Source organism: Gymnoscopelus braueri (genome assembly GCF_963280865.1).
Source record: "Gymnoscopelus braueri genome assembly, chromosome: 2".
In the NCBI taxonomy this organism is placed as follows: Eukaryota; Metazoa; Chordata; class Actinopteri; order Myctophiformes; family Myctophidae; genus Gymnoscopelus; species Gymnoscopelus braueri.
The window spans coordinates 3,668,976-3,741,064 of NC_137604.1; the positions used below are offsets into that span (position 1 = coordinate 3,668,976).

Genomic DNA, 72,089 nt, shown 5'->3' on the forward strand with positions numbered 1-72,089 from the left:
ATGTGGACCAAAGAGTTCCAGTGTGAAGGCAACGAATCTGTTCTCCTGGACTGTAGAACCTCAGACTCAACTAACATCAGCTCACCTAATAAGACTGTTGGACTCACCTGCTCAGGTAAAAGACAAACTATACTTTGGTTTGGATTACTTACCAAAATATGAACTATTATATGTGGTATGAATATAAAAATGATGCATATGGTTTATTAACATGATGACAGTTAAGATATCTATAGCTTTCAATTCAATGAATGTTATTTGTTATCAGCATATTGTTAATTGTCATTCCTGTAAACATGTTGTATGTATGTATGTAATGTTTTGATATAATTCATAATTCACTCATTCCCATCCTGAGAATAGCAAATACATAATCATCAAACAGGAGAAACAAAGACATCTTGTCCTGTATTTCAACACATCAACAAGCTGCTGTATTGGTAGAGAGGATCCATGTACTATGTTAAAGTGAAACTGATTTATTTGATGATTCTTCTCCTCAGTTCCCCAGGTTAAACCAACACACAACTCAACAGGTAAACAACGATGAAAGAAGAAAACAATTGATAATAGATTACAGTCTTGACAGCCTTTGATTAAATGAATACTACTTATTCTCTGTACAGAGTCTGATGATGTCAGGCTGGTGGGAGGAACCAGTAACTGTAGTGGAATACTGGAGATGAAACACCAGGGAGAGTGGAGACCATTGTTGGCTTGGTTTGACTGGAACAGGATGTCATCATCTGTAGTGTGTAGACAGCTGGACTGTGGCTTTGCTGTCTCAACAGAATTTACTTCTATGTCTACACGTCAAGCTGGATGGGTGATTCCATCTTCCTGTGTTGGCTCTGAGTCTTCACTGATGGAGTGTGGACCAGTAAAGTCTTATGATTCCACTGTCACACTGAAGGTGAACTGTTCAGGTAAAACAATGACTTCAACAATGACACTAATCTTTACACTCTCTTATATCATTGCTCTCTCTCTCACACACTCTATAGCTTGTCTCTACTGTGCATACATCTGTCCCTCTATGTATGCATGTCTGTGTGGCTTTTAAAAGTTATGTCATTATCAAAATGCATTTAGAATGTGCCATTTCTGTTCATCTTGAGTTCACAATTTATTCAGTCCATTTAAAATAGTGATTTGACACGTGTAAAGAACTCCATTTGTTATTTAAGTTGTCTTGTGAAGGTTTTTTACTAGATAAATGCATATTGAGTCACATAACTTGATGGTAGAGAAGATCTATGTTTAGACTTAATGAAGTGTTTAGAGTTCCAGATGCATTCTTTACAGATTCATGTATCCATTGTTTTGGTTTAATACATGAATCTTTTAAATTATAATGCTTACTCTCTCTCCATACTATGGACACACACGGAACTACAAATTTCACGCCCACTTTTGAGACAGCGCCTCCACTCGAGGTCCATTAGAACGATGTACTGCAGCTGCCAATGCATTCCCTATGAGAGGATATGAGAGTTAGCCTACTTTTGAAATTATTACATTAACTGGAGACGATATTGATTTAAATAAAAATATGTTTCCAAATTAATGTCTTTTTCAACATATCTTCTTGTTTTCTTAATAGTTGATGTGTTTCACATTTAATTTGCCACTTTAACGAGTTACCCATAATGTTAACACAGCAGAGGCGAGACGGCAGACAGACAAGTTGACGCATTTCAGTGACATCACTGTCTTTACGAGCGCCGCGCGCCGACCAGTGACGTACCCACTGTAGAGGCAGGACAGGCGGTCGTCTACCCAACTAAGATCTCGCCTCCCCTAGAAACCCCAAACAACCCGAAAATGTCACGCATCCAACAAGCTTTGAACTGAGCAGATTGGACCTTCTGTTCCAGAGATAATGACCAAAACATATTGAAAACGGCACTTTCGACGGTTTTCTGGGTATTGAAAACCTCAAGGGATGCGTCCGTGACGTATATACCATGCGACCACTTAAACTTTAGATTTCAGATGCTAGAACTTTTTACACACTGATGGAGTATATTATAGTATATTGTGGGTGGTATATCGAGATGACAGATATGGGACATTAAAAAGGATAAATTAAACAAATGGGACAGTTTATTAGAACACGAAAAAATCACTACAGCCTCAGTAATTAACCAGTGAAATTACGGTATTTTACAATGCCTCTCATAGAGATTGCATTGAGAGCTGCAGTTCATCGTTCTAACGTACCTCGAGTAGCGGCGCTGTCTCAAAAGTGGGCGTGAATTTGTAGGCGCCCGTGTCAGCCTGTGTGTCTCTCTCTCTCTCTCTCTCTCTCTCTCTCTCTCTCTCTCTCTCTCTCTACAGAGTCAGTGAGGTTGGTGAATGGGACTAGTGTGTGTTCAGGCAGAGTGGAGGTGAAGTCTAATCAGTCGTGGGTCTCAGTGTATGAAGGTGACTTTGACCAGCAGGATGCAGAGGTGGTCTGTAGAGAGCTTGGCTGTGGGGCTCCTTCAGTCCTCCAGGGGGCGCTCTATGGCGAAGTCGAGGGTCCAATGTGGACCAAAGAGTTCCTGTGTGAAGGCAACGAGTCTGTTCTCCTGGACTGTAGAACCTCAAACTCAACTAGAAACACCAGCTCACCTGACAAGACTGTTGGACTTGCCTGCTCAGGTAAAAGATGAACTATACCTTTTGCTTGGATCATTACTTTTTAAAATCTGAACTATTATGTGATATGAATCTAAAAGTGCTGCATACATTTGTAATAACATTAGGATGGTGAATAAATCTCTATAGCCAAATTCAATTCAGTCTAATGGATTATCTCTTGTCATGATGCAGTAATTAGAATCACAGAGGGTGACAGAATGCTATCAACAAACAAATAGTTAATTTATATTCCTGAATACAACTTATTTCCATCAATACATATAATCGAACGGGAGAAACAAATTACATCTGATTCATGTCCTGTATGTCAACACATCAACAAGCTGCTGTATTGGTAGAGAGGATCCATGTTCTCTGTTACAGTGAAACTCATTTATTTGATGATTTTTCTCCTCAGCTCTCCAGGTTAAACCAACACACAACTCAACAGGTAAACAAAGATGAAAGAATAAAAACTTGATCATAGATTACAGTCTTGAAGGTATTGTAATGAAAGTAATACGTTATACTGCTTACTCTACTGTCTGTCTGTCTGTCTGTCTGTCTGTCTGTCTGTCTGTCTGTCGGTCATCCACAATTCTTTAAGTCGATTTAAAATGGTGAACAGACACCTATAAACAGCTCCATTTGTTAATTAAGAAGTCTTGTGATCATTTTTACTGGATACTGTAAATGCATGTTGAGTCACAAGACTGGAGAGTAGAGCAGTTATGGGCCTTATTTTACACAAAACACACAGTCAGCAAAGACTAATCTTAGCGGGTTGCACCGTCAAAATGATATCCTAACCACTTACAAATGTTTCACGCGTCAGATTCACAGCGCCTAGCACCAACTTTGCGACTGGCGGTGTGGTTGTCTTAAAATAAGGTGTGGTATTGTGCAACCAGAACGGAAAGCTATTTTCCCCACAGACACATTGCGGATAAGACGGCGCTTGGACCTCGTCTTATCCGCAAATAGCAAAGGTTTGGTTGTACATAAGATCGGTTAGAATAGACCATATTCACACGGTGGCCATGTTGCTATAAAGTCAATGAAGTGCCACCCCGGTTGCCACGGCAACGGGGTGGCACTTTCAATGTTAAATTCCAAAATGGCCGCCGTGTGAATATGGTCTATGCGCCTCGGTAGGTGGCTTCACAACGCGGATAAACTTGGACACCGGTACCTGTGAATTAAGTGATTGTAATTGTGGTTGTGATTCAACTGTCCTGCAATCCACTGTCCTATATTAGACCCCAAGATGCGTATATTTTGTGAACATTACAAACCATATATTAGAAATGTTGCTTCATTAAGTCTAGGAACCATTTGGTGTTGATTTAGACCTACGGTTGGTACAGTTTGTCGTTTCTCACGTGTCTCACTTGCTCCATGAAGCTAACCCACCTCACGCAGTAAATTTAGTTCCAAATACTACCACGAGGTGGCGCTTTGGAGTCACTAAACCCATGCCTTTTTTTTGGTTTCAAACAGACAGACAGACAGACAGACAGATGTCTTATATATTATAATTTTTCCCGCATCAACTGCTGTGTAGTAGGTATTTTACTTCTTTCCTCTATAAATGAAACAGCCCAGTTAGTGTAGTTGTTACGAACATTCGGGGCATACTCGCCTATCCCCATAAATGGAGACAAAGTCTGACAGTATAGAATAGCTAGGAAAGGAGATTCCTAAAACCTACCTAGCTCTGACATCAGAACACTCCTTCTAGAAACCCCATATACGGAGATAACCGGAACCATCCAGGACTGACATCATAGTCCCCGGTTTGGGCATGACAGACATAGCCAGCTCCATATGTGGGAATGCCTGACACCACCTGACATCACCGCCGTGATGTCAGGAGCCACCCTCAGTGTTATAAAACGAGCCGTATGTCAGGGTTGATCTAATCTCATCATCGGCATTAGACCCAGTCTTAACCCTTCCAGAGTGAACAACATCGACCCAATCAGGAATAGCTCATCAGGCAATCCAGTGTAATCAGCGACGCTCGAGGAACATATTGCCCTACACAGAGTACCAGGACAACTGGCTGGCCGTACAAACCAGCTAGGCCTCTCAGTGGCTCTTGAGCCCGGTTCTAAACAATCAGCCGATTATAAGTGTTACAATGGTCCTTCCACCGGAGAGCCGGATTCAAGACTTACTGTAGGGGACTGTAGGGGCAACATGCCAAAAGTCACAAGGAAAAGGAGACACCAGGGGCGGCGAGAGGACTCCGATCCTGCCGTTCGGACCTCAATGAGAGATCAGGCAGCATGCGACCCGATGGAGGGGGTACTGGCACCCACCACGGCAGTAGATGCCTACGTGGAGGAGCTGGTGGTGGGCCTCCGACGTGAAGGAACACAGAGAGCGCTCCAGCAGCGGATTCAACAGCAGTCCCGAGCGAGCCAAGAACTGTCAGGAGGAATGAGGAATGGGACAGACACAAGCAGTCCAGTGCCAACTAATGGTTCCTCACAGGGACTCCGGACTGGTCCCGACACACAGGGACCCATCAACCCCCCACCGGAGCCGCAGGCCGGTCCCAGCACGCAGGGACCCCCAGCTCAGATCACGAAGCACATCACCTGGCTTGAGCGGCCGTCCCCTCGGGTGACCCGTTCAAGGCAGAGTTCCAGTTCCTCCGCAACCGATCAGGGTTCGGCACGCCGGAGACGCCGCTCGAGGCCTGAACGACAGTCTCATAGGGCGACCCGTTCAAGGCAGAGCTCATCAGCGACCGATCAGGGTTCGGCACGCAGGGTAAGACCATCGAGGCCTGAACGGCGGTCCCATCGGGTGACCCGTTCAAGGCAGAGTTCCAGTTCCTCCGCAACCGATCAGGGTTCGGCACGCCGGAGACGCCGCTCGAGGCCTGAACGACAGTCCCATAGGGCGACCCGTTCAAGGCAGAGCTCATCAGCGACCGATCAGGGTTCGGCACGCAGGGTAAGACCATCGAGGCCTGAACGGCGGTCCCATCGGGTGACCCGTTCAAGGCAGAGTTCCAGTTCCTCCGCAACCGATCAGGGTTTGGCACGCCGGAGACGCCGCTCGAGGCCTGAACGACAGTCCCATAGGGCGACCCGTTCAAGGCAGAGCTCATCAGCGACCGATCAGGGTTCGGCACGCAGGGTAAGACCATCGAGGCCTGAACGGCGGTCCCATCGGGTGACCCGTTCAAGGCAGAGTTCCAGTTCCTCCGCGACCGATCAGGGTTCGGCACGCCGGAGACGCCGCTCGAGGCCTGAACGACGGTCCCATAGGGCGACCCGTTCAAGGCCGAGCTCATCAGCGACCGATCAGAGTTCGGCACGCAAGAGACGACACTCGAGGCCTGAACGGCAGCTCCGTAGGGCGACCCGTTCCAGGCAAAGTTCTTCTTCGACCAATCGGGGTTCGGCAAGGAGGCACCGGTCGAGAACCCCAGTTGAGCGGCGACATGGCCCTCCAGGGGAGACGCTCTATCGGGGACCGGTACCCATCATACCGGTGTTTGCCTCACCGAACCCTAGAGAGTTCGCAAGGTTAAAAGGGGCCTTGAAGGATGCCTTCCCTCCCAACACAGCAGAACGATTCAAGTTCCGCATTCTATGCGACCATCTGAAGCTTGAAGACGCCTACTTAGTGGCGGAGTCTCACGCAGACTCATTACACCCCTACTCAAAGACTATGGCAGCCCTCGCGGAACAGTTCGGGCAGCCTCAGCAAGTGGCAATGCAGGGCATCGCTGAGCTCATACAGGGACACACCATTCGGAATGGAGACATAGAGGCATTCCGAACATTTACTATGAAAGTCCGAGGCCTGGTGGCTCTGTTATCAAGATCCGGGAGAGAAGGAAGAGAGGAGCTGAGATGTGCAACCTATGTCATGCAACTGTTAGATCGGCTGCCGTATGATCTAAGGGTAATATTCCAGAAGTCCGCACACAAGAACCGGATTCGGACCCCCTTCCTGCCGGACCTGGCAGAATGGCTCTTGTTTGAAATGAGGATGAGATGTAAAGGAGCACAGATAGGTGGTCACCAGGAGCAGAGCCCACAGCGCAACCGGCACAGGACGCCACGCGTCCCTAGCCCCCGACGGGCCGTTCGGCAACCGGAGGTACGCAGTCCACGCAACACTGCTCGGACACATAGGATCCGAAGTCCACAGAGAGCTACCCAGCCGTATAAGAGACCTGTAAACATAATGATGAATACTACAAACCCAAAACCTGCACAGGCTCAGAGGTGGAACGAAAGCAGGAATAACAGAGCATATTGTCCATACTGTACACAGGAGAAGCACACGCTGAACTACTGTGCTGGGTTCAAGCAGTTAACAAAGGATCAGAAACAGCGCTGGATCATCGAAGCAGGGAGGTGCTGGAAATGTGGAAGACCTCACCAGGCCAGGGATTGCGACCTACTCAAGAAATGCTCACAATGCAACCAAACCCATTTGGACATTCTCCATGACGTACAATCTCGAGAATGGACGAAGGAAGGACAGGGGCCTGGAGAGGATGAGCACCCGCAGGTCTAGAGACAACCGCAGGTCGAGAGACAACCGCAGGTCGAGAGCCGTGACAATCAACCAACGACCAACGACGGATCACAACCTGTCACCAAAATCATGCATACCACCGATGGGTTCCTGTACGGGGCGGCAAAATATCCTCCTCATGGGGCGGCGGGACGCATCTCTACCGCAAGTACTGTATGATGAGTCAGAAATGATGAGCAGAAGAAGATGGAGACACAGCCAAACCCTCGCCGACCAGTTCTGGAAACATTTCTTGAGGTGTTACCTATAAAACCTCCAAGTCCGGCAGAAATGGCAGATCGAGATGGCAGATCGAGATGGCAGACCGAAAGGAGGAAAGGAGGTGTGGGAAAAGGGAGAAAGGAAAAAAAAGGGGGGGGGGAATAAGAGAAGGAAGCGGATGCTAGGGAACATCCTGGAATGTTTACGTATTTCCACTGGAAATCCGTGGGGCGGCGTATGCCAGGAATGTTCTTGAAAATATTTTACATGTTTCCACGGGAAACCCGTGGGGCGGCTCTTACGAACATTCGGGGCATACTCACCTATCCCCATAAATGGAGACAAAGTCTGACAGTATAGAATAGCTAGGAAAGGAGATTCCTAAAACCTACCTAGCTCTGACATCAGAACACTCCTTCTAGAAACCCCATATACGGAGATAACCGGAACCATCCAGGACTGACATCATAGTCCCCGGTTTGGGCATGACAGACATAGCCAGCTCCATATGTGGGAATGCCTGACACCACCTGACATCACCGCCGTGATGTCAGGAGCCACCCTCAGTGTTATAAAACAAGCCGTATGTCAGGGTTGATCTAATCTCATCATCGGCATTAGACCCAGTCTTAACCCTTCCAGAGTGAACAACATCGACCCAATCAGGAATAGCTCATCAGGCAATCCAGTGTAATCAGCGACGCTCGAGGAACATATTGCCCTACACAGAGTACCAGGACAACTGGCTGGCCGTACAAACCAGCTAGGCCTCTCAGTGGCTCTTGAGCCCGGTTCTAAACAATCAGCCGATTATAAGTGTTACAGTAGTGGTTAAAGCTGATGTCCAGTGATTTTACGGCCCGCGTTCGAATCCCACGCTATGAGCACGCAGATATGCTATTTTTGACAGCTCGAAACTCGAACCGTGATCAGTGATTTTAAACGTATACTACGTAGCCTACTGTTGTTTGAACTGAATTAAAAATGTCTTGTCCTTAATCAATAAAATGTTCATATTTTTTTAACTTTCATATTTTTTCGTTATCTACAATAAACAAAGACAAGCTCACTTTACCCAGGTGCGCTCTCTCTCTCTCTGTACAAAACTTGTAGATCGGCTATTTTTGGTGCGCGATACCGCCCGCCAAACGAAGTATATACACATTCGAAACCTAGCTGAGCGCACGGCGACCATTCCATTCCATTTGGAGAGGTCATTAGGACGTTCCATTTGGAGAGGTGCGCTGCGCGATGGGATGGACTGGAGAGAAGAAGGACCCGCCGATTTTTCCTTTTTGCTTGATATTGTTTGATGGCAAAACAATCATGACTGATACACATGAAAGAAGACCCTTCACAGCTAATAGAGAATTTTAAATTTGAATCTGAACTCTTTCTGCTATAAATATGCATCCATGTGTTCTGTGTGCCCATCGGCTGCTGCGTTTCCTTTTTTCCACACATCTACACTTTATGGAGTAAATGTTTTTGTACTGAATTAACCGAATTAAAGTAATAAAAAACGGAAATAAAAAGGGGTAAAACCGCGAAAGTTCGCGGAGACCACCACAACAGAGCTCAGCATTCGAGTTGACATAGTGACGCAAAGGACGCAAATTATCCCATTACCCCCAAACTGTAACAATATGACACATCTCCACGGGGTCTAAGCCAGGCATTATTAATGTAAAAAATTTACCATGTTCAGCTTCAACAATTATTTCGTGGCAACGCATTGTGAGCTTGTAGATCGGCTATTTTCAAATGGCTGAGAAAATAAATAAATACATTTATAGAGCTTGTAGCTCTGCTATGTTTGGTACGACCATGCACTGAAGTCCGGGCATTTACTTGTAATCCAGTATTTCTACTTTGCAGTATTGATACTTTTACTTAAGTCATTTGAGTAGCCTACTTTTTCCACCACTGCTTTGATGAAGCTCATCCTCGGCTTTTTTGGGGGGAAGGGCTGCCCAGCTCTTGGCAGGGGGGGAGGTAATAGGCTACTGTAGTATAGGCTACAGTGGCTATATAATTAACATAACCGGTTTAGCATGAAGAGACTGGACAGGCAGCACAGCAGTTGAAGAGTTTCTTGGTTTGCAGTTTACTTAAGTAAAAGTATCAATATGCAAAGTAGAAGTAGCCTACTCTGTTACGAGTAAAGTATATATAGTATATTATATTAATTGTAATCTCTCTCTCAGACCTTGTCACAAGTAAAAAAAAAAAAAAAAAAAAACAAGAAAACACAACATTTCAATTCAGTCATGGCTGTAATATCACACGAGGGCTTGAATTATTATTATTTTATTTTTGGGGGAGCCTAGGTTCATTATCTAGTCTTCCTCTCATTATACAGGGTCGGCCATAGCTGAGTGGTTAGTGAGCCTGCCTAGGGGGCCAGAGGCTGTGAGCTCTGGTGTGACGTCAACTCGCATTCCTTGAAAAAAAAAAAAAAAAAAAAAAACTTTTTTTATTTTTTATAATCAAACCGAATAATTGACTATTCGAATACTTTTAGGTCGAATAATTCGAATACCATAAATCACTATTCGTTAATGCCCTACTGTCTCTGTTTTTGTCGAGTTATTATAACCAACTGTAGAGAGCTAACTACTTAAGCTGCACCTCTCTCCGCCATCTTACCGGAAGTATTTTTTTGCCTATTTAATAGCCACGCTGAAATTGCATCTGAACAAATAGCCTGCCTTGATTGAGAGACAATGTCACATGTCAAATAGAGAGTGTTGATGAGGTTTTGTAAAGGACTGTATAAGGGGGACTGGTTCTATGGGGTTATGCTTCATTCGCCCCCAGGGCGTCGGTCAGGACACAATTGGACAGGAGAGTGAAGAGGGTTTGGTAACTTTACTTAGGTTCAAGGCACAGGGTGGTACAGGCTTATACAGGCATGGGTTGTAGATTGGAATGGATGGGTACAGGCACTGAGAGCAGTATGACATTGGGTCAATAGTAGTATGTGTGGTTCTGCAGTAAATACAGAAAGGAACAATAACTTGTGTAAGTACAAATACCATTGAACATCACAATATATCACATTACTGCAATAATATAATATAGTATGCAATATACTAGGCATGCACATACACTGACTGAGGTACATACTAGTCAAATAATATTATGCTTGGAGCCTTTCTAACAGAGAGAGTATGGAGGTTAGACTTCCATGAGCTCTTGAAGAAGACTGATGATGACGACAACGACGATGATGATGATGATGTTGTTTTGTTATGTTTTCTTTTCTATAATATATAAAAGTAATTATTAGCTTAGTTTGTTTATGGACTTTAGTCATTTAGTTCTATGTGTATTTAATTATTTTAGAGATCGTTTAACATTTGTTTGTCTTTCTCTGTGTGTGTGTGTATAGAGGTAGAGTTAAACAACTTGTATCTGATGTGTTTACAATGCATTCATGTAGTAATCATGTATTCTCTGTTGTGGTTAAATCATTTCATCTTTTATATATATATAAAAGATCTTGCGATTTTTTGAGCGAGATGGGATGCTATAGTTTCTCATTGATTCAAAATAACTCTCTCTCTCTCTTTCTTTTCAGAGTCTGTAAGGTTGGTGAATGGGACTAGTGTGTGTTCAGGCAGAGTGGAGGTGAAGTCTAATCAGTCGTGGGTCTCAGTGTGTGAAGGTGACTTTGACCAGCAGGATGCAGAGGTGGTCTGTAGGGAGCTTGGCTGTGGGGCTCCTTCAGTCCTCCAGGGGGCGCTCTATGAAGAAGTTGACACTCCAATGTGGACCGAAGAGTTCCAGTGTGAAGGCAACGAGTCTGTTCTCCTGGACTGTAGAACCTCAGACTCAACTAGTAACACCAGCTCACCTAACAAGACTGTTGAACTCACCTGTTCGGGTAAAAGACAAGCTATTTTCTTGCTTTGGATTAATATTCTAAAATACAAGTAATTGTATTGCATTAATGTTTACTCTATTGACTCTTTACAATGATTGCTAATGTCAGGTTGGTGGGAGGACTCAGTAACTGTAGATTAGATTAGATTAGATTAGATTAGAGTAGATTAGATGTCTTTATTATCCACAAGGGAACATTGTTTTGCTCAGGTCAATGCATACATTCAACAAGACAATACATAAATAAACACCACAATTCTATAAAAAGATAAAAAGTTCTAAAAATGTAAAAGAGACTTTAAAAGAAAGCAATGTCCTCTCCAGGATAATAAGGATAATTCCTTTCAACAGGACGTTCATGAAAGTCCTTGCGGGCTTGTTTCCAATGAGGGCCTGTGAGCAATTAGGGGTTAAGAGTCTTGCTCAGGGACAAATTTCATTTCATCAACACATATGCTGGCGTGGCCTGGAATCGTACCTGGGGCAACCAGGGCCTCTGGCTCCCTAGGCAGGCTCACTAACCACTCAACTTGTGGAGCGCCCAGCCTGTGTTTGTTTCATGTGTGTGTGTGTGTGTGTGTGTGTGTGTGTGTGTGTGTGTGTGTGTGTGTGTGTGTGTGTGTGTGTGTGTGTGTGTGTGTGTGTGTGTGTGTGTGTGTGTGTGTGTGCGCGTGCGTGTGCATGTATGTAAGTCCATGGAGTGATTAGCACAGAGTCCAGCTCATCCAGGTGCCTGGATCAGGTATTAGGGGGTTTGTGTTTGTTTAGAAGCCTAATGGCTGAGGGGATAAAACAGGCACTACCCTTTGCCTTCCTAAATAGAGAGGCACCATATCTCCTACCCGAGGGCAGGACCTGAAAGCAGGTGCTGAGATTATGAGTTGGGTCTCTCGCGATCTTTCCTGCTTTCTTCACTGTTCTCTGGTCGTAGAGATGCTGAAGGGTAGAGCACTGTACCCCACAGAGCTTAGACCCCAATGTGGTCACCCTCCACAGCTTAGCTTGTTGGTCTGTGAGAGCCCCCCATACCAAGCCAGGAATGAGAAGGTAAGGAGGCTTTCTATATGGCAGATGTAGAAGCTGCGGAGGATGGGAGGGGCCACATCCATGCGTGTCAGCCTCTGTAGGAGGTAGGTCCGCTGTTGACACTTTGCAAAGATGGCCTGTGTGTTGTCATTAAAGGTCAACCCATTGTCAATAATGGTCCCGAGGTATTTGTAACTACTAACCCGCTCCACTACCTCACCACCAAGTGTCAGCTGTGGAATCGGGTCGAGGTCATCCTTCCTCCGGGGGCTTATGAGGAGCTCCTTTGTCTTCCTCACGTTCAACTCGAGGTAGTGCTCCTCACACCACTGGTGCAGCTTCTGTGCTAACTCCTCAAAGTGAGCAGGGCTGTTTGAGGTGTTGACCAGAGCAGTGTCGTCTGCAAACTTCACGGCCATGCTCGCACTGTCCGAGCCCCTCAGGTTGTTGGTATACAGTGAGAAAAGGAGTGGGGAAATCACTGTCCCCTGGGGAGCACCGGTAGATGTGGTCAAGATGAGGAGTTGTTGACCTTAACAAACTGCTCCCTCTTGAGGAGGAAGTCCATTATCCAGAGGATCACATGAGGGTCCACCTGGAGATCTTTCAGCTTGGTGCAGAGAATGTGGGGCTGCATGCAGTTGAAAGCCGAGGAAAAGTCCACAAAAAGGATCCTGGCATATGCATGTGGTGTCTCCAGTTGACTGTAGGTGGTATTTAGTACAGTTATCACTGCATCCTCCACTGATCGATTTGGCCTATAGGCAAACTGCAATGGATCGAGAGTGGAGCTTACTTGTGTGAGAATGCGTGGTAGCACTAGCCTCTCCAAGCACTTTACCAGGACTGATGTCAGGGCCACAGGTCGGTAGTCGTTCAGCTCCACAGGATGGTTAGTCTTGGGAATAGGTCGTATCTCTGAACGTTTCCACAGTGTAGGGATGGTGTTCTCCTGGAGAGAGCGGTTATATAGTTGACAGAGAACACTGGACAGCTCCTCTGTGCACTCCTTCACCACCCTTCCTTTAATGAGGTCAGGCCCTGGGGCCTTGGATGGATTAATACTCCTCAGGACCTTCCTCACCTCCTCCTCTGTGATGACGACTGGCTGACTCCGCCCCTCCTTGATCTCATGCAGGAGTTAGTTCCTCAGCCTTTCTGATACTGCACCGAAGTCGTGGGTGTCAAACCGACAGTAAAAGGAGTTCAGTTTGTTCAGTGACAAATACTGCCTCCTCTCCTTCCCTCCTTTCCGTGGTGGTCTTAGCTGTGGTTTTCCCTGTGAGGACATTGAGTCCTTGCCAGGCCTGCCTCAGGTTGCCAGTGTGGAACATGGCCTCCACTCGATCCTTATGGCGTCCTTTGGCCTGGACTAACTCCTTTTTTATTGCTGCTTGTGCAGCTCTCCCCTTAACTCTGTTCCCAGCAGCAAAGGCTCTGTTCTTAGCCTCCACTGCCTTTTTCAGTTCAGCTGTGATCCACGGCTTGTTGTTTGGGTAATGCTTAAAGTTGTACAATGCAGAATCACAAATAACGATTTTTAGCAACCTCTGCTGGTCACTACCGTCACTGCATACAATTTCCGTAGTCCTCGATTACCCAGAATTCCATTCGTTTTCACCGGAAGCCGGAAGCGTTTCAAAAAGCGATCTTTTAATTGTTTTATACTATCTACGGATCGTTTCTCTTAGCCAGTGGAGCATTAGTTACCATGAGCTGTGCTTTCTTTTTCTGTTCTTTTTCGATCTTCCAATCCTACATTCTCTTAAAATCAGCGTGAGGTTCCTTTTTGTTATTAGCGCGGTAGTTCCTGGCCAAACAGGAAACCGTTGCGGTAGTTCCTGGCGACGTCGGCCACGACGTCATGACGTTGGCCAGGAACGTCATTTCCCCGGGAAAGTCCCCCCCGTCCACGTTCAATAGAAAAAATATAAATAAAAGGCTTCCGGGGGTGAAATTCATGGAGTGGGTGTTGTGAAACTTTTGCCACTCACAAAAGATATACAATTTAACTTTAGTTTTGTTGAAAACATTACCTAGTATTACTTTAACAGTCTTTGTGGAATAAGCATACTCTCACATAATGTTATATATGAGGTTACTGCTGTGACAGACTGTTGGAGGGAGTGGTCCTGAGTGAGAACCTGCCAGTCTGTGCAGGTGAAGCAACCCTGCAGGCTCTGTACGGCCTCACTGGACCACACCTGCACTGTTTTCTGTTTCACCTTGTCCTGCTTTAGCTTTTGTTTGTATGTGGGCAGCAGCTGAATAGCAAAGTGATCTGAGGTGCCCACAGATGATTTCTGTATGGATCTATAGGCCCCTGTGACATTACTGTAACACAAGTCCAGCTTCCTTTCTTTCCTTGTGTTACATGAGACATGCTGCTCATATGTAGGCAGCACATTGTCCAGTCTACAAGAGTTAAAATCCCCCAAGATAATCTTTGTTGTACCAGGGGAGGCCGTTTCTAGCTTCTCAATACATTGGTAGACTGTTTGAGCAGCCCTTGTGGCATTAGCATATGGTGGAATATAAACGCCTGTTACAATCACTTGTCCATATTCTCTGGGTAGATAAAATGGGCGTAGGGAAATTGACAACAGTTCAAGCTCATTTGTGCATATTTTGTCTTTAACATGCAACGAAGAGCACCAGCGTTCATTTATATAGAAACATACTCCCCCTCCTGATTCTTTCACTGAGCTGTTCAGGTCTCTGTCCGCCCGTATTGGGCCCATAAAGCCGTGTAGCTGGAGAGTGTTTGACTCCTCAGTTAACCAGCTCTCTGTAAAACAAAGAATGCATGCATCCCTGTATTCTTTAAAGTATCGGATGTTGATGTTTAGAGCATCCATCTTGCTGCATAATGATCTAACATTGGCGAGGATAATCGTCGGGAGCGGTAGCTTTGTTTTGCGTCTCTGGAGTTTCCTCCGTAATCCGCCCCGCTCTTTCTTCTCCGTCCGCGAGGCGTGTCCTTGCGTCCGCGGAACGGCTCTATGTGGCCTCGGAGCGGCTCTGTCCACCCGCGGAGCGGTTCTTTCCACCCGCGGCGTGACTCTCTCCGCCGGGTCCGCCCGCGAAGCAGCTCTTTCCACCCGCGGGACATTTCTTCTCGCCGTTGAGGTTGGTGTCCAAGCCGTCCTTGCTTTCTGATAACCGATGGTAATGTATCCTGTGTTGTTTAATCTCGAGGAGTTGCTCTCTGGTGTAGGAGATGCTTTGCTGTTCACTCATTTCCTCATTCGGGCATTCAGCCCCCGTGAGAAAACTTAGTCCATTCATTTTCTAATCCAATACACCTCTTTGAGGATCGAAGCACTTAAACTAACCTACAGCTAGCAACAATAAACTGGACATAAAAAACAATAAACAGTACACTAACTAACAAACACACGCTCTGACCGTCGCGAGTCGCCAGCAGCGCAGCGCCCCCACCTATATCATATCTAATATATATATAATATAATATAATATAATATAGTATGCAATATACTAGGCATGCACATACACTGACTGAGGTACATACTAGTCAAATAATAGTCAGCTTAATATTATGCTTGGATTCTTTCTAACAGAGAGAGTATGGAGCTTAGACTTCCATGAGCTCTTGAAGAAGACTGATGATGACGACGACGACGATGATGATGATGATGATGATGATGACAATGATGATGACGATGACTAGCATTGTTTTGTTATGTTTTATTTTCTATAATTAAGTAAATATGAGCTTAGTTTGTTTATGGACTTTAGTCATTTATTTCTATATGTATTTAATTATTTTAGAGATCGTTTAACATTTGTTTGTCTTTCTCTCTGTGTGTATAGAGGTAGAGTTAAACAACTTGTATCTGATGTGTTTACAATGCATTCATGTAGTAATCATGTATTCTCTGTTGTGGTTAAATCATTTAATCTTTTATATATAATAGATTATTTATCTCTTGCGATTTTTTGAGCGAGATGGGATGCTATAGTTTCTCATTGATTCAAAATAACTCTCTCTCTCTCTCTTTCTTTTCAGAGTCAGTGAGGTTGGTGAATGGGACTAGTGTGTGTTCAGGCAGAGTGGAGGTGAAGTCTAATCAGTCGTGGGTCTCAGTGTATGAAGGTGACTTTGACCAGCAGGATGCAGAGGTGGTCTGTAGGGAGCTTGGCTGTGGGGCTCCTTCAGTCCTCCAGGGGGCGCTCTATGAAGAAGTTGACACTCCAATGTGGACCAAAGAGTTCCAGTGTGAAGGCAACGAGTCTGTTCTCCTGGACTGTGGAACCTCTAACTCAACTAGTAACACCAGCTCACCTAACAAGACTGTTGAACTCTACTGTTCGGGTAAAAGACAAGCTATTTTCTTGCTTTGGATGAATATTCTAAAAATACAAGTAAATGTATTGCATTAATGTTTACGCTATTGACTCTTTACAGTGATTGCTAATGTCAGGTTGGTGGGAGGAATCAGTAACTGTAATGGTAAACTGGAGATGAAACACCAGGGAGAATGGAGACCAGTGGATGGTGGGTTTCACTGGAACCTGAAGTCATCATCTGTAGTGTGTAGACAGCTGGACTGTGGCTCTGCTGTTTCAACAGAAATGAGTTCTGGTTTTACACATCAACCTGTATGGAGGATTACACCTTACTGTGCTGGTCCTGAGTCTTCACTGAGCGACTGTGTCATAATGGAGACTTTTGGTATCAAACGGAAAGGTTTAATTACAGGCAGACCCACAGTGATCTGTTCAGGTAACGAAACACAATGACTTGAACAATAGCATTAATCTTTGCATTATCTTACTTCATCTGTCTGTCTGTAGGTCTGTAAGCATGTTTTTCAGATTCACATATTGCCCTCTCCATCTTTCTGTTTGTGTATAGTGTGTAATCCTATCCATCCGTCACTCTATCAGTGTGTGCATTTGTGTGTAGGGACTCGTGGGGCTTTTAGTCTCCTATAAGATATTGGGGAAGATCTGATGATGATGATGATGATAATTTTTTGTTCCTCTTTACTTGCTAAATTATTAATGTGAATATTGTCGTCACTCTCTCGCCGTGTTTATGGGTTCAGTAAAAAAATACTTGCATGCGTAATGGATCCATATATTTTCTGTAGTGAATTAATGAAATAATGTTTTAAAATCTCTTTCTTTTTCTCTTGTTTCTCTCTTTCTATCTCTATCTCTATCTCTCCCCACAGAGTCAGTGAGGTTGGTGAATGGGACTAGTGTGTGTTCAGGCAGAGTGGAGGTGAAGTCTAATCAGTCGTGGGTCTCAGTGTATGAAGGTGACTTTGACCAGCAGGATGCAGAGGTGGTCTGTAGGGAGCTTAGCTGTGGGGCTCCTTCAGTCCTCCAGGGGGCGCTCTATGGGGAAGTGAACACTCCATTGTGGTCCAAAGAGTTCCAGTGTGAAGGCAACGAGTTTGTTCTCCTGGACTGTGGGACCTCAGACTCAATTAGAAACACCAGCTCACCTAACAAGACTGTTGAACTCACCTGCTCAGGTAAAAGACAAACTAAACTTCGGGTTTGGATATTATTTTATAATGAACGTAATAGATTGTTGTTGTTCTGTGTATTTGTTTATTTGTTGTACATATGCTTATATACATATACTGTCTCTACAGAGTCTGATGATGTCAGGTTGGTGGAAGGAACCAGTGACTGTACTGGTCTACTAGAGATGAAACACCTGGGAGAGTGGAGACCAGTGGATGGTTGGTCTGACTGGAACCTGAAGTCATCATCTGTAGTGTGTAGACAGCTGGACTGTGGCTCTGCTGTTTCAACAGAAAGGAGTTCTGGTTTTACACATAAACCTACGTGGAGGATTACGTCTTCCTGTGTTGGGTCAGAGTCTTCACTGAGGGAGTGTGGAACACAGACGTCTGCTACTTCCTTGTACATACTGGAGGTGATCTGTTCAGGTAACAAACTACTACTTCAACAACTACAGTAATATGTACAGTGTCTTAGTTAGCTGTGGGAAGTAGGGGTGCCACCACACCCTCCTCGACCCCACCCCCAGGAGGTGAAGAACACATTCATATGAATGTGTTTAATATTAATGTTCATGTTTTATTATATAGTGATAACGTGATATGTTGTGATGGAGAGCTGTGTCCTACTATTATGTTTAATGTGTAATTCATTGTAACATGTGAGGTATCTGGTCTTGAGATCACACCTAATACTAAGGATACAATGATACTAAAAACTCGCTCATACTATCACAATAACTATTTATATATATATATTTAAAAAGAGTAGAAATACCGTTTTTTGGCCTGTCCCAGTCTGTGATTAGTGGAATTTTCCTCATTAGTGCTTATTCCTAAAGAACTAGCACCATGTAGAATTATGTTTATGTTTTTTTTTGTATAGAATAATTAGCAGCTTTATATGTTTAGTCACAACAATATTGTCAGCGGATTAGAGACTGCTGCTGCACAGACCACAGTAAACAAAGGAAATGGGAACACGTTTACCATACATCAGTACGTTCATGTGCTCATAGTGATCATCATTGCACATAGTCTCACTCCCCCATGCACAAGCTCAACACACACATGATCCACGTGAAGACGCTCATAGCCCCCCCCCCCCCCCTCCACAGCTGGTCAAACTAATATGAAACAGATGCACGCCCACGATAATATTGTGACACTTTTGTTATTGCGATACCAAAGATATTGCTATATGCCTACCTAATACTGAATGGATTTATGTCATTCAAATGTCTCTCTGTCTGTCTTTCTCTCTCTCTCTCTACAGAGTCTGTGAGGTTGGTGAATGGTACTAGTTTGTGTTCAGGCAGAGTGGAGGTGAACTCAGAATCAACTTGGTCACATCAAAGGTCTACAAGTGTAAAGGGGTGGTTTAATTTTTTTTGGGGCGAAGCTCCATCAAAGACAAGTCTAAAAAAGTCATGGGTCTCAGTGTGTGAAGGTGACTTTGACCTGCAGGATGCAGAGGTGGTCTGTAGTGAGCTTGGCTGTGGGGCTCCTTTAGTCCTCCAGGGGGCGCTCTATGGAGAACTGAAGGCTCCACTCTGGACCAAAGACTTTCAGTGTAAAGGCAGTGAGTCTGTTCTCCTGGACTGTGGAACCTCAGACTCAACTAGAAACACCAGCTCACCTAACAAGACCGTTGAACTCACCTGCTCAGGTAAAATGCAAACAATGCTTTTGGTTTATATTATTCGTTATTATTATTATTATTATTATTATTATTATTATTATTATTATTATTAATAGTATTATTAATAGTATTATTATTAATATTATTATTAGTATTATTATCATTAGTTTAAATACAAGTAATATTACCTCTTTACTGTTTGCTCTCTTGTCCATGTACAGAGTCTGCTGATGTCAGGTTGGTGGAAGGAATCGGTAACTGCATTGGTATACTGGAGATGAAACACCAGGGAGAGTGGAGACCAGTGGATGGTTGGTCTGACTGGAACCTGAAGTCATCATCTGTAGTGTGTAGACAGCTGGACTGTGGCTCTGCTTTTTCAAGAAAGTGGAATTCTGGTTTTACACGTGAACCTGTTTGGTGGATTTCATCTTCCTGTGTTGGGTCTGAGTCTTCACTCAGAGAGTGTGGAACAAAGGTTTCTGGTAATTCCAGTGCCAGACTGGAGGTGATCTGTTCAGGTAAAACAGTGACTTCCTCAATGGCATATTTACATTCTTCTATCCGTCTCACTATCTATCTATCTATCTGTCTGTCTGTCTGTCTGTCTGTCTGTCTGTCTGTCTGTCTGTCTGTCTGTCTGTCTGTCTGTCTGTCTGTCTGTCTGTCTGTCTGTCTGTCTGTCTGCCTGCCTGCCTAATGTATGTTGTTTGTACATTCACTTCAGTTTTAGGATAAATGAAAACCTAAATACATGTTCTACTTTCATTACATTTGACCAATAACTTTTGATTTGAAATGTGATTTAGGTTTGTGTACTGATGATTCTTGATAAATGAGCTGCAAAATCGAGTCTTTACGCTTAAGATTTTACTCAGTTTAGAATCACAATGAGTCATCTGTCTGTTTAGAGACAATAATGTTTATAATTAAATTATTATATTATTATTATATTATTATTTGTCTCATTTGACCTTATTGACGTTTTTTCTCTCTGTTTATAAATCTGTTTCAGTCAATCACCTCATCTGTCTTGTTACAGATCTGCCGTTTAATCCAAACATCACCTTCTTCTCCTCCTCCATGAACGGGGTTTCTGAGGGCCAGCATCAGGGGCCACAGGTGATGGAGGGTTACAGTTTCTCCATCAGCTGCTCTATCCAGCCACAGTACCCAGGAGGCTCCTTCCACCTCACCTTCACTGGATCCAACACAACACACAACTACACCCAGCCAGCTGTCAATCACTCTGCCAACTTCCTGTTTCCTGCAGCAAACCACACCCACCAAGGGAACTACAGCAGTTACAACACAACACACAACTACACCCAGGCATCCGTCAATCACTCTGCCAACTTCCTGTTTCCTGCAGCAAACCACACCCACCATGGGAACTACAGCAGTTATAACACAACACACAACCCCACCCAGTCAGCTGTCAATCACTCTGCCAACTTCCTGTTTCCTGTAGCAGACCACACCCACCAAGGGAACTACAGCTGTATTTATCACATCAATGTTTACTCAACTGACTTCTACTCTAAGAGCCAGTTCCTCTCTGTCACTGTCACAGGTAACCAGAATTACATTGACTTTTCAAGACACAATATGTAACTCAATCAATTAAATTACATAAAGCAGGCTTGAATATGACATGAATTAACAATTTTAAATCAATTTATCAAATAAACTTTTTTAATGAGAGTTGATCTTTACTTGATGTTTGATGTTGTAAAATATTTTATCTCACAGCTTCTCCGCTGGTATCTAACATCCTCAAAGTTACAGTCATGATGCTGCTGGTGTTGGTGGTGATAAGCTATGTCCTCTATCGTGTCTGGAAGGTAATGTATACGTTTTTAGTCAATCTTTATTCATATTGAATACCAGACCAGAATGTAAATGAAGTAGTTACACTGTTTGTATTGAAGATAACCTGATCTGATCCAGTAAGATCAAGTTGCGTGCTGCTGTGTTTCTCCAGGCCACCAGAGGGCGGAGAGCAGGAGTGGAGACTGCAGTTTATTATAATGTCGGACGGGAGAACGTTGAGATAGTTTATTATAACGTTGTTGGTTCTGATGCTGAAGCTGGACCCAGTGAAGAGACAGAATACCACCAGTATGAAGAGATAAACCTCCAAGGAAGGTCTGAAGCTGGACCCAGTGAAGAGACAGAATACGACCAGTATGACGACATAGATCTACCAGAAGGGTCTGAAGCTGGACCCAGTGAAGAGACAGTATACGACCAGTATGACGACATAGATCTACCAGGAGGGTCTGAAGCTGGACCCAGTGGAGAACCAGAATACCACCAGTATGACGACATAGATCTACCAGGAGGGTCTGAAGCTGGACCCAGTGAAGAGACAGAATACCACGAGTATGACGACATAGATCTACCAGGAGGGTCTGAAGCTGGACCCAGTGAAGAGACAGAATATGACCAGTATGACGACATAGATCTACCAGGAGGGTCTGAAGCTGGACACAGTGGAGAACCAGGACACCACGTGTATGAGGTGGATCTCTAAGGAGTTCATGTCACATCCATCACATAACTGTCCATCACCTCAGTCAAGGTTTGAACATTTACACTGAACTGTAAATGTACCAGAAAGACCAAGTGAGGTTTAGAAGAGGAAGATAAAGTCTTCAGTTAAAACATTCATGAGGAGTCAGAAGACAATGACACCTACAGGGAACAAGAGCTCTGTGTTTGAAGATCAGATCACATTGGACCGTGTCTGTCTTCACCCTCATGGTGTTTCATCAAGTCATTATAACTATCAGTAATTAGTTATCAATAAATGCATCAATTGATCTTACTGTACACAATACATGTCAATGCAGCCCAGGTGTTTGTGTCATTACTCATTAGTCATTCACCTCATAGATTATCACTCAGTGAACCATCAGAGTCTGAGCTACACAACTGTTGATCTCATTACATTTGCTTCTATTGGCACAATAGAATGTGGAGATGTGTTAATAAATTATGTATATAGATTTCTTTATATAATTAACTTCTTACTTTTAGATGTTTATGTATTACACGTTTTGAACACTGCTTTTGAGGATCTGTTAATAATAAGGTATAATTGTAATTTTATTGTTTTTTTGTTTCTTTAAATTTGTATCCCACGATTTCTATAACCCATTTTTTCACCCAGTGCCAATTGCCTAAGCTTGTAATCCTGGGCGCTACTCTCCCTCTGCCAGCCTGAGTAGAGCCCCGAACTGAGCTCATGCTTCCTTCAATGCATGAGGAGTGAGCAGGCCGCTTCTTATCACCTGACAGGTGACATTTTATTGTTAATTACAATCATGCATTGTGCCTTTTTTATATTGGGAAACATTGCTGTTTGATTGGTGTTTTTAAACAAGGCTTGTTATGAACAGTACATCTTAATGTTTTTATTGGATAACTTAAGGGGTGTTCCTGTGGCCAAGTTGCTATTTTGTGCCACCATCCTTATCCCTAAAACCATAGACATAAAGGTAGACGCCTCCTTCGGCTCTGAGGCATTGGTATCTCGGGCGCCATTTTAGAGGAGGAAAGCTTCCACTTGTGTCAGAAGGGGGCGTTCGGTAGGCCAATTAGAGGCAGGTGGGGGTATCTAGGTTTCTATATCTATGCCTAAAACACCTGTGCTACCCCTTACATTATGCATAGGTGTGGTTTGGACGTTACATTAATAAAACCAATCAGCGTGCCAGGTGTCATTGGCTTTAATCGTTTAGAGGCAGCACCAGCTGTCTTGTGCGTAATTAACGGGTAGCATAGTGCCAAGGCATAGTGCAGGGCACAAAATAGGGCCCTCAATGTATATTAATATTTTCTTATTTCTAGTTTGTTACTTATCCTTGTATGTTCTATGTAATATCATCTGGGTTGATTTTTCATTTTGAACTTGGTCCATTATGGATGAGCCTATAGGATCCATCCAACCATTCAAATCATTATGGATGAGCCTATAGGATCCATCCAACCATTCAAACCATTATGGATGAGCCTATAGGATCCATTGTGTGTTTTCAGAAGCAGAAGGACCTGAATGCTTCTTAATGATGTAAAGTTCACTGTTGATTTGTCATCTGACAGCAGTGTTCTATACTTACATTCATACAATATGTTATGTTTGATGTTTAATCTTTGTTACCTTAAGAAAATAAAAGTCAATAAAGCTGAATCTGCTGAAGTGTTCCTCTCCTAAATGTGTTGTGTGTAGTATGGGACGTTGTCATGGTTACCATGAACACTAACACATCCAACAGGTTTTCAATATTTCAGCAGAAGGAGACAACATTTAAGACAAGCATGTGATGAAAGATGATCAATGAATGACTCATCTACTGATCACTGATCAATGGATGACTCATCTACTGATCACTGATCAATGGATGACTCATCTACTGATCACTGATCAATGAATGACTCATCTACTGATCACTGATCAATGAATGATTCATCTACTGATCACTGATCAATGAATGACTCATCTACTGATCACTGATCAATGAATGATTCATCTACTGATCACTGATCAATGGATGACTCATCTATATCAATGAAATGTGGTTTTAAATGGGACTAAATGTCCTTTCAATACATCTTCTCTCTGTTTTGGTCTCCGCACACTTTTGTCAGTGTTAAAGATGGTGTAAATGATATGTTATTGTTAAAATAAGTGTTAAATAGCTCTATATTGTGACCAAATTGGAACATTCTGCAAATATATAAGGAGGTTTTACACTCAGGCAGGTTTCTGAACTGTCCACAGCCGTCCTCTGAGACACAGAGTAGACATACATGCTGCCATCTGATGAGCATTAGTGACGACCAATTATATGAAGATTGAAAATGGGTGAAGTACTCCTTGAAGTAAAATGTAAACATTGCTGGTCACCATCCTCATCCTCATCATCTTCATCCTCATCATCTTCATCCTCATCATCATCATCCTCATCGTCATCATCATCATCATCATCATCATCATCATCATCATCACTCCATATCACCTCAGGCTGCTCTCAGTCTGTCCTGCAGGTGCATATGATGGCCTGTAGGAGTCACTCTGGAGCTGCTGGTAAGTCTGTTTGGACATTGCTCTCCTTCCATCACCATTCTTGTGACAGGATAAATATGTACATATCCATTTATAGTATAGGATTATTGTCTCCGAGAGTATGTTTTACCCCCTGTCCGTCCGTACGTCCGTCCGTCCGTGTGTCCGTCCTCTCCGTCCGTTAGCAGCTAATCTCTGGCACCGTTGGCCCGGCCGCTGCGAAACTGTGCACGCACACTCCCTGGATGCCAACTCAGAAGCTCTGGCCCAAAATTTTCAGATTGGCCTGTTATAGCGCCACCAGGAGGCCGATATGTGCAAAACACATTTATTGATACTACTCCTACATATTTTGTCCAAACATCACACAAATCGGTACACACTACAGTATCTCTATAGTCATGTGATCAACACGGATTTATCCGATTTCCCATATTCCATCCTGATTGCCTAAGATTTGCTTCCAAAGTTTGCAGGATTGTTCTGTTTTGAACAAAATGCCTCAAATCATGAACGCAGCTTGCGATTTCCGTGAAATTTCACACGCACATTTCTATTAGGCCGACGAAGAAATGCCACCCTTTTCACATTGGCCTGTTATAGCGCCACCAGCAGGTCTAATTTTGCAAACATATTTTTGGAACAAAATGCCTCAAATCATGAATGCAGTGTCCGATTGCAGTGAAAAGCCCTTGAACAAATGGCACCCTTTTCACATTGGCCTATTATAGCGCCACCAGGAGGCCACAATAACGTACCTGACCTGGCGGAGACCTGTGCTCCGAGGAGCACTTTTTCTAGTTATATTATAGTATTATATTTATATATCCATTTATAGTATAGGATTATTATATTATATTTATATATCCATTTATAGTATAGGATTATTATATTATATTTATATATCCATTTATAGTATAGGATTATTATATTATATTATTATATTTATATATCCATTTATAGTAAAGGATTATTGTCTCCACCAGGCCGAAAGGCATGGCCCAGACTATGTTTTGCACCCTGTCCGTCCATCCGTGTGTCCGTGTGTCCGTGTGTCCGCCGCCCCCTCCGTCTGTGGACAGCTAATCTCCGGCACTGTTGGCTTGATTGCAGCGAAACTGTGCACACACACTCCCTGGATGCCAGTCAGAACCTCTGCCCCAAAATGTTTCATAATTTTATATTCAACATTTACTTGATTAAAAGTGCAAAAGTATTGGTATCAAACTGTACTTAAAGTACCAAAAGTAGAAAGTACTCATTATGCAGAAATTTCACAAGTCTTCAAAATGTGTAAAAAATCTTTTGAAAATAGCCAATCTTGAGCTTGTAGATCTGCTATTTTCAAATGGCCGAAATGTATATAAAGGGCGTTAATGTATGTTTTGTAATAATAGTGCAAATATATAGTGCAAATATAAAGTGCAATATTTGCCTCTGAGATGTAGCGGAGTAGAAGTAAAAGTACTGAACATTGGAAATACTCCAGTAAAGTAAAAAATACCTCAACATTCTATTAAAAGTATTTAGTTACTTTACACCACTGCATAAAATATGTATAAACATACCATATTATTGTGCATTCAACACTAAGCTATTAAAATAATAGACAGATTAATATATTCATGCTTTTATTTTAAACATACATGTACAAGGTACAGTGAGTAGGGTGGCCGCACTGCCATTTATAAACACCTTATTAACTGAGAACCAATGTCAATACATGATAATCATGTATCCACCTGTTTCCGTGGGAATTTACTGGGGCAAGAATCTGGTGTGGGAAACATCCTGCGGACGGACCGGAAGTAGGAAGTAGCGGCTCAGTGCGTTTACATTTGCCAGCAGAACGTAGCTGTAGCTTCACAGGTCGCATAGCGATTCTGACTCCAAAGCTACAGCTACGTTCTGCTGGCAAATGTAAACACACTGAGCTGCTACTTCCTACTTCCGGTCCCTCCGCAGGATGTTTTTTTCATAATTACTGGTCTACCTTAAGTCAGTCCACCTTAGGGCCAGGAGCTGATTTCATTAGCTTGTTTGCTCCGTGACATAATAGGCATGTCTCAATTCAGAGGGTGCAACCTTCAAAGTGCAGCCATTGGTAGGGTGGGTAGGGCACTGCCCCCTGGAGGGCGCATAGGGCACACATTCTGCCTGTGAAATGGGACAGCCCTCCGAGCCGGGTCGAGTGAACCCGAGTGAAACCGAAAAAAACTGAGCGTCCGCCATTGTTTTTCTCCGCGATAATTTAATAACATCTAAACGCTCTCAAACTTCTTTTTTGTGGCACGGAATTTACTTTTAAGATATTTTAGGATAGCATTAAGTTGTTTAAACTTCATATATGTGGTAAAATAATAATTCAGTGAACCGTCACGTCGGGTCCTGGGGCGGCCAGTGAAACTCATGTAGCCCTTTAAAGCAGCCTGTTTTTGGCCTCCAAATGTCCCGTTGCCCCTACGGTTGTCTGTGGAACGAACGTGATGAGATTGACAGACCACTTACATCTTTAGCCCATTGGTTCTCAAAGTGGGGTCCTTGGGGGGGTTCCAGGGGGTCCCCAGCAAAATGTGTTAATTAATATAGCATCACAATACTTTTAACCACTTTAACCATATTTTATACTTTGGCTATTCAAAAATAGCAGATATACAAGCTCATAGCTTGAGCTTGTAGATCTGCTATTTTTTGAATTTGTGCAAATCTTTGAATATATATTTTGTTAAGCAAACATTTGTCACCAAAATCTTTGCTTCTGGGGGTCACTGGAACAAAATATTTATAGATGGGGGTCTGCGGCCAAATACATATCATCTTGAGTAGAGACAGACCAACCTAATTCTTCTCATTCTTTGCCTAACTCAGCCAAGACCCCCGTACTCCCGGGTCAACCTGCATGTCCCTGTCCTGGTCAGGTTTTTTAATGGTGCGGACACACGGCCTGATTTTGGGCTGAGCAGGGAGGCTTTGGCAGTACTGTTGGACCTTCTCGACCTGGAATGGCAACATGGATGGGGTGCCACATTTGAGATCCTGGTGTTTCTCTTCTGGCTGGCAAGTGGAGCATCATACAGGGTGGTGTCCTGTCGTGTGTTTGATATGCCTCGTTCCACTGTCCACCGCGTTGTCCACAAGGTCACAAGGGACGTGGTGGCCATCCGCCACAGGGTCATCCACTTCCCAAATACCCCCGAAGACCTGGAGGCAGTGACCCGTGGGTTTGCAAGGCTGGCTGGACATGCTGCCTTTGGAAGAGCAGCTGGAGCAATCGACGGCTGCCATGTCCGCATAACACCACCGATCGGCCCTGATCATCAGTGCTACCAGAACAGGAAACTGTTCTCGTCCATCATCCTGCAGGCAGTCTGCAATCATCAGGGCCGATTGATCGACACCTACGTGGGCTGGCCTGGGTCGGTGCATGACTCCAGAGTGCTCCGCTACAGCCCACTGTACTTGAGGTCACTCTACCCTCCTCCAGGCCATTTCATCCTGGCAGATGGAGGGTACCCATGCCTCCAACACCCCCTCTCCCTCATCCCTCCCTACAGGAGGCCAATACCTGGTGTGGGAGCCCAGCGGTTCAATCTCCATCATTCCAGGGCACGTGGCATTATAGAGCGTGCCTTTGGAATGATGAAGACCAGGTTCCGGGCGATCTTCCTGGGTGCACTGGAGGTGCACCACACCTTTGTACCACTTGTACTTGTTTGTGCACTTACACCTTTGTGTAAGTAATCACTGAACAGCCTAGTGACCCTATTCTGAGTATTACATTCAATATAATGAATAATAATAATAATTCACCCCCCCCCATTCATATAATTTCAGGTCATAACAGCATGCGCAGTCCTCCACAACATCTGCCTGGATGCTGGTGATGTGTACCCTCATCATTAAAAAACCTGTCCACATTTTGTAAATAACTGTAAATAGTTCAATTCATTCTTTGTAAATACAGAATACCTCACTCCAGGTGAATTAAGTATTGTTTCCATCTTCTGATAGGTGGCAATGAGACCTCAGTCTCAGACATTCTTAGTATCAGTTAACAAAAGTCAAACAAAAGATGATTTGCAAAGCCAGGTGTAGCTGGCACTTTCAAGTGTTTTTTAAATGACATATAAACCAGAGCTGCCAACTCTCACCCTCTGAGAGTGAGAGTCACGCAATTTAAGCTCTTCTCACGCCTCACGCCACACTTGCCATTTCTCACGCTTTTCCCCCCCTCTCACAGCAAAAAAAAAAAAAAAACAGCAACCGGGTGGAAAACGGAAGCCTCGTCCTAAAACACACTGCCACCCTTTTTTCGCGGACCGTGGCCGCCGCATTAGACCGGGGGCGAGGGTGTTTTAGGACGACTTTTCCAGATTTTGGGAGGTGCGCTGCGCGATGGGATAGACTGCAGCCACGGTTCACATGACGCTCGTCTGTCACTAATACAAACCAATCAGAGGCAGCTTAAGGCGGGTCATTGCGTCTCTCTAGCCAAGGAGAAGGATTTAAGGAAGCACAACACTTTGGTGGATAAATTAAAAATGTATACAACGTGAAACGCCGACCGACGCGTCTGTGTCAGCGCCTCAATATGCCGTGACTGATTCTGAAGCGGGTCAAACGGTAGATAACTTAACCACCTCCTTTTTACAAACACATTATCTTTACAAATCATTTTATTTTGATGAAATGGTGGGTCTGACTACATGAGACTTAAACGTTACACAGGCTGCTGGTGAGCAGCATACATGTTGCTGGTGGGTTTAACAACAAACTGTGACTAGCAGTGTTAGTCAAATCACTGGTTCTCAACCTGTGTGTCGGGACCCACAAGGCCCAGGGGGGTCCCCATGTAATTTTTTTGTTTGGGGGGGGTCCCCAGATGACAGTAAAGTGACCATTTTTTTAAAGACCTTTTTAATACAAAAAAAGAAGGAAGAAATGAAATATAAAATAGCATTACTGCATGAAAAGTAATCAACAAACAATACTATAGGAAATTGTAATTTGTGAAAATAGCTGATCTACAAGCTCACAACACATCATATCTCGGCATGTTGGGAGTTTGTAGATCGGCTATTTTTACTCTTATAGTGTGACACTCTTGTATGATGAAGTAGGGCAGTGGTTCTCATACTTTTTAATTTCATGGACCCCCAGTTTAATAAGCATTAGGCCACGGACCCCCATTTGATACCTCTTTGCTATCTCTGGGACCCCAATCTATACTAAGAAATCCTAACTCTGAGAGTGTACAAATGGAACACTCTCATAGTTAAAGTCATGTAACTCCTCAAGGACCCCTGGGGGTCCCCGGACCCCAGTTTGAGAACCGCTGAAGTAAGGCATTCATTTATGAAAAAACATAAAGTTGAAATATGGAAATACAAGGTTTCGGCCTGACAGCGAAGATATATATATGATTTAATCATTTGCATTTTCCATCAAAACATTATGTTTATTTGTATTTATTCATTTCCTTCACTTGCTGACGTGCTGCTGCGCAACAGGGAAGATATCCGCCAGGCCAGGTGGCCCTACCCAGGCCCATGAAATTGATAGGCAGTCTACAGTAGCCAATTAGAATGAAATCTGCTAAAACTGACTCATACACTAATACAGAACCATATATAGGCAAAATATTGTCTCTGACTCTCTGTCGGTTGGGAAAACTGTTTACCTTTTATTTTAAAACAATTTCAAATGGTGAAAAAAGCCAATCTACGAGCTATAATTATTAAAAATTAAGAAATACTATATTTTAAATTGTGAAAAATACAGAAAATAGGGGAAAATACATAAAATCTCTAATCTGTGATTCTAATGTGATTAATGTGACCCCTACAGTCAGTGAAGTCCAGGGCTGAATTTGACAAATATTGAGACAAATAGGCTATAACCCAATACATAATTTTATGAAATAAATGGGTTATATTTTACAGATACAGTAGTTACACTATTCTTGTACTATATTAAAATTAAATCATCCTTAACCTTCAAGTTAAATTCATTATTTCCGTGGACTTAAAAATCATCGTTTTATTTGATGGCCTTCTTTTTGATTGGCCTTTATTACAGGCCCTACCAGCCTGTAGGGGGAGGTAGAGAGTCACATTATAATACCAGCCTGTAGGGGGAGGTAGAGAGTAACATATTATAATACCAGCCTGTAAGGCAGGGGTGTCGAACTCATTTTGGGGTGAGGGCCAGATTGGTCAAATGGTGACTTGATGGGGGCCGGAACCAGTTGCGGACGCACATGCGCGCTCACACGCACTCAGACACTGCTACTAACTATGCATATCACCTTTTTTTTTTAATGTATTAAGAAGAATAGCTACTTTAATTATTGGCATTAAAAACAAACAATGCAATTTGTAATAATAATAATAATAATAATAATAATAATAATAATAATAATAATAAACCATTTTAAGTAGAATAATTCAATTTGAAGTTAAACAATACCTGGTAATGTGTGTGGGTGGTTAAATAATTAGATTTATAGAACAATAGAACAACAGTGGTGTAAAGTAACTAATTACATTTACTCAAGTACTGTACCTAAGTAAATATTTGAGGTATTTTTACTTTACTAGAGTATTTCCAGTACTTTTACTTCTACTCCACTATACACCTGAGTCACTGCTATAACTACAGTATATCAAATTCTTGGCCGAAACCGAATACCGAATATAGGAAACACTTGGCCGAATGGCTGAAAATGATTATTTAAAAAAAATATATATACATTTTCTTAAATATTATTTTGTACCATTTCTGTCATGGCTATGCCTCTGTTGTAGAGCTACATGATTATGGCAACACTTATCATAACTATAATCCATAGATCAGTTATTTAAAGCATATTTTTAGAATTATTTATTTACTATTGTGTAGTAATATAATACAATATGTCTCAAAACCTTAGCATGCCATACAGTTGAAGTATTGCAAATTAAATAAATATGATTTCAAGAAATTAAAACTAACATTGAATAGCCTAACAAAAGGCAATATAATGTCTGCAGTTCAGGCCTGGAATTTCGTCATTTTAGGGGCAAGGCCACTTGGCCTTTGGTGTTGTAATTTTGGCTATTTTCACGATTTTAAATTGTTTTAAATAATAATAAAAAAAGGAACATACAAGATTTCCAACGATAATATATAGCCAATATATGGTTCTGTATCAGTATATGAGTCAGTTTTTGCAGATTTCATTCTAATTGGCTACTATGCCTGCATATGAATTTCATGGGCCTGGGTAGGTCACTCTGGCTTGGCGGAGATATGCCCTGTTGCGCACACAACGCACAGCAACAGCAGGTGAAAGCAATTCACTTAAACGAGGGCTGTGTTGCGCATCAAAAAACGGTTATTGCTTTCAGTTTCATTTCAGAAAGAGAGACACACACACACACACACACACACACACACACACACACACACACACACACACACACACACACACAGACAAGCGTTCACAGCTGGTGTTAATTATTTAGCCCTGCGCAGGCTCTTCGCTGGTTATCCTACTAATGTCACACCCTCTGACAAATGGATTCTAGCTTTCAAGATTAGAACAGCAACACTGGTTACAAAGTGGGGGGAGCGGGCTGTGGGGAGGAATGCAGCCACTCTCTACTCCTCCAGATGATCGAGAGACGCAACTGACATATACTTCTCCATACAATGGTGTTTTACCGGATTTGTGATGCTGTTGAAAAAGCGTTTTCTCAGGTAGAGTTGAATGGTGATGGTCCTCTGTATGTTAATGACCTTGGCTGTGGCTTCACGGCTTGGTCATTGTTCTCACATAACAAGTTTGTCCAGTATTCAACCCCCAGGCAACCTCAGTAAGGAGCTGCTGGGCGCTGGCGTTTTTTTCTGCCTTTTTTTTTTCTCTCGTTTTTTTTCCATTAGAGGTAGTATTAAATGCCGTTTTTTCAAATCACCTCGCGGGCCAGATTTGACGACGTCGCGGGCCACAAACGGCCCGCGAAACACCAGTTTGACATCACTGCTGTAAGGGGAGGTAGAGAGTAAAATTATAATACCAGCCTGTAGGGGGAGGTAGAGAGTAACATTATAATACCAGCCTGTAAGGGGAGGTAGAGTGTAACATTATAATACCAGCCTGTAGGGGGAGGTAGAGAGTCACATTATAATACCAGCCTGTCTACCAGCCTGTAGGGGGAGGTAAAGAGTCACATTATAATACCAGCCTGTAGGGGGAGGTAGAGAGTAACATATTATAATACCAGCCTGTAGGGGGAGGTAGAGAGTAACATATTATTATACCAGCCTGTAGGGGGAAGTAGAGAGTCACATTATAATACCAGCCTGTCTACCAGCCTGTAGGGGGAGGTAAAGAGTCACATTATAATACCAGCCTGTAGGGGGAGGTAGAGAGTAACATATTATTATACCAGCCTGTAAGGGGAGGTAGAGTGTAACATTATAATACCAGCCTGTAGGGGGAGGTAGAGAGTCACATTATAATACCAGCCTGTCTACCAGCCTGTAGGGGGAGGTAGAGAGTAACATAGTATAATACCAGCCTGTAGGGGGAGGTAGAGAGTAACATATTATAATACCAGCCTGTAGGGGGAGGTAGAGAGTCACATATTATAATACCAGCCTGTAGGGGGAGGTAGAGAGTAACATATTATAATACCTTTGTCCAAACCCAATGTTGAATAAATGTGACTAACAATAGCATAATGTAGTCGTGTTTTTCATCAGAATTAATGAATAAATGCAATTATTAACACTAATATAAGCATGAGGGGGCCGACAGGGAGAGCAGCTGGCATGGGGGTGAAGACATCAGTCTTAATGTTAAATTCCTCTAAATCAGCGTTAAAAAGGGCCCTTTTTAAATTTTGGGCCCCCCAAAAAAATAAAATAATATATATATATATATATATATATATATATATATATATATATATATATATATATATTACATATGATTATTTTTATTTTTATTTACATGCATTTACTTACATATTTTCTCAAACTACACTCATGTACAAATTAAATGTGTATTGTTTTGTTATGATTGAAAATGAGGTAAATTATTCCTATACATAGGTCTGCTGTGTCTGTTTTTGTACTTTTAAATAAAGCTTTTACTCAATAAATAGAACTCCTTGTTAAAGGGTAAGACCACTTTGGTAGAGGTTTGGGTTGTGTAGTTACCTTGCCATGATGTAACTCCAAAGGTGGGCAAGAAAACAAAAATAATTGCTCCATTGATTAGAAATTGATAATTCAAAAATATGCTCCTCATTGACTTACATTGTATGGTAAAACAGCTCTCAAAGTCACTCTTTTAGCACATAAATTAACACAAACAAAGCTGATTCAGACAATATAAAGCATCACCAAACCCAGTACTGTTTGTTTTTTTAATAAAAATGTCAACTTCCTGTTGATTTTACTATTTGAAGATCTGGATCCGGATCCGCGGATCCAGTCCAGGTTTTCTACTTATTAAAAATGGCAAAATCAACAGGAAGTTGACATTTTTATAAAAAAAACAAACAGTACTGGGTTTGGTGATGTACTATATTGTCTGAATCAACTTTGTTTGCGTTCGTTTACGTGCTAAAATAGTGACTTTGAGAGCTGTTTAACCATACAATGTAAGTCAATGGGGAGCATATTTTGAATTATCAATTTCTAATCAATGGAGCAATAATTTTTTTATTTCTTGCCCACCTTTGGAGTTACATCATGGCAAGGTAACTACACAACCCAAACCTCTACCAAAGTGGTCTTACCCTTTAAACTCTTTTCAACACAAATGTTCAGAATTAAAGGGAACATTTTACTTTTTCATATAAATAAGACAAATGATACTACTTGTAAAAAATACAATATTTAGAATTAAGACTTTATTGTCTCCGCCAGGCCGAAGGCATGGCGAGAGAGTATGTTTTACCCCCCGTCCGTCCGTCCGTCCGTGTGTGTGTGTGTGTCCGTCCGTCCGTCCGTCCGTGAACAGCTAATCTCCGACACCGTTGGCCCGCTCGCTCCGAAACTGTGCACACACACTCCCTGGATGCCAATTCAGAACCTCTGACCCAATTTTTTCACATAGCCCTGTTATAGCGCCACCAGGAGGCCGATTTGTGCCAAACCCATTTACTCCTACAGATTTTATCCAAACGTCATGCAAATCGGTACACATTATCTCTACAGTCATGTGATCAACACGGATCTGTCCGATTTTCCATATTGGTCCGTTTTGAACAAAATGCCTCAAATCATGAACGCAGCTTGCAATTTCCGTGAAATTTCACACGCACATTCCCACTAGGCCGAGGAAGAAATGGCACCCTTTTCACATTGGCCTGTTATAGCGCCACCAGCAGGTCTAATCTTAGCAAAACACATTTTTGGAACAAAAGCCTCAAATCATGAATGCAGTGTCTGATTGCCGTGAAAAGCCTAAGAAGAAATGACAAAACCCTTTCACATTGGCCTATTATTGCGCCACCAGGAGGCCACGATAACATACCTGACCTGGCGGAGACCTGTGCTCCGAGGAGCACTTTTTCTAGTTCCGAACTAATTCTGTCTGATTTCCCAGAAAGGCAGCTATCATTGGCACAAAAAAAGAGACTTAAACTATAAGCTATAAACTTTTATCTAGTAATCAGAAGCAACACATTTGACAACTCCTACACTTGGTCCATAATACAGGATCTTTAATGTGGATGTGACTATGGCAACAGACGCAGTGGTCATTTAGAACGAGTGATATTAGAGGTGACTGTATACACTGTAGGGTACACATTTTCATACACGCCTTTTCAGTGACAGTGAGCAAAACGTTTTAAGACACACTAAACAGAACTGAATGGAAAATAAATTGAATGTATAATAAGCCATTTCCTGCCCACACAAGCAGAAATATGTAAACATTACAATTCAATATAGTAGTGCATTACATTTAAAAGTGATCTTGTTTTTTCTATGTATAAAATGCCACTGTAAAAATTATTGCAATGTTCAGGTCCTGTCAGTCTCAAAGTGATGAGATGTATGACGGGAAAATCATTAGTGAACCTGGCTGGCACTGCCTTAACAAAAACCATGACATATTTCTAGGTCTGACGAGGCAAGAACCATATCACCATAACCATTGCATCTTATGGCTTACAGACTAAAAAGGCAGGTACACACTGCAGGATATTTGGTCCGATTATGCTGTCCGCGACTTTTATTGGCGAGACAATGCTCGCTGTGTGTGAAAGGCTCTGCGAGACGATCTGGCCGCAATCATCCGCTCTGCGATGGCTTTCCGACCGTTTTCAAATATCTACCTCGTTAGATATTCAGCTGTGTCCCAGACTGAAAATCATACATTGTGAAAGGGTCTGAGATAAGTCTGCGAGCAGATCAGCGCCACAGCCAATGAGAGCACATTACAGTAGCCACCGTGGCTAGGAGAGGATCAATTGATTGATTGATTGATGTACTTTTATTTAGTAAGACATGAGAATCACAATACATGGAAGTACAAATTCACAATACAAGGTCTACTAAACTGGAAGACTCATTAAGCACTTGGCTTGTTTAAGATGAGAACCCCATGCACACAAATCATGATGACATATAAGTGACAGACAGATATACACACTACTATACAGAATGTCATACAATCAGCTTTCAGGTTACTGGTATGAAGAGAGAAAAAAATATATACAAAAGAAGAAAATGAAAGAGGGGGGGGGGTAGGGGGGGTAGGTTAAGACTTAGATAGGGGCCATTTTCGAATTGCAGCCTCCTGAAGGTGTATCTTTAGGGCAGTTTTGAAAGTGAGTAGGGTTTTGCACTCCTTTACTCCTTTTGGTAGGGCATTCCACATTTTTGATGAATAGCATGAGAACGAGTTCATTCCCTTAGTTGAGCCAAATCTGGGTTGAACATGATTTGTGGAGCTTCCTCTGGTGTTATGATCATGGACTTCATTAACATTGTGGAAGTATTTTGACAAATACAGGGGGATCCCAATGTTGTGGTGTATCTTGAAGACCAGGCCCATAGCAAGTTGCTGTACTCTGTCCTCAACCCTAAGCCATCCAATCCTAGCAAAATGAGCAGGGGTTAGATGGGTTTTGTGATTGAGGCCAAGAAGTAGCCTTACAAGTTTGTTTTGGGATGTTTGGAGCCTTGTTTTAAGGCCTTGGAGGTGTTGTGATACCATGAAGTGCATGCATAATCATAATGACCTTGAAGGAGGGCCCCTGCAAGAATCTTCAGAGTATTCTTACTGACTAGACGATCAATCCTCCACAAATAGCGTGTTGTTTGGTTGACATTTTTGATCACTTTTTCGGCGTTTTTGTTACCAGAGAGGTTTGCCTCCAAGATGGAGCCCAGGTAGGTAATTTCATCTTTTCTTTTGGTGACATCATCACCCACTTTGATCGTGAAACTCTCTGCCTTGCTAAGGTTAGGACTGGACCCAAAGAGGATGGATTCGGTTTTACCCAGGTGATCTTGTTGAGTTCAGAGCTGAGAGTTTTCTCAACCTATCTACCTGTCATCTGCGAACAGGAACAGTTTGCAGTCGCAGGCTGAAGACATATCATTCACATATATCAGGAACAGTAAAGGTCCTAGTATACTTCCTTGAGGAACACCACAAGTCACATGGAGGGGGGGGACTGGGTGCCGTTTACTTTCACCACTTGCTCCCTCCCTTCCAGGTAGGATCTCATCCAGTTCACTGACGTATCATCAAAACCTATTGCTTTGAGCTTATTGATCATGATTGGGTGATTAACGGTGTGAAGTATCGTTTCAAACATAAGTACGGTGTTCCATATAATTAATCATATTCCATCCTGTGGCACAGTACCATCTTGATTCTGGGTTTTGCAGTTAGTGGAAAATACCCAGGCAAACCCCCTTAATTTGAATCTGCTATTGATGTGTTGATCAGTCACACCCTGAAGATCCTGGTCTTTGTCCTGGAGCAGAAGCTCCCAGCTGTAAGTGTGAACCAAAACAAGTCTCTGGGCCAAGTCCTTTTGTTACCAAGCGGCTGATTATAATACTATTGTCCTTATGCAAGGTGATGGCTAAGGTGAAGGCATCTGTTCTATAATCTCTCAAAAAAAAACTCTGGTGAAGTCAGGCAGACTCAAATGGAATTCTTGTAGTATTCTGATTTCACAGTAAAAGCTTATTTCGTAGTAAGTAACACAAGTATGAACAAATGTGGTTGGGAAGAGACCAGCTAGTTCCATGTAACTTTTCTTCTTGAATCTAAGGAAAATGTCATGTTACCATACAAACATCTCTTTTCATAATGACAATGATTTCATAATATGAGTTTGTGTAATAGTAAAGCTTGATAATTGGACATAAGATAAGTTTATTACCTTGTAAGAACATGTTAATGTCAAACCAGGCTGTGGGCGGGGACTCGAGCCACGACTCCTCAATGTTCATGTATTTGATGTGTGATAGGCCTACAGGGATTGGGGGCTGGGCTTAAACCACCTAGCTCCTCCTTTTGTTGACAGAAGGTATACAGTATAAATATTATGTTTCTATGTGAAAGCTGTGCGCTGCTAATCAGACCGGATCTTCTCTTCTTAAGCTTTTTCCCAGGAAACTGATACAGCCACTCTTGGGATCATGAAAATATACTTCAGGTGTCAAAGGCCTTCTGGAGGTCCAGCATGACCATGCCGCAATATTTGCCCTTGTCGACATCTTGTTTGATAGAGTCGTTCAAATAGAGAAGGCATGTGTCAGTGGAGTGGTTTGTTCTGAAACCAGATTGGAATTTGTAGATTAGATTTTTCTCGGCAAGATACTTATCAACCTGTTCATAGACAATTTTTTCCATGACTTTCGAGATGGAGCTAAGAATAGAAATAGGGCGGTAGTTGCCAGGGTCTAATTTGTTTCCTTTTTTGTACAGAGGGGTCACCCTTGCTTTTTTGAAATCGTTAGGGACCCGTCCCTGTATGATGGAGAGGTTTATTATGTGGGTAATGATTGGAGCAATGGAGGCGGCTGAGTCTTTTAGAAATTTGGCGGGGACCTGACCTGACCAAACAGCAACAAACAGACCCTCGCCCGCAATATTACCGTCCAGTCCTGTTTTAAGTTATTATATATATTATATATAATTATATTATATAGTCATTATAAAACTGAATGAGAAGAAAGCGTGAGCTGTGTGTAGTGTGTGTGTGTGTGTGTGTGTGTGTGTGTGTGTGTGTGTGTGTGTGTGTGTGTGTGTGTGTGTGTGTGTGTGTGTGTGTGTGTACAAGCTCATAACTCATCGCAGCTATTTTCAAAGAAAAATCTTGAGAAGATTGTGGAATATTTAGGAGGGGTAAGGAGCATATATTGGGAGAAGGATGCTGAAGATGGAGCTGCCAGTCATGACTGGAAGGATGGAAGATCCTGAGAACAGAAACAGATGGAAATAGGGGATTCGCTGTGGTGACTCCTAAAGCATTGGTTCTCAAAATGGGGTCCGGGGACCCCCAGGGGTCCTTGGGTTTTTTTCTTTTTTAAAGCAAACATTTTTAACTCAAATCTTTGCTTCCTAGGTTCCCTGGCACAAAACATTTTTGATGTGAGATGGGGGTCCACAGCCAAATACATAATTTGGGGGTTCCTTGACACAAAACAAGTTCTTGTGTAGTCATATAATATGTGCTAATGCAATGTGTAAACACAACAACATCATTTTATGCAAAGACATTGTGATGCAGTCATGGACTAACAATGTTTATTACACGGCTTGGTTAAATGCTTGATTCTGATTGGTCAATCACTGAATTCAGCTATGGGTTATTTTTTAATAATGACCGAAGCTGGACTCAATAACAGACTGCTGTCTAAAGCAGAGACTCAGCACACCTGGCTCATGTGCCGTATCCAACACGGCAGCTATGTAAACAAACACACAAAGTAATTTACAGCTAAACATCGCTTACAAGAATGTTTCTGAAAACATTTGAAGCCAGAAATAGATAATGCAGTAATTATATCAACACTTCCCCTTGTTTTCCCATGCGACTGCGTTGCCCTGGAAGCACCTGACATAAATGAATGAAATACTTCTATTACCGTATAAGGCATAGACGGTAATAAAAGTATTCCATTAATGTTTGCTTATACTATAAGCCTTCATTTTGTTTTTTGTTCGATGTGTTAATCTGGTTATTCCTTCAGGGTGATGAAGACCCCTCCGTTATGCGTCGGGGTCTGATCACCCTCTCAGGGTTTATTTCTCAGTAATGACCTGCTCCCCATTGATTAACCCTTTGCACATTGTGTCATTGCTGCATGAAGTGAACCTTTAACTTGCCTTACAACATACTTATGTTCACACCCACGCAATGGTTTTCTAAGAGATTGTTTGATTAATCCAGTCCACATATCTGTGGACATCGGCATAGATACCAGGAAGGATCCGATCGCCACCACATTCCGCCTTCCCCCAGCTCACCACGCCTGCGATGTAGTGAACTCCGTCTTTTGTGCACATCAGGGGTCCGCCTGAATCACCCTGTAAGGACAAAGAACCAGTATGGATATAAGCTCTATGCACAGCAGCCATATTGGAAAGACATTGGGCCTCTTCCTTACTTCCTTCACAGGTGTTACCAATGACACTAATTAAGGCTCTGTTCCATTCTGGTCAAACACAAATTTGGGTCCAGGGACCCTCATGGTTCTTTGAGGGGTTTCCAAATGATCCCTAACGGGTGTGTGAGTCTGAGAGTGTACACATGGAACCAAATGGACTGTGTTTGCATGTATCCTAGTACACTGATCTTACCCCTATTAAGGCAACATGGTAATAGAGCACCGAAGTCCTGACGTCACTGCCAGTAGAGGGTGCTTTCCGCAGGTTCATGGCTTTACTTTTTGTATTTACATTGAACTGTGTTCCAAACATAAACACACCACCCTGGCGTTTTTACTCATATGGATATGAAGCATCGACTGAAGGTGTAAATGTACACATTTACCCAAAGAGTAACACAATATAATCACTAGAAACGAGTCAAACAACCCAAAGACTACATTTCTCATGAACGCGGCTGCTGTGGGGACAGTGATTTCAGACCCGGAAGTAGTAGTTCTTAAGACTTTTAAGGCAGAATTAAGTCCATTTTCGCCGGAAACAGGCTGTATCCAATATGAATGAATATCATAAACGATGCAGAGCCACCCCCCTGACAAAAACGCCAGGGTGGTGTGTTTATGTTTGGAACACAGTTCTTATATGATGTGATCTAAGATTCCCAAATGGGGATTTCAACACAAAAAATAAAGCCATAAACCCGTGGAACAGGCCCTCTAGTGGCAGTCTAGTGGCAGTGACGTCAGACTTCGGTGCTCTATAGTGATCATGTGAACACAGTTATCTGATTTACGCCTCTGTCGTTTTAACAGTTTTTTGGTGGAGCCGTCACCCTATTATATACGTCTTGGGTTTGAGAACGACACTTCCACATTCCTGGAGTGCAGAAGTGCCCACACACACGCACACGCACACACACACACACACACACACACACACACACACACACACACACACACACACACACACACACAAAACAAACCTGGCAGGTGTCGACTCTTTTCAACACATCTCCCGCACAGATCATGGTGTCGTCCAGTAGGCCTCTGTCCAGTTGTCGGCCTACAAACGTCTCCACACATTGCTCCTTAGACATCAAGGGAATGCGGGCATATGACAGCTTGGCTGGCTGGTGCACTGAGGGCCAAGAACACAGAGAGGCAATGAGAGAAAGACTGGACACAATGTTGCGAGACGTTACTCACAAAATACATGCATGTTAAACCTAAGGCTTTCATTAAGGAAGAAATAGATTACCATCAAATAGTTTTGAATGTTTTGTTTCTTCATGAGACACATCATATTGCCTGAGTTTCTACATGTGTACATAGTGATACCAGCCATACTGTACGGCTTGGAAACGATGGCACTGACAAGTGCAAGAAGAAGAAGAAGAAGAAGAAGAAGAAGAAGAAGAAGAAGAAGAAGAAGAAGAAGAAGAAGAAGAAGAAGAAGAAGAAAGCCTGTTGAATATTGAACATTGAATGTTACAGTAGAATAAATGTATGAGCTCCTAAGACATACTCTACCTGCTATATTATTAGATAGAAAGTTATATTTGTAGCTTGTATTTAAGGTGTGATTGGTGGTAGTGTAATGAGTAGTTGGATACGTACATGAATGTTCAGTGAGGCCCCATCCAGAGGTCTTACACACCATTCCAACTGGGAAGAGCTGGTTTGGCAGACAGGCAGTTTTAACATAGTGGGTTTCCTTGGCACAGAAGGGGCTGTCGGTGACTTTCAGCTGGAGTAATGCTGGGACACAGTGAATGGAATGGTACATCAGCATCTCTGACTTACATACAGTACATGTCATTATTTATAAAATGAAAATTATAATAAATAAAATAATAATAAGAAAAATAGCCGCAAGCAGCAATATTGGGGCCAAGAAATGCTATATGCAATATATTGCACTTGAGAGAAAGAAGACCATGCAAATGAGCATTGGAAACAGCTGAGCAGAGTTTTTAGGGATTGTAGATATTAAAATGCATGTTTCTTCTTATAATGGCAGATTTCAAACTCTTGTTAAAAATGCTGTCAACAAGAAAAAGATGTACCTTCATCTAAACATCATGGACCGATCCTAGTATTCTAATTAGGCTATAGTTTTTCATCACAATTCCTTGAGAGAGAGTTGAAGCTCTCGAACCGATGGTGCCCTCAGGACCATATCATCCGCAAAAAACAGTGAAGCAACCCTTAGCTCACCGAACCACATACCCTCTCCACCACGACTTCGACTTGAGATCCTGTCCATGAATATCACGATCACGATAGGTGACAAGGCGCAGCCCTGGCGGAGGCCAACCACCGAAATTATTCCGACTTACTACTGAGCACATCACGTCAAATGCTATGGCAAAAGATAGGAACTATCGATCAATCAGAAAATGGGGCGGGGCTAAGTAACACTAATGAAGAACAAGGACTCTAAACCGAGTCCAAGGATTCCACTCACAAGTGGAATTTTGGAATTTACAAATATCGACCAATCAGAAAAGGGGGTCGAGCCAAGTTACACAGACAAGGACTCTGATCTGATTCCAATGACACCACCCTCAAGTCTGTATGTATCAGATCAAAAGGTACATAGAAAAAAAGCTACTTTTTGAGCAAGTTTAGGCCCTTCAAAATGCGATTCATTTTTGATAAAATAATAAGGCTTTGCACTGTTGCACTGCTCAGACCCTAATTAAAGCTGAAAGCAGCGATGACTGGGCCCTCGCACCTCTGTCCACAAATATCGAATCAGAACAGGGAGCAGAGCTAAGTCACTCTAATGAAGGACAAGGGTTTTCAACCGAGTCCAGTGGGGTGACTCATGACTCTGTACGAGAAACTGTTCAAAAGTTATGGCAAAGGATAGGAACTATATAACATCGACCAATCAGAATAGGGGGCGGGGTTAAATAACTCCAATGAAGGACAAGGACTCTCAACCAAATCAAGTGATGCGACTCACAAGTGGCAACAACAAGCAGGTCAAAAGTTATGGCAAAATATAGGTTTTTTTTAATACAATATATGAAACTTTTTTATGCTATGTTTATTTGCTCTTTCCTGTCTTGATCACTTATCACATTCCATGACTCTTTATAACGCCTCCAAGAGGTACGTTTGTTCAAAATGTTAACTGGCTTGACAGTTATGTAAACGCATGGCCTCACCAACGTCATTATGAGCAGTGTTGGAGATTGTTGTCCTGTAATCCTTGTGAACGATGGCTCTCTCCACGGAGATGACCTGGACATGCTCTCCATGTCTCGTAATGTCCACTGTCCCCAAGACCACCTGCATGTCCATGTAATCTTCTCTGGAGAAACAACCAGTCAGTCATATCCATGAGATAAGAACTGTAATAGGATCTCTGGAGTGAACATATTATATGAATATACTTTAGAATTGAGACTTTAGAAATATGATGCATGCAGCTAAACAGGGCACTGTTACTGATTACATTTGTGGGAGAGAGCATACCCATTGCATGAACCCATAAAATAGCCTTTAGTGCAGCTTACATGCAGTGAGCAGCAGTGAGAACCCAACAGGATGCAATGAGGGCGCCTCCACAGGCGTGTGCGAAGGGCTCGGATGAGCCAGTGGTTCTGCGCTGCAGGGACGCCTGCCATGGATGATCTCCAAGTTTAGACAGCCGGCCTCCACTGATCCTTAACCCTAAGCTAAGGTATGGTCTGCCGCACTCTGAGAACTGGACTGGGAGTACTGTAGGCAATGCATGAGGGCCTTGGAAAGAAGGTTGTGTGTGTGTTAAAGGACGACTTCAGTTATTTTCAACCTATCTTCATATAATAGCTCCTCTATAATGCTCATGATAATATGGTAAAAAAAAAAAAGAATCTACTCACTCTGTGTCTCACCCATCAGTGACATCATCGGTAGACAGGGTTGGTCATTTCAAATCAACAAGATTTCGTGTTTTTTTTATTTTATTATTTTATTAATGCGAGAACAATGGCTTCTATTATAGCATGCTAACTTTCCAGGAATAGAAAGCCTGCAGTTTCTATTAGCTTCAATTCCCCATCGATGAAGTCACTGGTAGGCGGGTTTCTGAACTGTCCACAGCCCTCCTCTGAGATACAGGCCCAGTAGACAAACATGGTACCATACCATAATAATGAGCATTAGTGAGGACCATTATAGAGTATGACGATAGGTTGAAAATGGCTGAAGTTGTCCTTTAAATGAATACATTTGATTAAATAACTCTCAAAACAAGAGTTAGAAAGTGCTGTGCAATGAACTAAACCATGACATGAATAGTCAAAGTCAAACACAAAATGACATAAAAACTATACAGCGGGCCAAACAAACATACAGCAAGTTTCTTATGGAAGAAGTGAGTTTTTGCCAGCTTCTTCAACACGTCCACTGACTCTTTTTTTTTTCATAAACAAGGCTAACCAAGTTCCAGAAAGCGGGAGCTACCACTGGTCAGAAGGCCAGAGAGAGCTCAAGGGAAGGGAATGCAATCATTTGGACTATGTGGCCAGCCTGTGCAGTTCTTTTTAGGTGATTAAAATTATTTTAAAATCAATTCAACATTCAAAAGGTAACCAGTGTATAGTGGCCAGCACAGGTATTATTTTTGACATACTGTACCTGTACGTCATGTATTGGTTAGGAGCCGAGACAGAGGAGGTACATTGCCGTAATCAAGACAAAAAATCTTGTACAGTTAGTATTGGATTTTTGCAATGTTGCTTTGTCTTTGTTAGACTAAGAGCTGACTGAGGTCATTTAATGTAAAAGAGACAGGAGACAGAAGTGCAGCTGTGTATCATCAGTGTAACAATGATAAGAAATACACTGAAGACGATTAATTAGGACCCCAATTAAAGACAATAATCCTACTAAGGATTGAACCATGCACATCACAGGAAAAAATAATAATAATAATTAAAACTGCAAGCAGCGATGATCGGGCCCTCGCACCTCTGTCCACGTTAGGGGCAAACATCGACCAATCAGAACAGGGAGCAGAGCTAAGTAACTACATTTTCAACCGAGTGCAGTGAGGCGACTCATGACTCTGTACGACAAACTGTTCAAAAGTTATAGCAAAAGAGACTATCAAATATCGACCAATCAGAGGGTCCGGAGCTAAGTAACACCAATGACGGACAAGGACTCTTAACCGAATCAAGTGATGCGACTCGTAACTCTGTTGGAAAAACTGTTAAACAAGAATTAATTGGATAACATATCCAATGTGAGATGGGTGTATTATTCGGTGTTGTAGTGCTACTTTTAGAAGCGGGGGAGCGTACATGCATGCGCAGTCACGTGCACGTGCAAGGGGCCATCACGCCAGAAGGAAATGTTTGGATCGGGGCGGTGCAGCGGATCTGGTGCAGCCGATCTGGTGCAGCGGATCTGGCTCAGCGCTCAGGTCATGGACCTGGTGAGACGAAGGAGGAGCCCGGCCAGGAGGCCACCCACAGAGCCTAGTTCCTCCACGTGCCAGAGCCTCCCCGTGTTCAGGCAGAGTAAAAAACAAATTCAAAATGGCTGACTTCCTGTTTGGTTTAGGTCATGGTGCCAAGAGACTTTTTTGTAAGTCGGGACATGATACAGGTGTGTACCAATTTTCATACATGTAGGTGAAACGGTATTGTGGGGCTTCAACGTTGAAATTATGTAGGGGGCGCTATTGAGCCATTAAGCCACACCCCTCTCTTTAGACCATTAAAATACGTATTTTTTCTTCTGGTGTTATGTGTGCTTAAAGTTGACTTTTGAGTACGTTTAACACCCTCAAAAACGCAATTCATTTGTGCCTACAAATAAAAATAAACATTGCAATTTCAATAGGGCTTCGCATTGGTGCAGTGCTCGGGCCCTATAATAATATTTTGAGTTGGCCTATTAGTCAGTTCCCCAGGAAAAGTAGTTTCCATATTATTTGAATGTGCTGAATCACTTTATGCTGCCATATATACCCAGAGAGGAGCGCGGAGGGGGGAGCAGTTAGGGGTTAGGTGTCTTGCTCAGGGACACTTTGACACATTGCTGAGAGCTGGAATCGTACCGAGCCCTACGGGACCTCCGGAGGCTCACTGACCATTCAGCTATGGCAACCCTAATGCCCCAGTGCCAATGGCGCCACTGGTGCTACTGGTGCTAGGTAACGTAACAGTAAACTGTAAGTGTGGGAACATCGACATCAACATATTCAGTTTCTCTGCAAACAGTCCAGTGAGTCACGGAGAGATGAGGGTTTGCTATTCGTCCTCAGGAGAAATGTCCAAAAAATGATAAATAAAATCATTGTCGTGAACTTAAGTGGTCAAAGCTACCTGGCCCGGGATCAACATCACATCTGGGGACCTGGCAGTACTCCCAGCGTGTCTGTGGGTCAGTGGTGTAGCACCATGGCATCCTCTCATTGTCTGGATTACGGCAGTAGTTGTTCTCCAGGCCACTGACAAAACATACGAAGGTAGTTACATAGGTAGTGCGTAGATAGATATAAAGACAGACAGATAGATGGCTAGATATTGTGTGGGCATTCCTACTTCCGTGGATGGTTTTCGGGTGTGCGTTCGTGTGGGTGAGGTGTCTGGGCTGACCATCTCTGGCAGGTTTTGCCAGAGATGGTCTTGGCAACCGTCCCCCGATAGTTTACTCCCTCGCAAATGAAGCAGGTCAGCTCTGGAACGATGGTAGGCTCTGATGCTGAGGATGGGAAGAAGTAGATGGATGGAGAGAGCAGTGGTGTAAAGTAACTAAGTACATTTACTTATGTACTGTCCTTAAGTACACTTTTGAGGAATTTTCACTTTACTGGAGTATTTCCAGTTTCCAGTACTTTTACTTCTACTCCATTACATCTCAGAGGCAAATATTGTACTTTTACTCCACTACAATTATTTGAAAACTTTAGTTACTAGTTACTTTGTAGATTTCGATTATTATGACAAAACATACATTAACCACATCAGCCCTATATACATTTCGGCCATTTGAAAATAGCCGATCTACAAGCTCACAATGCATTGTGACGCGACGCATTGTGAGCTTGTAGATCTGCTATTTTCAAAATATTTGTATACATTTGAAAACTTGTGAAATGGGACCTTCTGCATAATGAGTACTTTCTACTTTTGGTACTGTAAGTGCATTTTTATACCAATACTTTTGTACTTTTACTCAAGTAAATTTAGAATTCTGGACTTTTACATGTAAACAGAGTATTTCTACATTGGAGTATTGATACTTTTACTTAAGTAAAATATTTGAGTACTTTTTCCACCCCTGGGAGAGAGTAAAGTCAAGGATCCGTGTTTTGGTCGTGAGATCATCTTGCACCTGCCTCCAGTTTACTGTATAAAAAAAGTTAACCACTGTTTCTAGTTCCAATAGTTAAAGTAATACTAGGTAACGTTTTCAACAAAACTAAAGTTAAATTGTATATCTTTTGCGAGTGGCAAAAGTTTCACAACACCCACTCCGTGAATTTCACCCCCGGAAGCCTTTTATTTATATATTTTCTATTGAACGTGTACAGGGGGGACTTTCCCGGGAAAATGACGTTCCTGGCCAACGTCATGACGTCGTGGCCGACGTCCTCAGGAACTACCGCAACGGTTTCCTGTTTGGCCAGGAACTACCGCGCTATTAACAAAAAGGAACCTCACGCTGATTTTAAGATAATGTAGGATTGGAAGATCGAAAAAGAACAGAAAAAGAAAGCACAGCTCATGGTAACTAATGCTCCACTGGCTAAGAGAAACGATCCGTAGATAGTATAAAACAATTAAAAGATCGCTTTTTGAAACGCTTCCGGCTTCCGGTGAAAACGAATGGAATTCTGGGTAATCGAGGATTACGGAAATTCTATGCAGTGACGGTAGTGACCAGCAGAGGTTGCTAAAAATCGTTAGTTGTGATTTTGCATTGTACAACTCCTTACACAGCGGGCGTATTTTTTTCATGTGAATAATACGTTTTTTTTTAAAACCTTATAAAGTCAATGCAAGCTGACATGCATGGAGCGAAAAAGCGAAGCAAAAAAGCGCCTTTTAATTCGGAACGAGTCTGAATTTTGCGTATATTCGCATATTGGCCGGTGTGTAACCGCCTTTAGGATGGGTAAAGGCAGAGGACCCATTTCACACACTGTATATGTCACTGTATATTTGCATATATAAAAAAGTAGTGGGGGCCAAATTATTGTGGGCTCACTAAAGCAAACACATTGATGTTATCCTCACTATTTAGTGTAGGGACACTAATGCTATCTTCACTATTTATCGTTCTTCATCATTCCGCCCGTTTTTTAGGCCCTATTTTGGAGGGGGGGAAAGGGTTTTATATCTGTGGCACCACAAAATGGCCGCCGCTGCTATGCCATATAAGGGAGCATAAGTCAGTGGGGAGTCAGTAAGGCTGCATAAGGCAGTATATAGAGAGTCACTAATAAGGTAGCATGAGACAGTGGGGAGTTAGTAATTAGGCTGCATAAGTCAGGATTGAGTCAGTAATAAGGGAGCATAAGTCTTGTGTGCTTGTTTACATTGACTCATTTGATATGTCATGGGAGTGTGTCTGAGACTTTGGCAACGGTTGCTAAGCTAGCTAGAGGGTTTGTTATTCATCCTCAGCAGAAATTCCCCCAAAATGAATCAATAAAATCACTGGGCCTCATGCATCAATAATTTCCTAATGTTTCCTCTTACATTTCTTCCTAAGTGAATTCCTAAGAGAAGTCAAGTCCGATCCATGAAACGTTCTTAAAAGGCAGAATTGTTCGTAACTTATGTTCTTATAATGATGAATCCTAATCCTCGTAACTTGGGTGTGCCAGTTAATCCCAATTACCATACCCATATAAGGAATGACTGCATGGCCCTGCCTGCAGTCACACCTGTGTGTGATTGCTGCACACAGGAAATCACACAGAAATAAAGTTGAGAGAATGAAGTAAAGCATACCTAAACTAAAGTCTAAAGATGGTTGAACACCAGACTCCAAACATAAAAATAAATAAATCAATAGTTCTGTGGAGGTAGGCTACTTCTGAAGTGAACAGCAAATTATTTAATTTAATTAATGAATGTATTTTATTATTTCTCTCACATTAATCAACATATCACCACTAGACATCAATGTAATTTTGCTGAAATTAGCATGTTATCCATATTTCATGTTCAGGAGTAGCGTTAGTAGTGGATATAAAACATCTTATTACTGAAAGCTGGTGACCATTTTCAAACAAAAATCAAGGACCCCCAAATTTAAGGTAGCAGCTGCTTGGTATGTAATGGGGTGGAAATGGGGGTGTGGTGGGTAATATGGTGGTGCAGGGAGGGGTGTAGGGGGCTGTGTGGGGGGTATGGGGATGTGTGTGACGGGTGGGTATAGGGGGGCTTTCAGGTGGGAAGGGGACGGGAAAATGGGGGTGTGGCGAATGTCGGGGATATGGGGGTGGGGGTTTGGTGGGGCGATGAGGGTGGGTTGGGGGTTATGGGGCTTGGGCTTCAACTCAACCGGGTCCGTTTGGGTTAGATTGTAATTTCAGACCCGTTGAAAACTCTAAAGCAGTTGTTCTCAAAAATGTTCATGTCAAGGACCCCCAAATTGACATGCATTTGGCTGCAGACCTCCACCTGAAAATATTTTCTGCTAGGGAAATGTTTTCAAGATTTATCAAAATGTTTCGAAAATAACCGATCTACAAGCTCAAAATGGCCAGTAATGGGACACGTTCTGAGCTTGTAGATCGGCTATTTTTTATTTTTTATAAGTATAAAATAGGGTTAAAGTGATTAAACTGTTCCTTGTTTGCTGTGGACCCCCTGGAACTCCCTCAAGGACCCCTGGGGGTCCCCAGATCACACTTTTGAGAACCTTTTTCGCTCTAAAGATTTGATAAAAAATATTATTGTAATTTAAATCCTATATTATAGAACTGTAGAATTGAAGAAACTTCGAGAATTAATTATTTTTGCACAAACATGTCACACTTAAGAATTCAAAGGCCACCCTAGGAGTGCTCTTCAGTGTGCGTAGATTCTGTTCTTACCTAAGAACAGATCACAGCTAAGAAAACATTGGAGTATACCAAAATCCTCTTAACAACTTCTTAAGTGGGTCTAAGAAAAAATGTCCTCTTAAGAAAGTGTGCGTAGATTCTGTTCTTACCTGAGAACAGATCACAGCTAAGAAAACATTGGAGTATACCAAAATCTTCTTAAAAACCTCTTAAGTGGGTTTAGGAAGAAATTTCCTCTTAAGAACGGTTGCTGCATGAGGCCCATTGTCATGAACTTAAGTGGTCAAAGTTACCTGGCTCTGGAACACCATTACATGTGGGGACCTGGCAGTACTCCCAGCGTGTCTGTGAGTCAGTGGTGTAGCACCATGGCATCCTCTCATTGTCTGGATTACGGCAGTAGTTGTGGTCCAGGCCTCTGACAAAAACATGTAAGTAGGTACAGTAGGTAGGTAGCAAGTACAGTACAGACAGACATACATACACTAGACAGACGGTTAGATACTGTAGATAGGTGGATGTTTGGCTGGATGTTCTTACTTGCATGGGTAGTCGTTGGGCGTGCGGCCGTGGTTGTGAGGTGTCTGGGCCGACCAGCTCTGACAGGTTTTGCCAGAGATCGTCCTGGCAACCGTCCCCCGATACTTTATGCCGACGCCACTGTAACAGGTCACCTCTGGGACCATGGTAGGTGGACAGGACAGGAAGAAGTAGACACAAGGTGATGCTAAGAATTGCTTAAACTCTGGTAATTATCCATTTTTAATTTGATTTAAAAACAGTGGTGTGTATATTATGTTTTTATTGTATTGTGTATAGGCTAAAGGTTGGTACATACAATGCAAGATATCCTCATCGAGAGTGACTAAAGAAACCCACTAAGAAAATCTATTCCGGTTGTTGTCAGAAACCAGCCTGGACTCAACTTCTAAGCTTCTACGTTCAGTTCAACCATTCAGACAAGGCCAGAGCTGCAACTTTGCTGGCTAGAAAGCTGCCATGAAATCTATACTACTAACTTCAAAACTATGTTTTGAAGTTAGTAGTGTAGATGTTCAGGGGAAAGGTGGCTTTGTATTCTACAAATACATGTGTTTGTTAAATTTTATTTGAACGTCGTATGCTCTATGTTTGTACCAAGACGGTTGACATTAACTCAAATGGTGCCGAGTCAATGGTGCTGAGTCGGCTGAAGTGGACTCGGCACGGCGACTCGCTCGACTAGCGGCTCGCTCTGTGGTGCCTCTCGTGGCTCAAGTGTTTTTTGGCGGAGCCGTCAACCTTTTACGTCTTGGGTTTGAGAACAGCACTTCTGCATTCCTGGAGTGCGGAAGTAATTGAGTGCGGAGAAATTTAAGATTGCATTCTTGCATGAGGCCCAAGATCGTCAACTTGTTCATCTGTTATGTTTCTATTTGCCGTACTACAAAGTGTATAAAGTATAGGGCTTATAGCAAGTTGTTAAATTACCAAGATAGTGTTTGGTATGTACTTTGAGTGGAAACCGGTCATCAGGAAACTTTGTTTCAATGCAACCAATATGTGGTCTTGATGAGTGGAATCACACTTGTCTGTCCCTGAGGCAGGGATACTACTGATGCTCAGTAACAGAACAGTAAACTGTAAGCTGGGGAACATCGACATCAAGCTTAACCCATGGTCAGTTTCTCTGTAAACAGTCCAGTGACTTACAGAGAGATGAGGGTTTGTTATTCGTCCTCAGCAGAAATGTCCTAAAAGTAATACATACAAAAATCATTGTCATGAACTTAAGTGGTCAAAGCTACCTGGCTGGGGAACACTATCACATCTGGGGACCTCGCAGTACTCCCAGCGTGTCTGTGAGTCAGTGGTGTAGCACCATGGCATCTTCTCATCGTCTGGATTACGGCAGTAGTTGTTGTCCAAGCCACTGACCAATAATATGTTGGTAGATACAGTAAGTAGGTGAAAATATAGACAGACAGACAGACAGACAGACAGACAGACAGACAGACAGACAGACAGACAGACAGACAGACAGACAGACAGACAGACAGACAGACAGAAATACGGCTAAATAGATGGATAGATAATGTAGATAGGTAGATATTTGGCTTGGTGTTCTTACTTGTGTGGGTGATTTTCAGGCGTGCGGCCGTGGCTGTGAGGTGTCTGGGCCGACCAGCGCTGGCAGGTTTTGCCAGAGATCGTCCTGGCAACCGTCCCCCGATAGTTTATGCCATCGCAGGTGAAGCAGGTCAGCTCTGGAACGATGGTAGGCTCTGATGTTGAGGACAGGAAGAAGTAGTTGGATGGAGAGAGGAAAGACAAGGACCAGTGTGTTGGTAGAGAGAGAGGCTGTTTCACCCTCACAGCCCCCGGTCTGTGTTTTGAAGTGTCCCTGAGCAAGAAACTTAACCCCCAACTACTCCCTGGGCATTGTATTAATAGCGCCCACTGCTCCATTGCAGAGGACGCATTTCACATAGTGTGCAAATATACAGTGTCAAAAATACCCTAAAGAAGTGGGGAACAAATTATTGTGGGCTCGTTAAGGTGAGTACACTAATGTTATCGTCACTATTTATTGTAGGCTCATAGGCGAGCAGACTAATGTTAACTTCACTATTTACAATTAATTATTCCGCCCATTTATTGGCACCCATCTATAGTCATTCATACTGCTCAGAGGCGTTCGGTAAGTTACTTTAAATTAGTAACTAGTTATGGTTACTTCGCTATTTCATAGTTCAATTCAATTCAGATACTTTATCCCTTCAATGTATTTATGTAGTCATGTATGATTCCACTCAAATTCTACTCTTGACTTGTATTTGAATGCTCATAGGCTCTAAGTTCGTACCAAGACGGTTGTCTTGTCCGCTTGCTGTGTTCGACTGCTTCTGTCAGTTTTATGCTGCATACAACTCAATGATGCAGCTGGTGTGTCCTTGGCTAATGTGATCTGCACCACCATGTTACTAGTACAGATGTGACATCATGCTACATAGTTATGCAATGGTTAAAGCTGCACTATGTAACTTTCCTCTTCTACCCTGGATTTGAACCTGGTTTCCTGTGCAAGTGCTGCATTTGTTACCATTGAGCTAATAGCCATTGCTGCGGTGTCAACGCTCCGCGGACGTGACACCGCAGCAATGGCCGCCTACAGGCAGCTACAGGCAGCGCGTCTGTGGATTCGTCTATAAGTTATATTGTATTAACATACTCTTACATTTTATTCTTTAATAAAAAAGTTACATAGTGCCACTTTAACTGCAAATGAATGCCAGCATAGTGTTAGGGGGCGTTACATATGCTTTTAACTAACAGCGTTGCCGCTCCAATTTAAGATTATGTGGGATTCACCATTCAGCACACATTGGTAAGGGCAGATTTCACTTCTCTTATTCGTTTTTAAATATAAGAGACGTTTAACGGCATGAGGCCCAAAATTGTGAGCTTGGAGATCTGCTATTTTGCTATTTGCCGTAGGACTAGGACTTACAGTAAGTTTTTAACCCATTAAGACCTGGAACGCATCTGTCATTTTTTTAATTGAGCTAAAAAGCATTATTTTACACTTTGGCTATTTAAAAATAGCATGCAGATACAAGCTCATAGCGCGGCACCGAGTGCCGTGCTATGAGCTTGTAGGTCAAAGTTACCTGGCTCGGGAACACCAACACATGTGGGGACCTGGCAGTACTCCCAGCGTGTCTGTGAGTCAGTGGTGTAGCACCATGGCATCCTCTCATTGTCTGGATTACGGCAGTTGTTGTTGTCCAGGCCTCTGACAAAAAAATATGTTGGTAGGTAGCAAGTAGACAGATAGACAGACAGACAGACAGACAGACAGACAGACAGACAGACAGACAGACAGACAGACTTCAACAGGGGGTCCGGGACCCCTAGGGGGTCCTCAGAGTTGCTACAGGGGGTCTGCCAAATCTCTGTGTGATAGGATCATTGTTTTTTACATTAACCACTTGAACCCTAGCATCCCTATTCTAAGGACAACTTTAGCCGAAAATAGCCGATCTACAAGCCCACAACGCCTCACGCTGCGGCTGCGAGGCGTTGTGGGCTTGTAGATCGGCTATTTTCGGCAAAGAGGGGAAAAAAGAGCAGAAGTACAGAGTGAAAGTTTACTAAGTATTGACGGTTTAAGTCGTTAAATGTCTGAAAATACACATTAACATGAATCCAACATCCATGAAAAGCTTTAATCTGCAACACAATTTTATGTAATATATAGTGGGGGTCCCTGCTTCATCTCTCTCTCTGTTAGGGGGTCCTTGGCCTGAAAAGGTTGAAGACCCCTGGTCTAGATAGATGCATAGATACTGTAGATAGGTACATATCTGGGGTTCTTACTTGCATGGGTAACTCTCAGGCTTGCGCTCGTGGCTGTGAGGTGTCTGGGCCGACCAGCTCTGGCAGGATTTGCCGGAGATCGTCCTGGCAACCGTCCCCCGATAGTTTCTGCCATTGCCACTGTAACAGGTCAGCTCTGGGACCATGGTAGGTGGACAGGACGAGAAGGGACAGGACAGGACAGGACAGGGAGAAGTAGGTGGATGGAGAGAGTATAAACACAAGGATCAGTGTTTTGGAACGTCCCTGGTTTGCGCCCTGGCCCCGGTCTATGGGCCCTATTGTGTGCGTCTTAAGTACCAGGTCTTATGACTTAACTTAGGACCTGGAGGCGTGGCCAATGCTGTTTGGCCACTCCAAATAGCGAAATAGCATTGGCCACACCTCCAGGTCTTAAGTTAAATCATAAGTCATAAGTTAAGTACTCGCAAAATAGGGCCCTGTGTTTCAAAGTGTCCCTGAGCAAGAAATGTAACCCCGAACTGCTCCCCGGGTGCTGTATTCATAGCATTCGCTGCTCCTAATGTAAATACATTACATATATGCAGAGGACACATTTCACGTATGTGCACCATGAGGCCGATTTGAAATATTTTGGAGTGTGCCTACTGGGAGTGTGCCTACTGGGAGTGTGCCCTACTGGGAGTGTGCCTACTGGGAGTGTGCCCTACTGGGAGTGTGCCTACTGGGAGTGTGCCTACTGGGAGTGTGCGTGCAAAGGTTCATGCTGATCTGTCCAGCGGTGCTGGAGATTAGCTATTCACAAACACACTGATGGACACACAGACCTACGGACGGACAGACATGAGTGAAAGCATTGTCTGTGGCCTTTGGCCGTCAAGCCTGGTGGAGATGTGACTGACACTGGATGAAAATTATATACTTCATTGTTTTTTGCCGTTTAAGCCAACCTTACCAGAAAGATATTACTGTGCATTCCCCCCATGTCTTCTGGCTGTTGTCAGGGACCAGCCAGCTAAAGGAGCAGAGTCAACTTCTAAGCTCTTATCTATGTTCAACCATCCTACTCACACCAGAGCTGCAACTTCGCCAGCTAGAAAGCTGCCATGAAATCTATAATAATAACTTCAAAACTAGTGAAATGTTCAGGGGGAAGGTGGCTTTTGCATTCTGTAAATATGTTTTAATACGTTTAAATGCTGTTTGCCTCACAGGCTCATATGTTCATACCAAAGATTGACTTGTCCGCTTGCTGTGTTCAAGTGCTGATGCTACATACAACTCAGTGATGCAGCCGGTGTGTCCACGGCTAACGTGATCTGCACCACAATATTGTTATTTGTACAGACGTGACATCATGCTACATAGTTGTGCCATGGTTAACTGCAGATAAACTCTGAGGATTCCAGCCATTGTCCAAACACCTTAATCTGAAGAATCTCTAAAAGCCAACATTACAACCCACACTGACTTGTGCTCCAGGGGGTAAAGGTCAGCGTCACACAGCGGCGATGGAAAATCCTTTGAAAATAGCAGATCTACAAGCTCACAATGCGTCACATCGCGACGCATTGTGAGCTTGTAGATCGGCTATTTTTAGATCGACAATTTTTTTTTAAATACACAGTACCTAAAAAAAAACAAATAATAAAACAGCAAATCAGACACAAACTAGTGTAATTCAATGTTGCTAATTATCTACAATTGAATTGCAATCACTGAAGTATTCACTGAGGTAATGTAGCCTATAGGGGAGGCTAAACCTTCCTAAATGTACCGCTGGCTCTTGCACACATTATAGATTATAGATATAGATACGTCTGGATTATAGTCATGTGTGTCATCATCGCAGCAGCCACCACAAGAATATGACAATAAAGCACGAGGATGATTATTGGTAGGCCAATTTTTTTTTATATTAAATGAACAACAACACTGAAACGGAACAGAGATTGATAGACAGACAGACAGACAGACAGACAGACAGACATCAATAAAAAACACAAGAACTTTAGTTACCGTGATGTTTGTGATTGTAAGTAGAAATAATCCATTACCCCCAGCAATCCACGCAGACTGAAGACAAACGAGGGAAGACAGAGACAGACAGGCAGGCAGACAGGCAGACAGACAGGCAGACAGACAGACAGACAGACAGACAGACAGACAGACAGACAGGCAGGCAGACAGACAGACAGACAGACAGACAGACAGACAGACAGACAGACAGACAGACAGACAGGCAGGCAGGCAGACAGACAGACAGACAGACAGACAGACAGGCAGGCAGGCAGGCAGGCAGGCAGGCAGGCAGGCAGGCAGGCAGGCAGACAGACAGACAGACAGACAGACAGACAGACAGGCAGGCAGGCAGACAGACAGACAGGCAGGCAGGCAGGCAGGCAGGCAGGCAGGCAGGCAGGCAGACAGGCAGGCAGGCAGGCAGACAGACAGACAGACAGACAGACAGACAGACAGACAGACAGACAGACGCGCATTCAGCTGATTTGGACAGATTCATACATTCAAGTGCTCTGATTCATAGATGTGTTTGATTTTGAAACGGAAGCCTTGTTATGCTGAGTTGTTATTTAGCCTTTCTGGGGGTATGGTTAAATCAATGAATTATATTTCATGGTCATGTCAACATTTAACAACATTAAAATCTTCAAGTTTACAATCTGAAAAAGAAACAATTTGACATATTTCTGCAGTTGTTTGAAACAAGAAACTGTCAAACAAACATCGGGCACAACTAACTCAAGTTAGACAGTTGAACAACACCTTCAACACATTATATCCAATCTAATGAGTGTCTTACCTTCAGCATTCACTGAGTTCAGAGTATGCAGCCATATGAAGAAGAGACAGCATTGTTTTATCACATACATTTCTGCACATTAAGGCTTTCAAAGTGTAAAATGAAGTGAACAGTGAGAACAGTAGAAGGAAAATGACTGTTGTGTTCTAGTCCCTCCACCACAAGGAAGGGGTCAAAGGTGGAAGTGACCACCCACTGTCTGATATGACTTACTGCGAAGCATGATGAAGTCAGCACTTTAGATTGGATGAGGGATGCAATGTTTACATACAGGTCTTTATATTTGTCTTATAATCAGTGATGGAAAAAGTACTAAATGTTTTTACTTAAGTAAAAGTATCAATGCTGCGATATAGAAATACTCTGTTACAAGTAAATTAAAGTCCGGAATTAAAAATGTACTTGAGTAAAAGTACAAAAGCATTGGTATCAAAATGTACTTAAAGTACCAAAAGTAGAAAGTACTCATTATGCAGAATGTCCCATTTCACAAGTTTTCTTTTTGAAAATCCTTTGAAAATAGCAGATCTACAAGCGACGCATTATGAGCTTGTAGATCGGCTATTTTCAAATGGCCGAAATGTATATAGGGCTTAAGTGGTTAATGCATGTGTTGTAATAATAATCAAAATCTATAAAATAACTAGTAACTAAAGTTTTCAAATAATTGTAGTGGAGTAAAAGTACAATATTTGCCTTTGAGATGTAGCGGAGTAGAAGTAAAAGTACTGAAAATTGTACTTAAGTACGGTACTTGAGTAAACGTACTAAGTTAACCCATACACAGTACTTAAAAAAAACAAATAATAAAACAGCAAATCAGACACAACTAGTGTAATTCAATGTTGCTAATTATCTACAATTGAATTGCAATCACTGAAGTATTTTATTTGATAAACATGCACATTGAGAGTTTTTGACTGACTAACCATATATTCCTGTAAAGGTTTTTTTCTTCTGTTAATCATTAAGCAGTAATCAATTAAGCAATCAAAGCCGTTTGTGCTGGCCCAAACATGCAGAGTAGCCTAGTGTGGAGATGTCAGGACATTCAAATGAAATACATAAAACTACATCTTAAGAAACTCGTCATGTAAATGTAATATTATAGCAACATCTGATTGTTAAGTTGAGGAAAGAGGTTTGTGCCACAGAAACTGTTTAAACTGAACTACACCACTTAGCTTTTATCTATCTATGGCAGTGGTTCTCAAACATGATCATGTCAATGACCCCCGCATCGATCCCGACTTCTGTACCAAACCACTGTAGCCAGTCACATATTTGGCCCCATTTGTTGAGGTGAGGTGAGGTGATGTGAGGTGGGTGGGTGGGGGGGTGGGATGCAGGCGCAGAGGTATTAATTTAATATGCGTAACAAAGGGTTTTCTTTGTAAATAAATGTGGACTTTTTGAAATAACAGCAGACCGAATTGACCGATGAACATTTTTATGATCAAAGCTTTGCCTTCACCTCATCAGAAGAATCCATAAATTCCTTTTTCCTTTTAACAGGACGTTCATGAAAGTCCTTGCGGGCTTGTTTCCAATGAGGGCCTGTGAGCAATTAGGGGTTAAGAGTCTTGCGATGAACATTTTGTTTTTAGGATTGATTTTAAAATTCTTTTTTTTTTAAATTCTTTTAATAGTTTATAAAGCTCTAAATGGTCTGGCACCGTCCTACCTCTCTGACTGCCTAGAGAGATATGTTCCAAACCGGGCCCTCAGGTCTTCAAGTGCTGACCTGCTCGAGGTGCCTACAATGACATATAAAAAATACGGTGAAGCAGCATTCTGCTTTTACGGACCGACAGTGTGGAATAAACTCCCATTACACTTAAGACAGGCAGCCTCTGTCGATAGCTTTAAAGCACAGCTCAAGACCTATTACTTCACTCTTGCTTTTAGCTGATTCTTTGGTTGATTTTTAATTCCTCACTGTATTCCCTATTTTAATGTTGTTTTATGCCTTTGCTTTTGCCTTTGCTTTTATTTTATTTTATTTAATTTTTGTTTGCTTTATTGTTAAATTGGTTCTAACTGTAATTGTATTCTTGCTCTGTAAAGCACTTTGAGCTGCATTTCATGTCATGAAAGGTGCTATACAAATAAAGTTTATTATTATTATTATTATTATTGCTCAGGGACAAATTTCATTTCATCGACACATATGCTGACCTGGCCTGGAATCGCACCTGGGGCAACCAGGGACTCTGGCTCACTAACCACTCAGCTATGGCCGCCCCTGGTAATGATTTGCACACCTGTGTTTTCTAATCAGCCTGGCAGCTGGCGTGCCTTGCAGTATGGTGGTGCGCACCACCAACATATTCAAAAAATCTTAAACCAGCCTAAAACAACATCACGCAAGATGCACAGCCATTCATGTCGCTGCCGCACTAACCTGGTCCTAGGTCTGTCTAAAACATCACACACAAGTTAAACAGCACTTCATTGCTTTTCTCTCCTGATTAGTGCAGCTGCACACACACACACACACACACACACACACACACACACACACACACACACACACACACACACACACACACACACACACACACACACACACACACACACACACACACACACACAGAAGGCATACTACGGGTCTTCTCGGATCCACTCGGGTATTAAACATAATGATGGACAGACCAGAGTTCCGAGGTAATAGCGACGATTCCGACCCGGTATGGAGTGATAAAACACAGAGCCGACCCGTGCAGGTCTCAGGTTCTGTCGGGTATTTTCGGAATCGCAAATTAGCAAAGATTTGAGTTACAAATGTTCGCTTTAAAAAAGATTTTTCAAAGATTTGCAAAAAGTTTCAGGATTTTTCAATCGCTATGAGCTTGTAGATCTGCTATTTTTGAATAGCCAAATAAATCTTAAAATGACACAGAATGAGATGACACAAAATGACACAGACTAGCCATCCCAGACTGGCAAAATGTGTTGAGGTGACTCTCCACCAAACAGACTGTTGGCAAAAGTTGGCATTTCGTTCAGCACAAACTGTCGGCTGATGTGCATATTGTTGTGCCAGTTCTTCTTATTATAAGCGACTTTGGGCTTGTTTTCCTGCGCTTGTAAATACCCATAGTTGCTGACTTGCTGGTTGTTTATGTTTGGACTAAACATAAACTTTCTGAAGTGTAGTTGCTTATTTGGGCTTGCTTTCAAGATTCTTTTTGAAAATAGCTGATATAAAAGGGCTCAAGTGGTGAAACTGGTCGCTTCTTTAGGGCTTGTTTTCATAGACCTGGTCGCTTGTTTCTCTCACAGTATCTGGCAACGCCGAAGCCAGCTCGGACCAAACCTTTACCCCTCTCTCTCCCGGGTCTCCTCCCTCTTCTCTGCCCCACGGCTCTACCAGTCGGCCCAAAGACTGAACATGTTCGGTTTATCTGAGTCGGTCGATAAGGTCTCGGCGTACCCCCCGACGGACCCCTCGACGGACCCCTACCCGACGGAACAACGATATGAGGTGTGTCCCTTCCCTGTTCAATAGGGGACACGTCTTTTAGTTTCCAAACAAGGTTAGATTCCATATATCAATGGACGGTTGGCAACCCTACTTACAGTCAACAGAAGAGCCTTCATAGAGCCTATTCTGTTGTTAAGTGACGTGTATACGCCCCGTCAGAACAACTTCCGGGTCCAAGTGTGTGTGTTTTGCCAATATGCCGCAGTGCTGCCCTCGCTGTTTTAACACATCTGAGACTAAAATAACGACTGAAAGTGTTGTTAGCAGGCCCGGATTGGACGGTCTGGCACTTCTGGCAGATGCCAGAACGGCCGGGCAGTCTGGGGCCGCGGCCAACCCTAAAACTGAAATAAAGTCACCAAAAACCAAATTTTCAAAGCTATTTTTCGCCAATTAACCGCAATTTTTCGTCGCCCGTGCGCTTCGCGCGCGGCCGACCCCCGCTATGGGCCGGTGAAGATCACAAATGCCAGGGCCGATTTTCTGTGCCAGTCCGTGCCTGGTTGTTAGATAATTTAACAACACTATATCATTTAGTCACTAAAGTATAATAATTCAGTCTTATTTAGTCACTAAAGTAAAAAAAATAGTCACTGAAGTATAATCATTTAGTATTTTTTTGTCACTAAAGTGACTAAATTATACCCCCTGGGAGAACACTTACATTAATTATTATTTTCGAGTTGAAAGCATTAAGACCCTTTTAATGGTTCCTTTCTGAAAAAGGAAGTTATTGTAAAATGATTTACATGTTTGTTTATAATGAGGAGTGGACGGCGCCTGGTGCCTCTTGGACCCGGAAGTGATGTCGGACTACAAAATGACAACTCAAAAACCGTGTTATCGGTCTCTCTCTCTCTCTCTCTCTCACTCTCTCTCTCTCTCTCGTGAAAATGTGTGCAAATCTTTGAATAATTATATATATTTTTAAAGCGAACATTTTTAACTTCATTTTGCTTCCCCGTCAGAAGCAAAAATGTTAGTCCCTGGAACAAAATATTTGACAAATGTTCGCTTCAAAAAATGTTCGCTTAAAAAAATATATATTCAAATATTTGCACACATTTTCACAAAAATAGCAGATATACAAGCTCATATAGCGCGGCACTCGGTGCCGCGCTATATGAGCTTGTATATCTGCTATACTGTTATCAGCAATGATGAAATCAATCACCAGAGTTTGAACCATGTTTGAAACGACCACTGAGTGAAATCACATGAACATCTGCTGCTCTTTGACCCCGTCCAGAGTTTGAGCAGCTGCACTGTTTACTCCTGTTTTTCTCCCCTGAGCGTCTGTTAGTCTGCCGTGTTGGAGGAGACGATATGAGACTTACTGTGTCCTCCATGTTGTTCCTGACCGCGGTCCTCCAACTGCCGACGGGACGGGGACAGAACAGCTACAGCCGACTGCAGCCCGTCGTCAAGAAGTTTGTGGATCTGGCCATTAACAACGCGAATCAACGACTCAATTATGGCCATCTGAATTTCCATGAAATTGGTGAAATAGAACAGGTAACGTTGCCGGCATGTGATATCCTTCATTATTGTATTGAAGGGTCTTGAATCATTATTTATGCACAGTGTGTTGTTTTCACAGATGCAGCTTTATACAGGGGCGGACTGGCCATTTTGCATACCGGGCATATGCCCCGTGGGCTGCTGGGCCACTGGGCCACCCAAAAAAGAAAAAAGGGGCGGGTTTTGTTTTAAAACAAAATATTTTTGCTCCCGTTTTAGGATTATTACGGTCATTTCCGGGTTGCGCGGCCCAATTATATTATAGAGTATCTGCTATCTGCGCGCCGGTTGTGGTGGGCCGGTCTGGGCCAAAATGCCAGGGCTGAATTTTGGTCCCAGTCCGGCCCTGGCTCAGTACCGCGGGAAGTAGGGGTGCTGGGGGTGCGGCCGCCCCCCCCCCCCCAGGTACCAATTTTTTTTTATTTTTTATAATAAATCGGTAAAATCAGGCAAAAATAAGAATTAAATAACATAACTCTAACCTAACCCTAATACTAACCCTAAAACCTCGCGCGTGCATGAGGTGCGCATACCTTACCCCTAACCTAAAAGGTCTTCCCGCGGCTATGCCCTGGCTTTATGTGACAACAAATGAGTGTGTTCTCTTCTGAAACAGATCAGTAACTTGAATGAGTAGTTCACCCAAAAAAAAATACTTATTTTCTATCAATTACACGACCCACGAAGAATACCAAAACGCTCGCCCCAAAACACAGTCGCCCCGGGGCAAATCCGACGGTATTCACCTGGTATTCCTAAACCTAACCTTATAAATAAAACTATGCCTAAACCTAACCTTATTCCTAAACGTAACGTCAGTAAAATTATGCATAAACCTAACCTTATTCCTAAACGTAACCTCAGTAAAACTATGCTTAAACCTAACCTTATTCCTAAACATAACCTCAGTAAAACTATGGCTAACCCTAAACTTATTTCTAACCTTATCCTCAGTAAAACAAAATACAAGAATACAAGAACCGCTGGTCCGCGGAAAAAATGGGGGCGAGCGTGTTTTGGGGCGAGTCTTCCGGTTACCCCCACTTGAATACATGGAGATTCTTTTTTGTTTTAGTCGCATTACTAAGCCAATAATTTGATGACCAGCGTCAACTCAGTCTCCTCAATCGAGTCTCCTACTGAGCAGCCACCCAGGCATCGAATTATTGGCTTAATGTGACAAAAATCTCCATGAATTCAAGGCTTAATAGGGTGTGTAATTGATACAAATGTAGTGCTTTTGCTGAAGTGACAGTCTTCCCTCACCAAATTTAACTCACAGAATTGACGATGAGTCAACAAATCTCATGTCCATATACACTTTTGATGTGCCAGTTGTGAGTCACAAAGAACTGTACCAGGCATCATGCAAGTAATGGGAATACTTAGTGCCCCCAACAGCAAAACATTTCATATAATTTCATTTTATATTAACTTTTTTTTCTCAGTCACTCTCAAAACCCAATTCTACAATCAATCATACGTATGTAATAAACCTGAAGACTTCCCACAGGGGAAAGTTCAATATCGTTAGTTACCTTTCCTTTTTTTTTATGTCATTCTCTCTGCGGGTAATCATAAATAAATACAAACAATACACAAGGAATGTCTACTGCAAACGTAATACATAAAAAAGAAAAGAAAAACTAATGATGGTATAAACTCCTGTTATTTTTTGGGGTGAACTACTCCTTTAAAGCTGTGGAATGTTCAGCTTTAAAAAACAACATGTTTTATGTAATATGATGTATGGTGGACTTGGTAGTCAATCAAATATTTGCAGAACAACGGTAGATATGTACAGGTTTGTTTTGACTGTACTTACAGTATCAACACTGCAATGCAGAAATACTCGGTTACAAGTAAAAGTCCGGTATTCAACATTTGAAAAAGGGTAAAAGTACAAAAGTATTGGCATCAAAATGTACTTAAAGTACCAAAGGTAAAAGTACTCATTATGCAGAATGTCCTATTTCACAAGTGTTCTTGAAAATCTTTTGAAAATAGCAGATCTAGATCGGCTATTTTCAAATAGCCAAAGTATATGTAGGGCTATTGTATATGCATGTTTTATAATAATAATCAAAATCTACAAAGTAACAGTGACTAAAGTTTTCAAATATTTTTTGTAAAAGTAAAAGTTAAATATTTGCCTTTGAGATCTAGGGGAGTAGAAGTAAAAGTATTGAAAATCGGAAATACTCCAGTAAAGTAAAAAAAACACCTAAAAATTGTACTTAAAGGGCAAGACCACTTTGGTAGAGGTTTGGGTTGTGTAGTTACCTTGCCATGATGTAACTCCAAAGGTGGACAAGAAATTAAAAATAATTGCTCCATTGATTGGAAATTGATAATTCAAAATATGCTCCTCATTGACTTACATTGTACGGTAAAACAGCTCTCAAAGTCACTCTTTTAGCACCTAAACAAACGCAAACAAAGTTGATTCAGACAATATAGAACATCACCAAACCCAGTACTGTTTTTTTTTTTTTTTTAAATGTTAACTTCCTGTTGATTTTGCTATTTTTATTAAGAAGAAAACCCGGACTGGATTCGCGGATCCGGATCCGGATCTTCAAATAGTAAAATCAGCAGGAAGTTAACATTTTTATTTAAAAAAAAAACTGTACTGGGTTTGGTGATGTTCTATATTGTCTGAATCAGCTTTGTTCGTGTTCACGTGTTTACGTGCTAAAAGAGTGACTTTGAGAGCTGTTTTACCGTACAATGTAAGTCAATGAGGAGCACATTTTTAATTATCAATTTCTAATCAATGGAGCAATTATTTTTGATTTCTTGTCCACCTTTGGAGTTACATCATGGCAAGGTAAATACACAACCCAAACCTCTACCAAAGTGGTCTTACCCTTTAAGTAAAGTACTTGAGTACATGTACTTAGTTACTTTACACCACTCGTGCCGCCTGAAATGTAGCGCTGTGTCATGTCCATCATGTTCCTTCTCACATCAGTTTGAGGGAAGAGAGAAGGAGATGAATGTGTTGTTCGTGTTGGTCTTGCTCTCTTGAAGAGAGAAGGAGATGAATGTGTTGTTCATGTTGGTCTTGCTCTCTTGAAGAGAGAAGGAGATGAATGAGTTGTTCATGTTGGTCTTGCTCTCTTGAAGAGAGAAGGAGATGAATGTGTTGTTCATGTTGGTCTTGTTCTCTTGAAGAGAGAAGGAGATGAATGTGTTGTTCATGTTGGTCTTGTTCTCTTGAAGAGAGAAGGAGATGAATGTGTTGTTCATGTTGGTCTTGTTCTCTTGAAGAGAGAAGGAGATGAATGTGTTGTTCATGTTGGTCTTGCTCTCTTGAAGAGAGAAGGAGATGAATGTGTTGTTCATGTTGGTCTTGTTCTCTTGCAGGTATCTCCACACCAGGTGAAGATAGACGTGCGTTTAAGGGCAACGACCTGCAGAAAGGCTCCTGGTGCCAAGAAGGAACACAGACATCGCCCTGAGTGTCCATTCAAACTGGTATGTGGAATACAGTGGTGGAAAGTAACCAAGTGCATTTACTTAAGTACTGTAGCCTACTTAAGTACAATTTTGAGGTATTTGTACTTTTACTTCTACTCCACTACATCTCGGATCCAAATATTGTACTTTTACTCCACTGCAATTATTTGAAAACTTTAGTTACTTTGCAGATATAAATTGTTACATTATAGAACATACATTAACCACTTTAGCCTTATTTTATTTGAAAATAGCTGATCTACAAGCTCACAACGTGATGTGTTGCGAGGCGTTGTGAGCTTGTAGATCTGCTATTTTCAAATAGCTGATGTATATGTTAAAGTGCTCACGTGGCCCATAGTCGCTTCTTTTGGGCTGGTTTTCCTAGACCTGGTAGCTTGTTTCTCTCCCAGAATCTGGCAACACTGGCTGCGACCCCCGAAAATAATCATTTGAACTGGCGAATGTTCCCCCAGAACAGGGATCTATAGGGTACAAAAGGTTCATGTAAAAAAGGTTCCCGTCGCACATAGATTTGGCGGCCCCCCCCTGTAGTAACTCTGAGGACCCCCTAGGGGTCCCGGACCCCCTGTTGAAGACCCCTGCTTAACATCACTGTCTGTGTTTCGTCTGTCAGCTCCAGGTGCGATGCTTTGTTTGTAGCCAGGATCAGCACACCAGCGAGCCTTTCATCGACTGTATTCGCAGAAAAGACGAGAAGACGGTAAGAATTGCTTCAACATTTCCAAAGCAAGAACCTCTTTTTCAGGTGATTCGCCCCGGTGTGGGCGTGGTCTTGAGGTTAGGTTTAGGCTAATCTATAAAGAACAGATTCTGCTCTGCGTTTGAATCTGTCGGTAGCCGTGTTGACAACCCGTGCGCATTGGTTACAAGTGGGATAAGATCAGGAAGCAGGCTGCGCTTTACCCAATTAATGTAGTGGGCGGGATTTACGTGTGTGCCGTTCCTTCCCCACTAGAAACAAACCGAAACTCGTTTAACAATATCGTCCTCGAAGCCGACAAGACCACGGAAAGTTCGTAACATTTTAACTTGCTCTTTCATCATAGAAACAAGTGGGCTTATAACGAAAACGATCCATGTTCTTTGGGAGAAGTGGTGTTAGTGTTCCGTGGAGAAATATTGTTAGTGGGAATGAAAACATAGTCGCACCACCGGAAGTGGAGCGCTGAAGGCAGACCAAAAACTCTGGTTTCCTTGCGGACGGGTGCTTCGTTGAGCTCCTCCCAGAGCCAAGTGAATAAGTAAAAAACAGCAGAGGGCGCTTTTTTTCATTTTTATTTGGCGACGGGTTCCCAGATTGGGTTTAGGCAGACCCATAGAGAGAGAGAGAGTTATGACACGCCCATAGCGGGCCGCTACGGGCTACAATTCCAAACATTGGAACTTCCTCATTGAGCATTTCCGCATTCTATTCTTACAATGGGAGTCAACGCTAGTGTTGTCACTCTCATATTAGATCACGCTGGGTTTAGGCATAGTTCCTTTGATGTTATATATGGTTGAGGTTAAGATATAATCATATCACCACGCCCAGCTGGGTAAAACACCATAGAAATAGGGGTCTTCCCATTTCAAAAGTCTGTTCTCTGTCTGTCTGTCTGTCTATCTCTCTGTCTGTCTGTCTGCATCTCTGTCTTGTTAATTTAAACATCTATCTACAGTACCTACCTGCATGGACAACTAAAACTGACTTTGTTTGTTAAACTGGCAAATTTGTGTGGTTGTCTATTCCAGTGCTTCTCAAAGTTTTAAATGTTTTTTGCTCAGTGCACTCCTGTAAACAACTTTGTTTTCATCCACATAACCCCTGAATTACATTTTTCATTTACAGAACTCAAACACTCATTCTGTTCAAACATGTTATGTTTTGTAAGACAACTTACATGTACATGTAGCAATGCTATTTCTGAGCAATGTATTTATGCTTTTGAAGTTATAAAATGCTATTTCTGAACAATACATTTATGTTTTCAAAGTCAGCATAATAGTATTACAGTCAAATGCTGTTTCTACCGAACAATGATAACGATTTGCCAATCAATAGAACGTGCCCGTTAGGGCCAAGCCCCGACCGCAGAGGATTATTGAAGTCACAGAAACCTGGTGGCCAAATCTGGTATCGGAAGACATCCGCAGTTAGAGCGCTATACTGCGCATGCTTCTATTGTTTCAAACGCTAGTGCGCCTGCTCTATATTGGCTCCAGTGTTAATTTTGACAGCAAATTTTGATTTAGTCTTAGTCTTAGTCTTTTGAATAACACACCATTTAGTTTTAGTCCAATTTAGGCTTCTGAAAATGGTTTAGTCTTAGTCTAGTCTTAGTCGACTAAATATCAAAACCTTAAGTCTTTTAGTCTTTTAGTCTTAGTCTAGTCTTAGTCGACAAAATTAACACTGATTGGCTCCAACATTGGAGCCAATCCAGGAAGTATAGAGGTACTTCCGGGTGCTTCATGCGCTTGTGAGCAACTTTCATTGAAATGAATAGGTGGGGGCGGGGCTGTCCGTTCTCTAGATACATTGTAACTCTATTGTTAGGGCACCGGCCTACTCGGGAACGAGGCAAGCTGAGAATGCATGCACCCAGTTATGCATTGTACCCGTTGTACCCGTCTGTCTGTGTCCCTTTTATTCTCATATATGGAGATCTCTGATGTCTGTCTGTTTCTTTGTGAGGACTGCGGATGAAAACTAGCATCTTTGCTAAATCCGGTGTATTTACGTCTTGACGTTCATTAATATGCATTGTCCTGTCCAAATAAACAAATGAATAGTCATGAGTGCATACCCATATATGGGCATATCGATCGGGTTGGTGATCCTGGACAACCGGCTCTCCATATATGCCTACATGCATGTCGGTGAACCGAACCACCTATCGTAGTGGTTCCAAAGTGGGTCATTGTCTCAGCCAGGCCGAAAGGCATGGCGAGAGAGTATGTTTTACCCCCTGTCCGTCCGCCCGTGTGTCCGTCCGTCCATCTGTCTGCGAACAGCTAATCTCCGGTCCTGTTGGCCAGGTCGCTGCGAAACTGTGCACACACACTCCCTGGATGCCAATTCAGAACCTCTGGCCCAAATCTTTCACATGGGCCTGTTACAGCGCCACCAGGAGGCCGATTTGTGCAAAACCCATTTTTGAATATTACTCCTACAGATTTTATCCAAACATCACACAAATCGGTACACAGTATCTCTATAGTCATGTGATCAAGTCACACACACACACACACACACACACACACAGACACACACACACACCCACCCACCCACCCACCCCCCCCCCCCCCACACACACACACACACACACACACACACACACACACACACACACACACACACACACACACACACAAATGAGAGAATTTGTGCATTTATTGTTGGATATTAATATTTATTCAATAGCAAATTATATTTTGTGTGTGTGTGTGTGTGTGTGTGTGCGTGCGTGCGTGCGTGCGTGCGTGCGTGCGTGTGTGTGTGTGTGATAAATTCAAACCATAACACATTTGCCTCTTGCTTTATTGCAGCGTCATGCTACATGGGATGAACACTGTCAACGTGCAGCGCTCAACGGGGAGTTCAGTCTCCTGAGCTCCCCATTTAAAGGTAAACGATCATTCATTGATTTTAGGATCTTCTTGAAATATGTAAGTGTGGGACTTGCTGGGGCGTTGCTGCAGTACAGACTATGCAGTAGCCACACTTGCTGGGGCGTTGCTGCCTGCAGCTCCTTCCACTCAGGGCTCATCCATGTGTCCCTACACTTATATATCTGTACTGTACCAATATAAGCCCTGGGATTTGAACCCGTCTCCCGCATGAACCAACATCATAACCACTAGCCTAAAGGGGAATTCCCCTAAAGATATTAGGCTTTAGGCAGTGGTGTAAAGTACTGTACTTAAGTACAATTTTGAGGTACTTTTACTTTACTGGAGTATTTCCAATTGTCTGTACTTTTACTTCTACGCTACATCTCAGAGGCAAATATTGTACTTTTACTCGACTACAATTATTTGAAAACTTTAGTTACTAGTTACTTTGCAGAAGTAAATGATTACATTATGAAACATACATTAACCACTTCAGCCCTATTTTATACCTAGACTATTTGAAAATAGCCGATCTGCAAGCTCACAACGCATCGCATTGCGACACGTTGTGAGCTTGTAGATCTGCGATTTTCAAACATTTTAGTACTTTTACTTTTGGTACTTTAAGTTCATTTTGATACCAATACTTTTGTACTTTTACTTTAATTTTTTAATTCCGGACTTTTACTTGTAACAGAGTACTTCTAACATTGCAGTATTGATACTTTTACTTAAGTAAAACATTTGAGTACTTTCCGAATCATCTTTATTGCATGGATATTACTCCTACATATTTTGTCCAAACATCACTCAAATCGGTAACACATCATGGTCATGTGATCAAGGCGGATCTGTCCGGTTTTTCATTTTCCATCCTGATTGGCTAAGATTGACTTCTACTACCTGTGCTCCTCGGAGCACATTTTTTCTAGTTTTCCTTTTTTTTTTGTCATTATTACAAACTTTGATAAGTGTAAAAAATAAATGAAATGTGAGAACAGAGAGAACAGTAGGCCTACATGACTGTGGTGTTCTAGTCCCTCCACCACAAGGAAGGGGTTAAAGGTGGAAGTGATATGACTTACTGTGAACCAGTGTTGATTTCGTCGACTAAAACTATGACGAAAAATGTTCGTCGACTACCTTTTTTCAGTGACAAAAAAACAACAAAGCTGTGATGACATTTTCGTCAACAAAAAAAAACTAGACTAAAATGTCAGAGAGGGACTAGTGGAGAAGAGATCCAGTAGAACTAAAAGAAAGGTATTTGTATGTTTGGTTGCACTCGGGTGTTGCGCTCTGAAAATAGCAGATCTACAAGTGTAAAATCAGCCGTTACGACGCCATCAAGGCACCGCCAAAAGACATTTTGGTCGACTAAATCAACTGTAGATTTAGTCGACTATAATCTTATGATATTTAGTCGACTAAAACTTGTCAAAAACTAAGACATTTCAGATGACTAAAACAAAATGGAATTTTATTCAAAAGATGACTAAACTAAATCAAAATATGCCGTCAACACTGCTGTGAAGCATGATGAAGTCACCACTTTAGATTGGATGAGGGATGCAATGTTTACATACAGCTCTATAGATTTGTCTTACAATGCATAACCCATACACACAGTACCTAAATAAACCTAATAAAACAGCAAATCAGACACAAACTGCTGTAATCCAATGTCGATAATCATCTACAATTGAATTGCAATCACTGAAGTATTTCATGATCATGTGCTGAGATGGACTATTGTTATTGACTGATTAAACACAGTATTCCTGTAAAGGTTGTCTTTCCCCTGCTTCTTCTGTTAATCATTTGCAGTAGTCAATACGGCAAACAACACCGTTAGGCTGATCCAATCAGCTTCCTTCAGTGGTGGAAAAAGTACTCAAATGTTTTACTTAAGTAAAAGTATCAATACTGCAATGTAGAAGTAAGAGAAGTTACAAGTAAAAGTCCCGAATTCAAAATTTACTTGAGTGAAAGTACAAAGGTATTGGTATCAAAATGTACTTAAAGTACTAAAAGTAATAAAATGTTTGAAAATAGCAGATCTACAAGCTCAAAACGCGTCGCATCGCGGCTATTTTCGAATAGCCTATGTATAAAATAGGGCTTAAGTGGTTAATATATGTATTAATTAATATATATATGTTCTCACTTCATTTTACACTTTAAAAGTTTTAATAGGCATAATTAGATTTTACAATGCTGTCTCTTCTTCATATGGCTGCATACTCAGTGAATGCTGAAGGCACTTATTATTATAGATCGGATTAAATGTGTTGAAGGTGTTTTTTTTAATGGCAATTCATTTATATTTGCAACCATGAACAGTATGAAAGATTTATTTATATTTTGTACACAGAACCATAGATAACATGTTCCAAAGATGTACTGCTTCATTCACTTCCTGGTTAAAGTATTAGGGAAATATTCTGTATCTCGGCTCCTGTGTTTTACTATGTATTTTTGGCGAAACATGCTACTTTCAACTGGCTGCAATTATGGAACGGATTACCACGATCAGATTTTTTTTTCCGATTCTACGAGACCCCAGTGTGTGTAATCACCGTGAGGACGGTGATCACGGAAAATATTCTGTGACTACTTGAAAAGGTAAGAAAATCGTTAAAAATGCTGGCAGACTGGCGGTACCTCTGGC

At 42.3% G+C, this 72,089-nt stretch overlaps 3 protein-coding genes across 3 annotated transcripts in view; 2 read left to right on the forward strand and 1 right to left on the reverse strand.

The window, feature by feature from the left end:
• Nucleotides 1–16,521: 16,521 nt before the first annotated feature.
• LOC308075352 (antigen WC1.1-like) lies at nt 16,522–17,820 on the forward strand (the record flags this gene model as incomplete). The annotated part of the gene is made up of 4 exons (XM_080415194.1): nt 16,522–16,645; nt 16,739–17,056; nt 17,511–17,718; nt 17,817–17,820. The coding sequence occupies exons 1-4, from the start codon at nt 16,528–16,530 to the stop codon at nt 17,818–17,820; spliced, it is 648 nt and encodes a 215-aa protein (XP_080271320.1). The 5' UTR covers nt 16,522–16,527.
• A 22,097-nt stretch (nt 17,821–39,917) lies between these two features.
• LOC308075360 (plasminogen-like) lies at nt 39,918–54,691 on the reverse strand (the record flags this gene model as incomplete). The annotated part of the gene is made up of 13 exons (XM_080415209.1): nt 39,918–40,079; nt 41,143–41,297; nt 41,777–41,917; nt 43,336–43,481; nt 43,687–43,882; nt 46,489–46,613; nt 46,762–46,867; nt 50,480–50,604; nt 50,727–50,862; nt 51,974–52,098; nt 52,297–52,450; nt 53,837–53,961; nt 54,546–54,691. The coding sequence occupies 13 exons, from the start codon at nt 54,689–54,691 to the stop codon at nt 39,918–39,920; spliced, it is 1,842 nt and encodes a 613-aa protein (XP_080271335.1).
• Nucleotides 54,692–65,666: 10,975 nt separating this feature from the next.
• The window catches only part of LOC308075376 (plasminogen-like), a gene marked incomplete at both ends in the record, with an annotated part of 25,761 nt that continues 19,338 nt past the window's right edge, over nt 65,667–72,089 (forward strand). The window contains 4 exons of the mRNA XM_080415230.1: nt 65,667–65,672; nt 65,705–65,815; nt 66,435–66,521; nt 69,353–69,431. Coding sequence (XP_080271356.1) covers nt 65,667–65,672; nt 65,705–65,815; nt 66,435–66,521; nt 69,353–69,431 — 283 coding nt within the window. The remainder of the gene's footprint in view (nt 65,673–65,704; nt 65,816–66,434; nt 66,522–69,352; nt 69,432–72,089) is intronic.